Raw genomic sequence first — 72,089 nt, 5'->3', positions numbered from 1 at the left:
TTGGTTTAGTACCTAGATCTACCGCAATCCACTGACCTTTATCCACCAACAAATCCTCCATCTTGAGTTTCCATAACTCAAAACTCTGCCCATTAAATTTCTCGATATCCATCTTTCCACTACTCGCCATCTTCTTTCACCACCAGAATCGATCCCACAAATCTCCCACTAATCAAGGTCTACCACAGGCCCGAGTGAAACCCCTCAGCAACAAAGGCGTCCCCTTGAAGCCAAAACATCTGTGATACCAAATTTAGGTTTTAACCTAGTACAAAAATTACCTGCATACAAATTCTAAAACACAGAAAATAAACAATGCGAGAGCATAACACATAAAACACATATACACAAAGATTTTCCCCTGGATCCCAAAACCGGGACTACCAGATTGATTTTTCATTATGTTCCTTTCAATGTGACAATACATATTTATACATGTTGAAGCATTCAATACCATGGACCGAAAACTATGCACAAAACCATAGGTAGGTCTGCCCAACCTAATATAGGGTCCAAAAGAAATTTCCCTAGGGAGTTGCATTGGACCCTATAGAGGGGGGCTAGTCGCCCCCTCAAACCCCCTGTGACCCCCCCACTGCGCAATCAGCACAACGAATGGGGGACTCCACCCCCTGCCTAAACCCCTTGTTAACTATGTAGGCTAGTCATGGAAAGAATATAACACAACCCAACAAGAGCTCACCCGTGAACTCATAAGCAGGATTACCACACTTCCCCTAAGAGTGCCTTAGAGAAAGGAAAACAAGGGAGATAGCGAGATTGCCAAGAAGAGGTTCTTTTTAGAGGGAGAAGAGCCCATTGAGGAAAAAAATAGAGTAAGGAGAACAAGTCTACCATACCCCTAGAATGAGGTAAGTTACCACCTTATTAAATACATATCATGTGAAGGTAGGTATAGTGTGGTTTATTGGCATCACTTTAGGCTTCTTGAAGAATTGAGGTTTGGAGCAGAAACACCTCCTCACCATAGGCTCAGCCTACCATACTTCCTTCTGCAATCACTAATAGATACAAGCATAAAGGTGCAGGAGGGAAACCACCAATAGTTAGCCCACCATGGGTTAATTAGAATCATCATAGAAGATGCCCTCCACAACTTGAGAAGTCCTATCCAATGGGAAATTTTTAGAGACATGCAGATAAAGGAGGATATCAAAGTCCTCAAATATGACATTAGTCCTATTGTTAGTGAAAAATATGAGGAAGAAACTAAAATAGATGGAGAAGAAGTAGAGAGGGATGAAGATGAGATAGATGAGGAGGAAGAAGAGGAGAAAGAGAAGGAAGGTGATGAGGAAACATAGGAAGATGTCAAGGAGGAGATTGATAAACAAGATGAGGATCTAGAAGGAGGAGAAGAGGGTAAAAACATAGAGGAAAAGGGCAATGGAAAAGAGGAGTCACCTAGGCTATCTCTAGAACCAACCAAGAGAGAGGCAACAACTACCCTCACTGCCCTTAGCACCCCTATCAAAAAAAAAGGAAAAAGACATAGACAGACCCCCTTATAATTCAGAACAAGGAAAAGCACAAGGATAAGGTAGGGAAAACCCAAAACTCCAACAAAGGTTCCCATTGTTATTGAGGACTCACCTAAACAGCAGGAGAAGATGGCTCCTCCTATAAAAATGCAAGAAGAAGGATCCTCAGACCAAACCTCCCCTAAGTCTCTTATCACCTATGTGAGAAGGCCTGTAACTAGGACTACCTCATCCAAAGGAAAATCATCCACAGGATACACAATAAGACCTACAGGAAGTAGAGGCAGTCCTACAGGAAACTGTGCTAAACCTACAGGAAACTCAAAAATTGGATGAGGAAAGAAGTGAGCAGCCAAAACCAAAGAGAGAGGACCCAGAGCTAGAGGAGCCTAGTCCTCAACCTAACCTTGACTCCTACTACAAATTTATTGAGGGGGGCAGGGTCATTCCACAAAAATTCGCCATTCCATTATTCTTTGAGCTTGAGAAAGAGAGAGAAAGAACTCATAAGTGGATGCAGATTGCCAAGTCCAAGGGAGTGGAGGATATTGGTCACATGGAAGAGAAGCTAAAAGTGATGGGCAGAGAGCTAAGTAGCTTGAGGGATAGAGAGGCCATCATGAAAAATTAGTGAGAGGCAGAAAATACATGGGTGAAAGGACAACTGCAAGAAAGAGAGAATCAATTGGCATCCATGGCCAGTCTCTCTTTGGAAGCAATCCAATTCAAGATGCCAGCTAAGTCCTATGCAATATACCTTAAGGAACAATGGCTATTGTTCAAAATCAAGACCCTCGCACAAAGAGGCACTATGCCATTCCAGGATTATAGACACTTCATTGATCTTTGTGATCAAAGCACATTGGAAGATAGGGCCAAGATGTCTGATTTTTATTTGCATAACATGGCCTTGACAAACATGAATGTATGGCACCCTAATGCAAGGCTATGGGATTTACAGTTGATGGCTTTGGCATCATGGATGAACCATGAGGAAGCAAGAGATGCATAAATGAAGAAGGTATTGGCAAGAGAAGAAACAAAGCCTCTTATGATTAGAGTTGAGTAGTCCAATCCAATGGAAATCATAAATACACATAATTTAATTGCAAATGATCCTCAACTTGCACCCAGGTATCTTGCTACCCAAGAGAAATCAATTACACATTTTGAGGAGATGTTCAGATTATTAGGGGATGACAGCATGCAAGCTTGGCTAAGGAGATGAAATACATTGCCATACAGTTTGAAGATAAGAGAGTACCACTTTCCTCAACGGATGAGAGAAGCACTAAAAAAGAAACCCATGTACAAGAAATCCATCCAAAGGAAATTAGATTGGCCTGAAACTCAGTCCCCCACTACTCTTGGGGATGTTAGAAGGAAGGAAGGAAGAGGAAGAAAGAATGCAGTGGGAGGAGGTAGAAAATAAGGTAGGATTCTATGCATAAGAAGAAGAAACCACAGTAGAGGCATGCGATGCCACGAAAGCCACTAGAGCTATGAAAAACATGGATATTGATTGAGTTGCTCAGAGGATGAGAAACACTTTCAGTAGGGGGTGATGATGATCCTCATCATTGGGTAATTATATGGGCCTTAACTCACCTCATAGCTTAGTCAAATCAACTCTTCTCACAACTTATTGCATGTTTTGATTATATTTTGTTTAATGAGATGAATTAAAGTGAGATATTATGCCTAGTGGACTAATATGCATTGAATGCAGGTTTGGAAGAGAAAATCAAGGAATTTTTGAAATAATAAGGTTTGAAACTCGAATGGGACAAGGGAGAGAGATTGTAGGAGTTAAATCCTCCTCATTTACTCCTCCCCCACTTGCCTACATTAATCGCACCATCTCGGAGTGAAAGCAACCAAGTCATGAAGATCAAAAGGCAACCGAGCAAGTGATAGAAAAAGAGTTAGTTCATCTCAAGTTTGGGATCCAAGCCTCCCTATATTTAAGAAAATCATTGGAGACTTCAGTTTTATAAGTAGAGAGGCATAGAGCCTCATTAGGATTCAAATTTTCGTTGCAAAAACACTAGTTATTTTCGACCTCCAGACTTGTGGAAGACGTTGATGTAATTTTGCGTTTTGATAATGAGAATGAGCCTTTTCTTGATCCAGCACTGAGTTGACACAGAGGGTAGCTGTTGGGTTAGGGCCCAACCCTAGCAGCAAAGGCTCCTCTTCTTGTATCTATATGTTGAGCTTAGTTTCATAGATTCATGGTCAAATTGTCTCTATAAGTATTTCATTGCAATTATTGTGGATTTGATTAGTTTTTTATTAGTTTGCTTCCATTTGTGTTTTACTTCAATAGCAGGGTAGAAGAGATAAAAGGAGCACCACGAAGCTATTAGTGGGTGTCTTGGCCTCACTTCTTCCCTCAGGGATCATGATTTGAGGAAAAGACCCTTAAGCAACTCCAAAAAGACAAATTTCTATTTCTTTATAAGATTTAGAGTTTACTATACTTAATCTAGCATTTGATCATTTTTGAAAGTGTAGGATTTAGTTTCCATCTCTTCCATCTTCAATGTTTCAGTAGATCTCATCCATGATTCCAGTTTTTTCAGAAATTTTCTTCATGCATGAAGTAGACAACTAGTTCATTAAATTATGCTTTTCTAGCTTGCTAAAATTATTCTTGTTTACATGACTTTGTGGAAATTATAAATGTTTGATGCAAAGTAGGTGCTTCTGAAATCTAAAGGGATCTCATATCAAGCAACCACCTCCCAACTTCACCCATTCTTAATCATCCCTTTCTTTCACCAAGATCTTCACCAATCTCATCATTTTACATAGAAATTCCTCCAATAATGTTGAGCGAATCCAACCATCTCCTATCCTTGGTATTGAGTTCTGAGTGATCCTGAGCATTTTCATGCTCCATTCCACCTATCCACCACCTTCCCTAAGCCTTCCATCACCTCCAGCAACCATCATTTTTCTCCTGGTTGTATCCTGTAGAAATACAGGGAATCTTGTAGGTTTCTAGTACATTATGTAGGTTCTCCTATAGTGGCTTGTTTTGAGGCCAAATTGAGGGAAAACTTCTAGGAAGCCACACCAGGTCACCCAAGGGTCTCCCAAACCTTCCAATCATATCCTAAACCTCCCAACCATCCACCATCATTGCTAAAACACCTACCACATCACCAAAAGAGATTAGGGTTTACACTTGACTTTCTAGAAAAAGAATAAAAAGAACAAAACAAATTTATTTCAGTCCTTTACATGCACAATAATGATGTTTGATGTCTTGAAGTTCCATGATTATATAGTAGCATTTCATACATGTTGGTTTGGCATTTTTGTAAATTATAGTTTATGAGGAGTTAGTTAGAGAAGGGTGTGTTTTTAGCATAGGATTTCAATCATTTTCCTTATTTGCAGTAGATAAGCTTTCTCCTAGAGTAGATCTTTCTTTCTTTCATCAACAATCAAGCTTCTTCTAAATCCATAGAAGTCTAGATTCAAAACCCTAGTGGTCTCTCGCCAGTTGAATAGTGACAAAAAGCAGAACCATCACTTGTACTTGTGTATACATTACTTTCACCTCCAAGTTTGTACGAACCCCGGGTTGATAAAGTAAAGTTGGTAGCTCTAGGAGTTGCAACATTCTTGCTGCAATACTGGTGCTCATCAGTAGTCTGGAACATTATTGGTGCTTCCCTTCTTGTACTTGATATTCAAATGGAACTGTTGCAGGTATGTGTACCACTTCTAATGGTCATCATTCTGCAACTTCCCTTGTGTCTGTATGAACTGTAGGTGTCTGTGGTTTGTTTGGATGACCATTTCCTTCCCCAAAATGTAATGCTCCCATTGTCGAAAGGCCTGCACAATGGAATACATCTCTTTTTCATAAGTAGGATACTTTCAGACTGTGTCTGAAAGTGTCTCACTGTGATATGCCACTGGATGCCCCTGTTGAATAAGGACTACCCCAATAGCATAGTCAGAGGCATCTGTCTTGATCACAAATGGTTGTTGCAAGTCTAGTAATGTGAGCATTGGTGTAGAGCAGAGGCGATGTTTCAGCTCTGTGAATGCCTTCTATTTAGATTCATACCAAAATAATTTTTATTTTTCTCCTCCCTTGGTGACTTGACTCAAGGGCCAAGCGATATGACAGAACCCCAACATGAACCTGCAGTAGAAATTGGCAAGACCCAAAAAGCTGCGAAGCTCTGTCAAAGTGGTTGGGGCTGGCCAATCTTGAATGACTTGGATCTTGTGTTGGGAATAATATTGAGAGGGGGGGTGAATCAGTATTATCTAATCAATAAAACTTTTCATTTTCATACTCAGATTCATATACGCTACCTCAGTTAAGTATACCCGCGTATATACGCGACTGTGTCTATTGCAACTAGCGTATGACCATTAAACTCATGATTCAGTTATGTGATCTTCAATGGATGCATCAGAACATTATTAGCCATATTAACAGTCAATAGTAGTAGTAAATAGATAGATCAACACACATAAGCAACACACATGAACACCATGATATAAGGTGGAAACCCAATGTGGGTGAAAACCACCTGCTGCAATTCGTTTCTATCTTCCTTTATTAAGAAACTTCTTTTACAATGTACTGGTGCAGTCCTTTACCAGCACGCAGGCTACAACCTGCAGAAGGCTACAACCTTCTCTCGTTCTCCAGACTCTCCTGGAAGGGAGCTCCAACCCCCTTTGCTCTTGTACTAGCTAAGATACTAGTACGTAGGCACCTGCCTACAATCTTCTCTCCTCCGGGTACCACGTTTCATACATTTTCAGACTGGATACTCCTAAAGCACAACACTATAATCTGAAGGCCACGTTTCATCAAATTTTCATACTGGACCCATAACTATTATTGAAGCTCAAAACAATCACTACTAGCATCATCAATCTCTGAATCACTGAAACACTGAAACCCTGTCAATCAACACAGTCATAGAACTTTGCAAAATCAATCAGAACCAACTGTATCATCAAAAACATGCATCAGAGTGCATATGCTACTTGGAAGTGATGAATCTGCATGTATACGCAACTTCATTAAGGTGAACCAGCGTATATGTCATTAATTACTTATTCATAACTTCTCTGCACTTCCTGACTTCAGACATAACCAGATCATTACATATACAAGGATAATATATGTGTTAGCACCCAGATCTAGTCCATCGGATCACATAAATATGAGTCATTATGATCTTGATCCATATTAGTTCTCATCCATCAATACACAATCATCCAACCAAGATATGCAGAATACTGACACCATTAAACAGTCATCAGAACTCATCAACAGTCAGAACCACCTGTAACTTCAGACATCATAGCTCAAATGGTATACGCTACTATGATGAATCAAACCCGCGTACATACACACTTTTTCCAAGGCCAACCCGCGTACAGATCTAAAAATATTTTCTTATAACTTTGCAGCTGTACCAGACATCAGTCATACTCATAACATTTATATTACATGCGTCAGTATGCAGATCTAGAATAAGCATAATCAACCATATAAAGATAGTTCATTTCAAACCATTTGATCCCGATCTCTCCTTAGATCTTGTTCTCCATCAACCGGTGAGATCCCTCCTTAGCTCAGATCAAGCAATGCATCATCAACCCATAACCTGCATACTGGATCTCATACTTCATCAGATATTCAAGACTTTCTGAATACATTTGCCTAATGATCTTCCTCTCCTTTTATAGTCTTAGGCCTTGCTCAATACCACGGACCAAAACCATAATAAAACAATACCATCGACCCAATACTTGGGATCAACACTTATGGGTGCAATACCACGGACCAAAACCATAGGTCTAAATACCACGAACCCAAAAATAAGCTTTCTGACATGTACGCGTGTTTCCGTGCATGAAACTGCCTGTATACCCTACTTGGTATATAGCGAACCTGCGTATACGTGACTTAGTATATAGTGAACCTGTGTATACCTGTGTGTCTACCCTACTTGGTATATAGTGAACCTGCGTATATACTCTTCTTTCTTCATTCTTTGTAGTATGATCATCAATTCTTTACTATTGACCTGCTGCACTATAATCTGTCATCAAGGACAACACTTGTATCATAATGCCAACAATCTCCCCCTTTGGACTTGATGGCAAAGCTAAATTGTAATACTAAGAACTGTCATCTGATTCCTTTGAGCTATCCTGCATCCCATGCATTCAGTCACATCTGATATCTCTTCTGAAGATTCATCTAGTTATAAATAAGTGAGATGTTATTCTATGAGCGTGTTGCCATCAAGTACAACACATGCATCATAATGCCAACATCTTGGCTAGATACACATGCACCCCTCGTTCATCAATAATGTATCTTGGATACTAAACCTGGGTCATGCCAAAAGTGCATTTCTCCAAATTGGCACACAACTTGTGTTGCCAGAGTGTTTGGAGAACCTATCGGATATGGTGGAGGTGCTCTTCCCAACTCTAGCTAAAGATCAAGATGTCATCCAAGTATACCACTACAAATGAGTTCGTGAATCACTGCAAGATGTCATCCATCAACCTCATGAAGGTTGCAAGCGAATTCGTCAACCCGAAAGGCATAACCAATCATTCAAAAAGCCCTCCTTATCTTTGAAGACTGTCTTCCACACATCGGAGGGTTTGATTGGTACCTAGTGATGTCTGGACTTCAATTCAATATTACTGAAATATTCCCCCCCCCCCTGAGCTAGTCCAGAAGCTCATCAATCCGTGTGATATGGTACCTATTCTAGACAGTGATCTTGTTCAGTTCCCAATAATCAATACAGAGTCTCCAAGTCCCATCCTTCTTCTGTACCATCACGATGGGATCCCATGGGGTGATGAACTTAGCCAGATGTGACCTTTCTACAGTAGCTCCTGAATCTATCTCTTGATTTCATCATTCTCCAGAATGGAGCACCGATAGATTTGTCCATTGGGCAATGATGCACCTAGGGTCAGATCAATGGAGTGCTTGACCTGAAACTATAGAGGCACCCCTGCATGGGAGGTGAATATGTCCTCGTACTCCTCCACGACCTTGTCCATTTGTTGTTGCCATGCAGAGGGGCCCTGTCTAGAGTTCGTGGCCACCCTCTTCTTCTTTACCTGAGGGGGTATCATCAAGAAAACAAATTTCCCATTTTGGAAATGAGAGATGGGAGTAGGTTGTGCTACCTCCAGTATCCTGTACAACTAATTTCCCAAGGTAACAATAATAACATGAGGCCTTGGATCATACACAACATGACACTTCCACAAGTATGGTTGACCTAATAATAAATCACAAACATCAAGGGGAACAATGTCACATAATATCTCATCCTTGAAGGGCTTGATGCTATATGGAAGGAGACATTGTTGGCTCACTCAAAGATCCCGTCCTGGGTGGAGCCGCCTGATGGTGTATGATTGTGGGTGTGCTGTGGTCAGTAAGCCCAACTGCTTCACGGCCTCTGCCTCAATGAGGTTCTTGTGGCTCCCGCTATCGATAAATTATTGTAGTGAGGAACCATTTACCCACATCTGGGAGTGGAAGAGATGCTCCTCCTCCTTTGGACCTTCGAGTTCCTCCTTTTGGATCTTCTTGGTGGCAACGGTGGTGATGGGCTCCTCATTGATAATTTCTTCCCTTTGTCATTCCCCTTGTTGGGTCCTAACTCAGAGTCAGAACATGCCTCTGATTCCAAAGCCTTACGTTTGACCACTAGTGACTACTTGGCCTGATACTCACTTGTGTTGTGAGTGGAGCTCTTATGGAGCTCACACCACTTTCCCGTGTCATTCTTCAGCTTTGCAGTGTTTTCCTTTGCTTCTGGCTTTAGTGGGTTGTCCTGGACTATCCCACATTAGATTTGTCCTTTTCCTGTGGTTTGGGGGCACCTTTCCCTTACTTTGGATTCACATATCCAAAGTCTTGCTTCTTCTATTTAAACTTCTGCTCAATCTTGACAGCGTATCGGTATGTTGTGCTGAGCGAGGAGATGTCCAAGAACTCCATCTCATCCTGTAGGTATATGTGTAGGTAGTCATGGTACTTGACTACCAAATGTATCTCAGAATACTTGATACCCAACTTCATGCGAAGGGTATGAAAAACATTGGTAAAATCTAACACATCTTGGTCCCTTCCCTGCCATAGCATGGTCCACTTTATGTTTTTTTGGTCATAGCTTCCGACAAGGTAGTACTGCTCCTTGATGGCATCCTAGAATGAATTCCAAGTGGGAGCAGCTGAAAACAATGAGGTCGTAATTTCATCCTTCTACTCACAGTAGGTTTCCCACCAGTCCTTGACATGGGGAGCGACTTTGATAAAAGAAAAAAAAATCTTTTCTCGGCTGGAAAACTCATGAATAGAAAAATATCCTTCTAGCAGATTTAACCATTTATCTATGGCATCTGAATCTATTTGGCCCTCAAATATGAGAATTTCAAATTTTACTTGTACCTTAAAAGGTGTGGAGCCTCTAGAGTGGCTGCTTGATGTGGATTCGTCGTCGGTGGGCAACCGTTGAACGATATGGGAAAATTTATCCATCATCGTATTCCTTTGTTTCTCGAGGCGCTCCTCAAGCAATATTTTCATAGGATCTCCTGCTCCCTCTTCTTTCTTTTCTTCCCCCATGGGCATCCATCAGGGTTTGTGAGGCAGATCTTGCAAAGGTTCAACCAGATAGAGCCCTAACTCCTTATATCCCAACCTTGTTCGCAACATGCAAAGAAAAATAGAGAAAGAGAAGACTGCTTTGATACTACTGATCCGGATTTAAACAGGGACACAATAAATTACGAATATAACCATAAATATAGAGATGTAGCAGAAATAACACTACATTTGATTAATATCAAATAGTGAAATATTCTTACAAACAGAATGGAAATAAGACTAGCTCTGGTGATGGTAACTTATCTCTGAGAAGGGATGTGGTGGCTACATGCCTCTGAACTTAGTTGCAATGAGGCTCAAGGGCCTTTTTATTATTGAAAAATAAGAGAAAACCATGAACAACCAAAACCCTAACACGAGGAGATGTAACACCAAGAGTTTATGGGCCCCGTTGGGGTTACTTTGGCAACCAACTTTCTGGGGTCGTAACTTGATCACATTATCTTCATTTGACATGTATGATACCTCATTTGAAAGATCTCTCCAAGGAATAAAGTTTCTAATGCGATTTCTATAAAAATCACCAAAGGAATTTTGCCAAAAAAAATGTCGTTTGGGGCCTCAAAACGGCTCCGGAAGTTCATGACCCAAAAAACTACTGAAAATAGTAAATTGTGCTACAATTAAGGAAACTGAAAAAAACTGAAAGAACAATGGTAAGGGTCCAAGTGGAATAGGCGGGTGGCCATCAATATCTACCTGGATCATTCTGAGTAGGTCTCTTTTCATATTCTAATATCACTAAAGAAAAATCATATATTTTTTTCCTTTGTTGTTATAGATGAGACCACTACATCTAGGGAGTTAATTTTTTATTGCATAAGTGAATTTTCCATATAGGAAATTAGCAACTCCACAAGAGAACATGATTTTTCCTTAATGGTTTCCTTGTCTTAGTTATTTTTTACCTTTTAAAGACACCTTAATTTACTCATTTAGACTGTGATTGACTTTAAGAAAACATAATTTTGAGCTTGGTCAGGTTTTGTGTGTTGTGTTTTAACCAAATTAGCCCCAACACACTCTTTGATTAGAGACAGAGTGCTCTAGTGCAATCTATGCTCTATCGAAGTGAGATGGTATGCGTTGGTGTTTGTTCTGCACGTGATGTTGATCTCGTAGAATGCAAAAAAAAACTCATTTATTTTCCTTGCTCTCTATTCTACCTTGGTTCAGAAGGTTTTCTTGAGTCTCTGAGTTTATCTGTATCTACGAAAATCCACCATAGTGGTTGCATTTGATTTTATTTTCCTTTCATGAGAATTTCTTTGATTTTTTCTTCCTTCTTATCAATTAGGTGTTTTTTACTTCAATCTTGATTGGTTTGAAGAAATTTGTATTGTATTCATATTTTGTGTGATTTCTCTTATAAATGACCTAGCTACATCTTAGTTTACATTGCATTTGAAAGTTAAACATGGTTGACTATGGTTAAATCTAGCTAAGTTATGGTTGATGATGAACATGGTAGTCTATTTTAACCATGGTTGACTATAGTTGACATTGATTAACTATGGTTAAAAATTGTTGACAATGGTTGACCAATGTTGATGATGGTTAACCATAGTTGCTGAGGTTTGTTGATGGTTGATTATGGTTCAATAGGGTTGAAAATCTTGACAATGGTTGACCTTCATTGACAAGGATGATCGAGGTTGAACATTAACAAAACAATGTATTTATTTTACATCAATGTTGAGTATTGTTACATTTTTTGTTTGTAAACTGTGGTTGACTATTGTTGATGTTACATCAATGGTTAAAGAGGTTGATGAGGTTGACAATTATTCACCATGGTTATCCATTAATGTAACAATATATTTATGTTGCATTGTTGAACAAGCTTGACCATGGCTAAGCTTGACCACCATGGTTAAGCTTGCTTGACCATCTTTGAACATGGTTTACTATGGTTAAATATGGTCTAGTTATGGTTTACCATGAACATGGTAACCCATGTTGACCTTGATTCACTATGATTCACTTTTGTTGGCTATGGTTATGCATTTGTGAATGTTGGTGTGCCTCAAAGGCTTTATTTTAGATAAAGAATTTAGTTGAGATATTTGTGGAGAGATTATAGAATTAGTTGAAATATTATAGAAGATGATTGAGATGAGCATTTGATCATGAGGATGTATAAATGTTGGCTTTCTTAATAAAAATATTTTGATCTTATCCTATGATTGTTAAATTCATGTTTGATCCATAATTTGTTGGTGTATTATTACTTAAGGTTAAAGGTTTTTGAACAGGCTCATGGTCATTTAAGAGGTCATAATTAACTATTTAGTTATAAATAGGGGTATAGAAAATCACATAATCCACAACACTAACACTGAGCCCATGAATAAAATTCATTTGGTTGGAGTTTGGTAACTTCATTACACTATTACAAATTATTAGGTCTTAAGAACTACAAAGTTTGACTAGCTCAATCATGTCTTCAAAATTTCTTTTGTATCTACTAGCTAAAATACATTCCTCATCTAACTATAAGGGATTAGGGTTGGAATCATTGCTTAGAAGAACAAATTGGTTAGTTGCAGTTCTAGCATTAAAGTCTCTTAGCAATAAAGAAAATTTAAAGGGTTAGTATTCACATGTTTTCTTTTTTCTAAAAATGATTTGCCCGAATTTTATAGCGTAAAATTGTTTTACAATTCACCAAAATTTTATATAAACTAGTATAAAATAGTTAGGATTCTAAGTTTTTTAACAAAAAAATCATCAACCATTTTATAATGGGCATATTAGTGACTAATAATATTTGCTAAGGTTTATAAACTTTAAGATAAAGATCTACCTTTAAATATATTTCTGTCATTCCTCATAGGGTATTATAGGGGGTATATGCATGAAGATGGTTTACATTTTTGGCAAGCAAAAGGATTGGGAGGGGAAAAAAGGACCTTGATCAAAAAATATTTTAGCCCTTGATGAAGCTGTTTGAGGGCTTAAAAATAGACTCTTGATCGAGCTCATATTTAACCCATGGTTACATAGTAACTCGATTGAGCTATTTTTTTTAATTCCTGCCCAAAACACAATGGGGATTTTATGGTTGGAAGGGCTCGATCAAGCTATAGCTTAATCAAGCCCTTGTTTAACCATGTCAAGAGATGAGGGTTTGTAAACCCTTGATCAAGCTATTTCAAATTTTATCTTAAGTGCTTGATCAAGCTATTGAGGGCCTAAAAAATAGAGTTTCAGCTCCCCTTCTACTGATTTTTTTGCAACAACATTTTGTAGCCTACTTAAGGCAATAATTTTCCTCAAGTGACGGAGTTGATCATGTTGGATTCATGAAGGAATCCTCTATCCAATGACATTTGAGTTTGACATTTTCGAATCCATATGATATTTTTCATATAATTTCTTTTAAACGTTATGCTTGAACAAAAATTAATAAAAAAATATAATTTTGCATAAAAAATAAAGTTTTGATGTACTAAACTTAGTTCTCTCTGTGTAGATCATGCTCAGATATATATATTTTAAAAATAATACATTTTATACTAATTTATTTTAGATGAACACACTCATACCTATTAAGAGGTGTGAATATTTGCAAGGTCAACCATTTTATTTAATGGAAAATTAACAAATTATATAACATTGACTTTTTTTTGGAAAAATTATCATTAGGACAACTAATAACTCTCCACAAATTGCTTTTTTATTTTGAATCAAAATTAATCACGCTTATATGAATAATTCGATAACAAAAAAGAAAAAGAAAAAAACTCAATTTCGAACATAAATAAAACATTTTGATTTCCATTTTAAAAAAATGATGATCATTAGTAGTCCATTAATATCACTATCATGATTATTAAAAACCAAAATTGGTTTATCAAACCATAAGAAAGTAAGATATTATTTGGATTTTAGAATTTTATTTTTATTTTCATATCAATGATATATATATATATATATATATATATATACACAAACAACTAATGTAAAAATCTTTATTATGAATTAAAAAAAAAAAACAGAAAACAAAAAATTGACATATAAGATTCATTTGAAATAAAATGATGAGAGGCGCTCTCCAATCTAACATGGAAGGGATGTTGTAAGGTTATATTATATGATGTGATGTAAACATTTTGACTCGGTTAAATTACATAAAAATAAAAATAAAATAAAATAAATTAAATTATCAATTATTAATAATTAATAATTAAATCAATTTTGATCCACCTTAACTTCAAATCTACCAAGTTCCAAATGCAAACCTCTTTTAGAGTGAAAAAAATTTAATCCTTATAAAAATCTGGTAAATCCTGAGTTAAAATATATTAGACTAATACTTAATATCTAAATCTAAAAATAATATATAAACATCTTAAAAAATAATTATTATTTATATTTTTATATCAACTTTATTTATCTATCAATAAAATCAATACAAATCTATTTTAACTTAATATCAATACAAATCTGTTTAAACTTAATATCGATTATAAAAAAAAAAAAAAAAACATAAATATTTTAAATTTTTATTAACGCATAATTAAATAAATTTACATTAATTATTATTTCATAAATTCTCTGTTGTCTTAGATGTAAATTTTATCTAAAATATATTTAATTGTATGTACATATTTAAACTTTTCCCTCGTTCACATTTGTGATATATCACAAATCGAGATGATTATATACCTTTTAGGATCAAAAGATTTCTTATAGGATAGTTCTATGATTTTCCGTCACACTGATTCATTGTGTGAGTCAATAACACACTTAAAAACGTGAATAATGCGTTAGGGGAAGATTGACATTGACCCTTGTTCAATGATATGGGTAAACGATATTCATATAGATGCAAGATTTAATGATGGTTTCACTGTGTTTCACTTGGAAGATTGACATTGACCCTTGTTCAATGATATGGGTAAACGATATTCATATAGATGCAAGATTTAATGATGGTTTCACTGTGTTTCACTTGGTCTATTTGAGGGAATAATGTAAAATTCAACGGATAAAAATAGTATGGTAAGTTAATCACTAATTTGTTAGTGATTAATTAGTAATTAAGATTGGTTTAAAATGTGTAATTAAATAAATAAATATTTCTTAGTGATTGATTTATTATTTTACTATATAATGTTTAATATATATTTATCATGTAATAGTGAATTTCAAAATTTAAAATGTAGGGGAGAGTTTTCTATTGTTGTGCATGGATTAATATTAGTTATAGTATTGGTCTCACTCATCTATAAAACTCATCATAAATTATAAAAGAAATGCACATAAATAGTTTATATTTTTTTTTTCTCTGCAAAGACTAAAATCTATTAACTGAAAAGAGGAATAATTTTACAAGGAGTTGAGGCCTCAGAGAACAGAACCCGAGAGCACTCAACACAGCAGAACTGCCCCAGTACAGAAGGAACCTGGGGAGACCAGTTACAAAGAGCTAGAAGACAGATATAGAACCCAGAGATAGACCCGTAGAACGTAGGTAGAGACATTGACAGCAAAAAAGTCTAAGTACTTGGCAAACCAGCCGATAAATAAACAACCACTGCCCCGAAGGGAAACAAAAACAACAGGTTGAAGATGCTGAACCTTGACTGTGAGCAGAGTTGCCTGGAAGTAGTCATCTGAGCGATATCAAAACCAAAAAGGGAGAAAAAACAGACCCAGGTGGCGTTAAACTTCCACATCCTCACCAGGAGTCTTCTCCACTACCAGACACGTGCTGCCAATCCTCAAATTTTCATTGCCACCCGTCTCACTTGCTGGGTTCGCCAAGGAATGACTTGTAGCTCCAAAAGTCCCTTCCCCGGCCACTGGATTTATGTCTTCAAGAGGCGGAATGCTTTTGGGAATTTCATCCTGACCAAACTTATCATTCGTCTGATTCTCCTGGCTTCCCTCATCCATTAAATGCTCACTGCTTTGAGAAGGATCAGGAGCCATGCATGACAGAGGAGAGATTTGATTTTCTTCTTCCGAAAGGATTATAGTGATGTGAGCAGTAATCAGAGGCCTATTCAGATTGCTTTGGAATTTGAAATGTGTGGTTTGGAAAGCACTATTTGGAATTGGCTTGCGCACAGGGCTCGGAGGAGGCGCATCCACATGAGAGGAGGGAAGATTGATAGGTGACTATTCAGGGTCCACAGAATGACTAGCGGTTAGACGTTTGCCGCTTCCACGTCACCCCCTGGAACGATTCCTCCCACCCTGGCGAACCATTATGAAGAGCGAAGGGGAAGGCACAGAGAAACCAGAGACAACAACAGGGGGATAAAATGATTGACACAGAGACCGAATCAAATGCACAGAGAATGCCCGAGACAGAGGAGCAACACGTCCAATACTAAATTCAAGAGCTTTAGAAAGCTTACCCCTTAAATCCGTGCTAATCCTGCCATGGGGAACCTTAGCATAATAGTACCTCTTCCAGAAAAATAGAGAGCCGGCCTGGAGCATGCCTCTATTTGCAAGGTTCTGCCTGTCACCAAAAACCACATCAAACCAAGGCTTGGAACAATAAGACTAAGTGCGTGGTGTGAAGAGAACATACAAGATCGCCATGATTATAACAACCACAGTTTTGCTTTGAACAGCGCACTCCATTAATGAAAAAATCCTGCAGTATCCATCCTTAATAATGTTATCCCTCTTGCACAAGGTGAGAACCTCGGAAGCCACGCTGCCCTGCAGTTGGCAGTACCTGGTCTTACAATCTGTCATGACTATCATTTAATTCATTTGTGTCACCCGAATCCGGGGCATAAATAGTTTATATTAAGTTATATAATTATGTCCAAAATGGGTCCATATATTGATTGGACCAACAACTCTCAAACACCAAACCTTAATATCACAAGTTGACAAGACATAATGTCCCGAGTACCTTCAGATTTGAATTACCAAATAAGTCAAAATGCGCTACAAAACATTCCATTGAATTCTATTCAAGAGTACACCTATCCCATCAAACAGTCACCCACTGATTTCCACTAGAGCAACACATCCTATTGCTCAGTAATACCTCCTCAAGAATAGGTGAAATGTGTGTCAGCCATATGTACATGTGTGTTTAACCATTCAACTTATTGAAGACAATAGATGACAACATTCAATTCAGGAATTAGTTCAGAGGATGCAATAAATGACACTAACCCTTTCAATTCAAGTATTAAACCCACTAGCCTTTTCAATTCAGGAATTAAATACAGGAAAGCGCAAGGATCAACCATGAAATCTTATCAGTCATTTGATCATGTACAAGTCAATCCAAAACACACATTTGAATTTGGGAAAAGAAAATCCATGCCAATCTTCCCTACTAATTAAATTCTAGATTAAAAAAAACTATAAAACATCAACTCTTATTGATTTTCATTTCAAACATTCATTCTACTCATCAGTTGTTGGAGACATACAATCAAAGTGTTCAGACAGTGTTACATTCATTCTATTCATCAGCTGTTGGAGACATGCAAACAGAGTGTGTGCACACTGTTACATTCATTCTATTCATCAGTTGCTAGAGACATACAAATAGAGTGTGTGCACAGTGTTACATTCATTCTATTGAGCAGATGTTGGAGATATACAAGTTTGTTTTTCTTGAATAATGTTATCATTTTTGTTGAATAATGTTATTTTTGTTGAGAAACAAGGGTAAATTAAAGCCATTATAGGCAATATCACTTGTTAAACAGATCACAAGATCTGATTAGAGAAGCATTTCTAAATGAATAATGATACCAATGTCTATTTATCACTTGTATATGCTTATTAGAAATTCTCTTTTAATTATTAGAATATCAAATTAAGACGAGATAACTACAAGATTGCAAGAGCGGAACTACAAGTAATTATACAAATGATATGCAACAAATAATCATTTATTTCATTATGAGGAATAGTATGAGCAAGGTGTTTAAGAGCCTACAGACCTGCCCATAGACATTAAAATTCTATTTAATCATGATTCCACTAGATGACTTTAATTCCCTTGATTCCACTAGTCTGCTCATGATGGGGGCGGAAGAAGAAGTGTAGGAGGAGGAAGTGTACTTAAATGATGACCATCCCTTTAAATTTTCCCCTGCCCAAGCCAAAATGGTGTCTAATAATATCATGGCGAATGTGAGAAATAAATACGAGCTACGGAAAAGATTGAATACACCAAATTTGAGAAGGTAGAAGGTAGCAAGGGGGCCTAGAAATGCAAGAAGGGATGCACCTAAAGAGGTAGAACAAACTTACAGAGGAGAGGAAACACTAAAGGCCTATGATTTGAAGAGGCTAGTTATTCTAATTAGAGAAGAACTGAAATTAGTGGAGCAACCCAATTTAGTAACCAATTTCAATGCCATTGTAACCTCAAATCTAACCCCTACAATTCAATATCAGACTACTATAATAACAATGCTTCAGACCTTATATTTTTTGACAATCTACAATAGGTCACTGTTTAGGAGAAGTAAGTTTAGAAGTGATTGAAAAAATACACTCCAATCATCAATAACCTGCAGAAGACCTTAGAAGATCATCACAGCCTAGACATGTCAATCAAATAAAGCCCACAACCATGCAAGAGAAATCTAGAAATAATTTTTATATGTGAATTGAAAAGAATAGCTATTCCAATTAGAGAAGAACTAAAAGTGGAGAAACCCAAGAAAAATCAGAATGCTAATACTAGCTAGAAACCCCCGTCTTACCAACAACCCAGTTTAGTAACCAATTTCAATGCCGCTATAACCTCAAATCTAGCCCCTACAATTCAATATCAAAATACTATAATAGCAATGTTTTAGACCTGATATTTTTCGATGGTCTATAATAGGTCATTGTTGAGGAGAATTAAGCTTACAAGTGATTGAAAAAATACATTCCAATCATCAATAACATGCAACAGACCTTAGAATATCCTCACAGCCTAGACATCTTAATCAAATAAAGTCCACAACCATGCAAGAGAAATCTAGAAAGAATTTTTATGTGTGAATTGAAAAGAGTAGATATTCCAATTAGAGAAGAATTGAAATAAGTGGAGCAACCCAAGAACACTCGGACCCAAGAACACTCGGAATGCTAATACTAGTTAGAAACCCTCAGCTTCCCAACAACCCAGTTTAGTAACGAATTTCAATGGCGAAAGAAAAATACTGCAAAAGGATAAAATGAATGCCAAGAACAATGATTTGAGGACACAAAAAAATAGTCAGGTTGAAGAAACTATGTTATGTCAAAGTTGTTACAAAAAGAAAAAGGAAGAAAAAAACAAAATTCATGGTTTAAAGATGAAAAGGAAAGTCAAATATAACCAACATCAATTTGTTACTTCCTCTTTATATAAACTCATGAGCTTTTTAGTTATAGGGTATGTATTTGTAAGGAAAGATCTCATCCTGAATGGCAAGGAGCTACCTTCTTGTATTTATGTTAGTACTTAGAGGAACTATAATTACACAGTATGATTTGTATAAGATAAGAAGAGAAAGAAGGAATTAGATGTCAAGATATATTTTATATAGTTTAGTTATACTAATTAGGATATAGTAGGAACAAAAACAAGAAGGAAAGAAACCTCTTACTACTATTTGACTTAGGCTTTGACTTGCAAGAAAAAAAAGAACTAGAACTAAACCCTTAGACTTTTAGACTTTGAAAGGGAATAACTACATAAATAGATTACAACTAAGAACCCTTACTCTTTATAGCTCTTCGTGATAACTCATATTTTTACCAACTAGGAATTTATAACTTGTACTTTGAGAAAATACTAAAAAAAATATAAAATGAATGCCAAGAACAATGATTTGAGGACACAGAAAACTAGTTGGATTGAAGAAACTGTGTTATGTCAAAGTTGTTACAAAAAGAAAAAGGAAGAAAAAAAAAGCAAAGTCATGGTTTAAAGCTGAAAAGGAAAGTCAAATATAATCTGCATCAATTTGTTACTTCCTCTTTATATAAACTCTAGTAGCTTTTTAGTTTATAAGGTATGTATTTGCAGGGAAAATTCTTATCCTGAATAGAAAGGAGCTACCTTCTTGTATTTACGTTAGTATTTAGAGGAACTATAATTAGATAGTATGATTTGTATAAGATAAAAAGTGAAAGAATGAATTAGATGTCAAGATATATTATATATAGGTTAGTTATAATAATTAAGATAGAGTAGGAACAAGAACAAGAAGGAAAGAAACCTCTTACTAGTATTTGACTTAGGCTTTGACTTGCAAGAACAAAAATAACTAGAACTAAACCCTTAGAATTTTAGAATTTGAAAGGGAATAACTTCATAAAGAAACTACAACTAAGAACCCTTACTCTCTATAGCTCTTCCTGATAACTCATATTTTTACCAACTAGGAAATTAGAGCTTATACTTTGAGAAAATACTGCAAAAGATAAAATAAATGCCAAGAACAATGACTTGAGGACATAGAAAAATAGTTGGGTTGAATAAACTGTGTTATGTCAAACTTGTTACAAAAAGAAAAAGAAAAAAAAAATCATGGTTTAAAGCTGAAAAGGAAAGTCAAATATTAACATTAATTGCAAGCAGATTAAGACATTGATTAAATGTTTTGATATAAAAAAATTCATCCACAGGAGCTTCACTCAATGAAACTCCAACATATCACGTGTGTTCATGGAATATTAAACAATACCCTTAATTTGACTATATATCCGAAAATACCTCTAAAAATCACATCATTTAACCTCCTACCAATACGAACCAAAACACCTTCCCAATTTCAAAAACCCCTAATTTCACTATTTATTGTCGGTATCCATTTTTTCATTAACATTTTTTTATACCCCTTTATATTTTTTTCATTAACTTTGAGATCCATTTTTTATACTTGTCAATATAAAAACCATTGAACCCCTATATATCCCCCAATATATTATGCATTTTTTCCTCAATATATATCTGCTAATATGAACCCACATGGTATGGTATTACTCCCCCAATGAAGCCCCTGTGAAATCCTCTAACAATCTATAAAGAAGTTAAAATGCAAGAAAGGTTCAATGCCATTATAACCTCAAATCCAACCCTTGCAATTCAATATCAAACTACTATAATAGCAATGCTTCAGACCTGATATTTTTCGACAGTCTGCAAAACGTCATTGTTGAGGAGAAGTAAGCTTACAAGTGATTGAAAAATACACTCTAATCATCAATAACATGCAACATACCTTAGAAGATCCTCACAACCTAGACAAATCAATCAAATAAAGCCCACAACCCTGCAAGAGAAATCTCAAGAGAATTTTTATGTGTGAAATCTTATGTTTGAATCCTCACTGTTTCTTTCTAGATTTCTTATTTTTCTTGTTTCTTTGTGTGAATTTAATTATTCCAAGCCTATTGTAATATGAAATTTTATGTGTGAAAGCCCTTCCAATTATGAGTTTCAGATCAGAGATGTATTCAGTCACTGGTAAGGCTCACGTTAATGAAATGTAAGATTGAAGTTACAATATATAGATAAAGTATTGATTGTTGTTTCTCATTGATCGCAAAGGCCAATGAATTACCTTGTTTTATAATACAGCTTTTTAAAATCATAATTTCGCGGTAACTCTGTAGGTTGTTGCATTCATGCCAAGAGTTTTTATTGAAGATCGTACAAGGAACAGGAGGAGGCAAGGAGCGAGGGGGAGGACAATTTGGTGGCAGATCATCTTATCCCACCATCAATCATCGATACACCTTCAACCACGGTGCACGGTGCAAGTTCAAGAAAGAAAATCAATGCCATCAAAGGCTAGACAAAGCAAGACATGCTAGCTACAATTGATGACATCGAGTTTAAGGTACATTCAATTCGTTCCTCTGCAAAAAAACATGGTATCGTTGCCTCTTACATACATTACTGGATAAATGGACTGATTAATACAAATAATAGAGGGCATATTATAATTATGACTGACGAGGAGGAGGGAGAGGTGGTTGAGTGGTGTAAGGAGATGGCCAAGACATGGGTTAGAGCTTAAACAACTCAAATCCATGGTAGCTAAAATCTATCAGGGTAGGCCAAACCCCTTCAAATATGGGTTTCCTGGTAAAACATGGTGGAGTGGGTTTAGAGAAAGGCATCTAGACCTTGTGGTATGTACAACTGAGGGCCTTGAGAGAGACAAGGCTTTGAATTTATTCCCTTCAATTGTGTCCAAGTTCTATAACACTCTTTCTATTGTATATGAGAAACACTCATATGCCCTAGACCATATATGGAACTATGATGAAACAAACTTACAGGCTGGAAGGATGTGTGGTATGCAGGTAATTGCCAAGAGAGGGAGAATAAATGTGCCTAAGATTTTGCCTAAGAGAAGGGAGTGGATCACTATTCTATGTTGTGTCAATGAAATTGATTCTTCGATCCCATGATTTTATCTATTTAAAGGTAAAACACAACTAAAAACTATATGTAGAACTTTGAACCAGGTGCATGCATGGTTGCACATCCCCATGCATGGATGACAAAGGAACTATTCCTGAATTGGCTTTGTCACTTTGCTGCATATGTAACAGGTGGTATCTCTCTTGAAAAATAGACACCTACTAATTTTAGATGGCCATGGAAGCCACATGGCTCTGCAGATGATTGAGGAGGCCAACAATTTGGGCGTTGACTTGTTAACATTGCCGGCTCATATCACTCATAGATTGCAACCCCTTGATGTTAGCGTGTTTGGTCCTTTCAAGAGCTATTTCAGGGTCGAGTGAGCTTCGTGGATGGAAAATAATTGAGGGGTGGAAATAAAGAGGTTTGAGCTAGTTGAGCTTGCAAGTAAAGCATTTAAAATGTCTCTCATACCTTCTAATATCAAGGTTGGATTTAGGAGGACTGGTAGATGGCCACTTAATGTTGATGTTCTTATGCATGATACTAGTTGTATGGAAAGAATTTGAGGTGGAAGGTCAAGAAGCACATAATTTACAAGACCATGTTGATGGTCAAGAAGATGTTGTTGCTGCTGAAGGTATAATTTCCCTTTCTAAAGGGCACTTCTATGGTGATGATGATGAACATGTGAGTGAGACACAGTTCAATCATGAACCAAATCTCAATATCGTGGAGGTTGTCACACCCACTGAACCACCGGCCAATTCTTCATGTGATATTCCATATGAGGGAGTTGATCAAGCGAATGAAAATGCAAACTCGATTTCAAATGATAACGCAACAGGATTAAACAATGAGCAATTGAGCATGCCAACCAAAGTACACCCACCATCATGGTTGGCATAGGCCATGATGAATATCAACACACATAATGTGTCTACCATCAATGAGGAAAGCATAGGCATGCCTTCATAACCATCAGAGTTTAATACTGAAATTGTTCATTAATTTTGTGGACAATGGGTCACTGGAAGAGGTCCAAGCCTATTGAGCATGAAATACCTGAAGAAGACAGCAATGGGGGAAAATAATTTGTCTCAGAGGTTTAAAGCCATGTGTTAGGTTCTGAGGAGAATGGGACATCAAAGAAGAGAATACTTGGTGCATTCCTAAAGTTACCAATATAGATAGTGAAGGCCTCATCAAGGCACTCAACATCAGATTGTCTTTGTTTGGGGAGGATTTCATAGTTGCTCACATCTCAAGATTATATGAATTTATTATTTGAGTCTAAATGTAAAAAAATGAAATTTAGGAATCTAAAAAGAGAAAGAAGGAATTGGCCAAGGAAAAGAGAGTTGCAAGGATTGTAGTAGCAAAAGCTCAAGCAAAGGAAAGGTTGGAAAAGAAAAAATCAAGGGAAGATAAGGAACATCAAAAACAATTAGCAAGGCAAGAGAGGAAGGAAACAAATGTTCAATACGTGTTGGAAAAAGGAGGAGGGATGACAAACATGGAAGACCATGGTCCAAGCCAATTTGGGGCAAATAGGATGATGTCCAACATGTTGGACCACATTGTATATCGCACACCATCATACCAAGACATAATTCACACCCAAGTCGCCCGCTATCATCTAGGGGTTATGCCCACCTCTTATACACCTACTAGTGCATGTCTAAATCCTAATTGTGTTTATATGACACCTGCACTCAGTGTTGGGGTTAGTAACAAAAGTGGACACTTGGGCTACTCAGTCCCTCCATGGCTACAAGGAGAAAATTGGAGTCAAGCATATGGAAACATTCAAGCACATCCTAATCAACCAATCTTGGGTAGTCCACCATACTTGGGTCAGGTAGGAAACTCAACAATTTTGGGCAATGCAAGAAATGGAGGCCATCAAACATAGGGGTGGCATGACATAATTTTTGTAACCACATCACAATGTAAATTTTGTAAGGATGCAATATGTTGATTGGTTTAATAATAGAAGCTACACTTCTACACAATTAAGGATTATCTAGTTCATCAGATTGAGGATTGCAAATGATAAAAATCATCATTCTCTTCTACATAATTACATCCAGTTTTACTTGATTTGAGAATGCTTGTTAATGGTCACTATGATGATCAAGGAACAAAGGTATATGAATTGAATTCAAGAATTTGAACTTTGTTGGGATAATATGATTTGTAGATAATTGAACTCTATTTTGATAATTTGATCAAAGTTATATAAACTGAATTCAAGAATCTGAACTCTGTTGAATTTAAATTTGAATTCTAATCTGAAAAATATTTTTATTTCGATGTTAGGTTTTTATGCTTTTTTCAATCATCAAAATCTGCTCTTTTATTTAGATAAAATCACTAACTCTAAAGCAATGAATCATTTAGTTTAATGTTTTCCTTGGAAGCTTTAGTTTATGGTTTTGTTAGGATTCAGTAACAACAACGTTTTTAGGCATCTTATTGCTAACCATATTTTCTAGTTTGAATCACCAAGTTCTATACAACACCATGCAAGCCCTAAAGCTAGTTATAAGCACCCTCTCTAATGAATTTGCAAGAACTTTTCTGTGTTGCAATCACATACCATGGTTGTATCTCCTCACATAATTTTTTGGCCATGAAAAAATAGAGAGACTTCCAAACCTTTCTCTGGCACCACAAATATACAACTCACAATGCAATCATTTAAACCATTAGGGGAGGGACACCATTACCCAAATTGAAAAGAGGGAGGGAGGGACTAAAAACAATGAAGAAAATCACATCTATTTAGGCAATTTTTAAATTTAATCTAACAAACAAACAAACAAGCTAACAACATTTTACTGCTAACAACTGCTAACAATTTAAATGTATTATACTGCTAACAATTTAAATGTATTATATTGCTAACAACTTCAGTCAACATTATACTGCTAACAACTGCTAACAAAAATTATGCATCATTCAATTACAATGGTAATGTTATCATAATCCAATCAAGTACTAATCATAATCTAGACAATTGATAACATGTACCCACCATACCCTCCATCACAAAAACTAGAAACTTTAACTCACTGAAGAAAATCACATGTATTTAGGTAGTTTTTAAATTTAAATATAACAAACAAATAAACAAGCTAACAACTACTAACAATTTAAATGTATTATACTTCTTACAACTGCTAACAATTTAAATGTATTATACTGCTAACAACTATTAACAACATTATATTACTAACAATTGCTAACAAAATTTATGCATCATTCAATTACACTTGTAACATAATCATAATCCAATCTAGTACCAATCATAATCCAGAATATTGATAGCATGTACCTACCATACCCTCCATCACAAAAAATAGAAACTCTAACTCACTGAAAAAAATATACCAACATAACCACACAACATCAACTACAAACCAGTACCATATCAACCTGAAAATAAAAACACCGCCCAAGCAATTTCAGCAAGATCGTAGCCAGGCCAATTAGCAACACCAACAACCAAAAAGATTCTTTACTTACAAATTTCAATCAAGACCATGATTTACTAGATTCCTCTATTCTTAAGAGATTCAAAGTTGAATTACTTAATTAGGTCTCTTTGTCTTCAGCTAGTTGTAAACACTTTTCTATTTGTAAAACACTATGTCTAGAAGTTTTATTAATAATATTAAGGGCAAGTACCCATTTTCTGTAACAAGATTTCAATAATATTTGTGCTCTGTCTATTTTGTCGAGGGTTTCACCTCCTCCTAAGGATTTATTTCCAGACTCTTATTTCACTCTTCAATTCTTGGCTCAGGCCCATATGGCCATGACTATAATTTTTCTTCTTACATTTCCAAGACAATAAATACATATTGTTCTATAATTCATTAGGAATGATAGTTAAACATGAATTCTCTGATGGGGCTTCTTATCTTGTTTAAAAATTAAGGCTCGGGCCTGTAGGGTCATAAATTTTTAGAATTCTTTCTCTGTTTTAAAGAAAAACAACTATATGCTCTCTTTGTCCTTTTACAGTTGAACCTGTAGCTTATTAAAGATTTCAACAATACTTTCTACCTTGGTGGGTTGTGCTCATTTCAAACCCTATTCTCACATACAAAGCAATATAATACACCAAACCCCAGCACTGAGCGCGCAACCAGAATAAATTATCACAACCAAAACACCAAAAATACAACCAGACTTGAAGCATTGTTTCCACACAAATGACTCGACGCATAGAGTATTCATACTTCAAACCCCACAATTTACACAAAACCCACACAAAACCCACAATTTAGACAAAACCAACACAACTGAAAGTGTTCAAAAACACAGACAAATAAGCACAAAGGCACAATAATCCATCCAGTTAAATGTGTTTAAAAACACAGGTAGATATAGGCTTGTAGGACAATGTCCTACCTTCCATATCTTATTTTTTCAGCTTCTTCCATGCCAATGCACCATAGGAACCCTAGATGCTCCATAGACCATATCTCCAACTGTAAATCACATAGTGACCTACAAGACAAACCTGTCATTGGTTAAACATCCAAAAACCTCCAAAAAATTGCATAGAACAAGAAAACATCTCATGTGTAGCTTAGAAACTTAGTTTTTTACTTGATAAAACCCTTCGAAGCATGAAACCACCATAACCAGCACCAATTCGAGCTAAATCCGCTGTAGGGATGAATGCAGATGAATACCCAGGCCAATACGCCATATGATGGAGAGAGAGTGTGTGTATGATGAGGGGAGAGACAGAGGGATGTGGGAGAGAAGGGGAGAGAGAGGAAGGGAAAAGAGAGAGGACTTGAGAGAGAGGAGAGAGAGGGGGGGAGAGAGATGGAGTTGGAAGGGAAGAAAGACATAGAGAGAGAAAAGTGGAGAGGGAGTGGCAAGGGAGTGATGGACAGTCAGTGTGTGTGAGAGAGAGAGAGAGACATAGAGTGGAAGAGATAAGTTGGAGAGAGAGAGGGAGAGGAAGAATGAGGGGGAGAGAGATGGATAGATATGGAGAGAGAGTGTGTATGTTTTGGGAGTGAGAAGGAGAGACAAGGGGAGATATATATATAGATGGTGCGAGGGAAGCGGTAGAAGAGAGAGGCAAAGAGAGGGAGGGAGGAAGAGGGATAGTTGGGAGATAGAGATATAGATGGAGGGGGTATAGAGAGAGAGAGAGAGAGAGAGAGAGAGAGAGAGAGAGAGCATGACATAAGTTTAGGGGGTTGAGATAGAGAGACAAATAAGGAGAGATGGAGGGAGGTATAAATATAGATGGCAGGGGGAGAGATGAAAGAAGAGAAAGATAGAGAAAGTTAGGGAGAGCTAGTTAGAGTGAGACGGGGGAGAGAGGGAGGGGAAGAGAGAGAAGGAGAGGGGGAGGAAGATAGACACAGAATGGAAGGTGGAGAGAGAGGGAAGAAGAAAGAGTCTCACACAGACGAATATGGACATAGAAGTTAGATCTAGAAAGTCATGAATATTTTAGTTTTTCACTAAAATAGATGTATTGAATTCAATGAAGTTGTTGATTTCTAATCCTATTTGATCACATGCACTATATGCATTAATTTTACTGTAGATATCAATTTATAATTCTATTTAATACCTTACACTAGATGCATTGGTTTTAGTGTAGATATTGATTTCTACTCCTATTTGATTGCTTGCACAAGATGCATTGGTTTCAGTGTAGATATTGATTTCTAATCCTATTTAATCGCTTGCACTAGATGCATTGATTTCAGTGTAGATGTCGATTTCTAACCCTATAGGATTTCAGTATAGATATTGATTTCTAATCCTATTTGATTTCTTGCACTATACGTATTGATTTTAGTATAGTTGTTAATTTCTAATCCTATTTGATCACATGCACTATATGCATTGATTTCAACGTAGATGTCGATTTATAATTCTATTTAATACCTTGCACTAGATGCATTGATTTCAATGTCGATGTTGATTTCTAATCCTATTTGATTGCTTGCACTAGATGCATTGATTTCAGTGTAGATGTTGATTTCTAATCCTATAGGATTTCAGTATAGATATTGATTTCTAATCCTATTTGATTTCTTGCACTATATGTATTGATTTCAATGTAGTTGTTGATTTCTAATCCTATTTGATCACATGCACTATATGCATTGATTTCAACGTAGATGTCTATTTATAATTCAATTTAATACCTTACACTAGATGCATTGATTTCAATGTTGATGTTGATTTCTACTCCTATTTGATCGCTTGCACATGATGCATTGGTTTCAGTGTAGATATTGATTTCTAATCCTTTTTTATTTCTTGCACTAGATGCATTGATTTTAGTGTAGATGTTGATTTCTAATCATATTTAATACCTTACACTAGATGCATTGATTTCAGCGTACATGTTGATTTCTACTCATATTTGATCGCTTACACTAGATGCATTGGTTTCAGTGTAGATATTAATTTTTTCTCCTATTTGATTACTTGCACAAGATGCATTGGTTTAAGTGTAGATATTTATTTCTAATCCTATTTAATTGCTTGCACTAGATGCATTGATTTCATTATAGATGTCGATTTCTAATCATATTTAATACCTTACACTAGATGCATTGATTTCAATGTAGACGTTGATATCTACTCGTATTTGATTTCTTGCATTAGATGCATTGGTTTCAATGTAGATATTGAATTCTAATCCTATTTGATTTCTTGCACTAGATGCATTGATTTCAGTATAGATGTTGATTTCTAATCCTATTTGATTGTTTGTACTAGATGCATTGATTTTAGTGTACATGTTGATTTCTGATTTGATGCAATAAGATGTATGATGTACATTAATTTCAAAGTAATTAGATTAATAGTGTGCATTGATTTTAGTGTAAGCACATCTCTACCTCCTCCATCTATATCTCTATCTCCCATTGTCTCCCCTTCTCTATCTCTTTATCTCGTCCCCTAAACACACACACACTCTCTATATCTATCTCTCTCTCCCTCCCTCCCTGCCTCCCTCCCGCTCTCTCTCTCTTCCCCTTCTCTCTCTCTTTAACATTTCTCTCTCCACATATATATATATATATATATATATATATATATATATATATATATATATATATATATATATATATATATATATATATATATATATATCTTCCTCCCTCCCTCTCTTTGCCTCTCTCTTCTTCCCTCTCCCCGCCCCATCTATATCTCTATCTCCCCTTGTCTCTCCTTCTCACCTCCAAAACACATACACACTCTCCTAATGTAAGCATATAAAATTTATTCAACCATAAATACAATACTTAAATTTTCATCCTAAATAAAATGTTTGTTTACCCCAAATGTTTGCTTCTTAAAACTATAAACTATTTATAATTGGGTACGTTATTATTATTCCCATTTTCCACCATTCAACATTGTTAATTACTTTGCATTCAAATGTAGTAATAGAAAATAACTACCATTGAAATTTATTTGGGGTTTAACACTCCATGAGTCACAATGATTGACTTTGGAGAAAACTACTATTAATATTGGAGAGCAATGGAGACAAGGTATGTTGTTTACGACAGTAGCTCGAGTTAAATATTTGAATGGTCCATGATTCCAACTACTCTTTTCATTTGAGAAAATGGAAAAAATAATAAGTGTGGCAATAGGAACAATAGAAGAAATAGTTTCAGTTAAATATTTGAATGGTCTATGGTTCCAACTACTCTTTTCGTTTGAGAAAATGGAAAAAATAATAGGTGTGACAATAGGAACAATAGAAGACAATAGTTTCAGATTGAGGTGTGACAATAGGAACAATAGAAGAAAATACTTTCAGATTGATTGCAATGGAGATTGCTTGTAATTGACTATATTCTTAGTATTCACATTTTCTATGTATGAAAATTGTTACATTGACACTTTTTGTTCAAAATTTGTATTTCATCATTTTTCATTATTCAAGTTACTAATAGTCTCTCTCATCTCAACAAACTGAGGTAACTAAGCAAATTTTAAATTAAATTGACCAAATTAATCTTAGACACTTTAAAGATTTGATCCCTCTCATGGCTTGATAGATCAAGTGTTAAGATCTAGACTTGTTTATAACAAAAAAACTTATTAAAAAACCTTTGATTTCATCTATTTTAATTGTGTATACAATAACCATTCATAATTTTTTATTTTTAAAGAATAAAAATTCTGGAAACCATATTTATATGTATGATTTCTAAATTATTAAAAAAACCTTTGAAATATTCCATAATTTTGTATTTAAAATAAAAAAAATGGAAATTCTGGAAACCAAAATACTTATATGTATGATTTCTAAAATATTAAAACAACATTTGAAATATTCACATATTAATCCATAATTTTTATTTAAAAAAAATAAAAACTCTAAAAACTGATAAACTACATCTATCCACCAAAATATAAATTTCAATTTCACATTCACATTCACATTCACATTCACATTCATTCCTAGCTTGTAATGTTCAACAGGTTGAACGGATTAAAGTGAAATGAACATTCCGTGTTCCATGTTATTCCCTCGGATATCCCTTCGTCTTCACTTATTCAACGCTATCATCGATGATCTCGTCACATTGTACTGCGGATAGCGTTTGGATAAGTAGTCTGCCAGCTGTGGGACGGATATACTGACGGCACTGCAAATGTGGCAGCCCTCTGCAGAGGGGTTCTCCATCAAGAAAATATGAGCGCTGCATACGTCATCAACGTGAACTAACGAAATATGGCCGTATATCGTCTGTAACTCCTTCAGAGCTTCTACGATTTACGATTTGGTTGTTGCCCGTGAGAAGGGAATGGTTCGCCTCAACGGAATAGGGGACGATGTGGGTAATAGCAGATCCCGACACAACCACATGGTTGATGGTCACCACATCCAGCGTTGCATTTTTTTTATGATTTAATATTATTTAAATATTTTGTATAGTTATTAATAATTTTATATTTTTATAATTATTAATATTTTGTATAATTTGTATAATTGTTTTTATTAAAATAATAATTAACAAAATTGTATTATAAATTTACTGAGATAATAATTAACAAGATTTATAGATATTAAAATTTAAAGTACTATAAATTTATATATTGATTATGTTATGTAAATATTTTGACTCCATCAAATTAAACAAAAATTTAAATAAAAGAAAAATAATAATTAATAAAATAAAATAATAATTATAATTAATTAAAATATTTAGACTAGACAAATTAGATAATAATAATAAAAAATTCAAAATAAATAAATAAATTATAAATATAATTAATAATTAAATGAAGCTAGATCTATCAAATCTCTATTCACTCTAAAAGAGTTTTGTATCTCAACAAACTTGATCTCTCTTGTGCTTGGTACAACTTGAGCTCGGATAATCTAGATTGATATAATTAATAATAACAATAATTTAAAATGAAATTACATTTTAAATATTTTCTTTTAATTTAACAATGTGAGATGTGTGAATGAGGTAAGTATCTTGATGTTGATGTCTATTGACATTGACCAACCGTTTATTTTTATTTTTTTTGTTTGTTAGGTAATGTGAGTCCTGACAAACCTAAATTGTGGCTTGGATAGCCACTATCAAGGATCATCTAAGTTGTCAAAATCACTCCAGGATTGCACCCTGTCTGGGCCACACCAACCCTTAGCATGGCTAGGTTTTTTCCATCTGAACTACACCAACCCTTAGCATGGCTCGATTTTTTCCCAAAGAGTTTTGAATTGGTAAAAGAGTTTTGAATTGATGACATTTACGCCATGACAAGGTGACTTAATAAAACACCCTGACACTTTACGCCCCACAGTGACCAACCATTTAGCAGTAGTAATAAATATTAAATTTTGTCATTGAAATATTGTTTAACCAGATTTTTTTTTTTTTTTTAAGAAAGAAAAAGCACTATATTATATTGAGGCAATATATACAACATGTTCTGATGGATCTCATAAGAAGACCGCATCCGAGAGACTGTATAAAGGAGCATTCAGCATGTTATCAACCTAGAAAAAGGAGACCTGAAGCATCACATAGGAGCAAGATATAAACTTAAGGACACAATACAGTAATGGGCATATGACAAAAAGAAATCCAGTGCAACCTGATGAAAGCCCTCAGAAACCAATCGAGGGCGCAAAACCAAAATTAGTCTCCACACATACTGCAGTCATCGGATAGGAGGATAGAGAGCTGAGACAGAAGATAGAACATATATGGAGGAGATATTTGAATCCTCAAAGATTTTTAAGTTCCTCCACTTCCAAAGGCACCATATAGTGATGGGAAGGATTGGGCGCTTGACAGCTTCTTGTCTTCCCCACCAGGCAAAAGCTGCATCAACAGAGATGAAGTTAAGGTGCGGAAAAGAAAAATACGAAGCTAAATCATACCAGATTTGTTGGGAGACCATGCACTTGAAGAACAAATGATAGTTTGATTCCTCCTCCATCTTGCATAACACACATCTGCTGGGTCCGTGCCAAGAACGCTTTCTCAAGGTTTCCCAAGATAAATTCTTGTTGTGAAAGACTAACCAAGAGAAAATGATCACTTTGAGGGGGCAGCCAAGTTTCCACCAGAACACTGGAAAAATCTGTCTAGCAGGCCTGTTTTTTTGGAAATGAGATCCAAGTAGATGTCCTTTACAGTGGCATGAGAATTAGAGAGAGATAAAGACCATACCACATGGTCATCAATCCCGGCCCGCTTTAAGCCACCCTGTTCGAGGGAGATTTTGAGGTTATCCCAGAGAAGAGACAAGGCCTGTGGGATACCAAGATCGCCTGCATTCTTGAGCGAAGGAGAGGGCCCTCTCCATTCCTCGATAACCCTGTTCCAAGTGAAAATACCAAATCTGTGGAGATAAAAAAGAAGAGGAGCAGGAACCTGTAAATTACCCCTGAAACCAGCAAAAGAGTCGAAACCAATGAGGATTTTCCGGCCAGAGAAGATCCTCCATTTAAGATTGTTAAGAAAGTATTGCTGAATTCTCCTGAAACTAAGCCAAATAGCAGACCCCTGCTTAATACCAATGGAGCCGAACTTGAACCAGAATTCCAAGCTTCTTCCTTTTTGATACTTTTGGTGGATAATTGCACTCCAGGGATTTGAGTCAAAGATTCCTCTCCATAAGGATTTACAGACAAGAGCTTTTCCAAAAATCCTTATGTCCATCAGACCCCATCCACCAAGTTTTTTTGGCAGGGATAAGAGATCCAGTTTTGAGAGATGGATTTTGCCTCTTTCAGCTTTAGCCCCCCAGATAAAATTGGCAGAGATCCTGTTGATGGCCTGGATAATACTGGCCGGAAGAAGAAAAAGGTGAGCCCAATAGGCCGATAACTGCGTCAAGACTGTTTGGGCAAAGACGACCCTGCCACCCAGAGATAATGATCTGAATTCCCATAGCGAAATCTTGCTATAAAATCGTTCAACAAGCCATCTCCAGTCATCCTTTATATAAGCCTTAGCTTTTAGGCAGAAACCCAGGTACTTGATTCCTTCAGACAAAAGTCTAGATTCAATTCCGAAGAGCTGAGAGATCCAAGAAGTCAAGACCTCATCTGTACCATTATGATACAGGATCGATTTGGCTTTATTGATGGCGAGCCCAGAGGCCCTCTGAAAGCGGTCAAGAATAGACTTAATGCACATCCATGTTACTTTGGATAGCATAGCAAATAACAGAACGTCGTCTACAAACAAGTTATGAGAGATATGTATTTGCTTACAGATCTTGACCGGAACATATTCTTTTACCTCCACTGCACGGTTGATGTGTAAGCTCAAAGAATTTATGGCCAGAATGAAAAGGAGGGGCGACAGTGGACAGCCCTGTCGAAGGCCCCTTTCCGCCCGAAAGAAAGGAGAAGGACAGCCATTAATCAAAACAACATAGTTGACATTTTCGATACAAGCCATAATCCATCGAATGGGGCCCGGATTCAGACCGATTTTTGCGAGGAGACTTTGCAGATATCCCCAGTCCAAAACATCGAAAGCTTTCTGAAGGTCAATTTTCATAATAGCTGCATTAGTATTATGCACAGACATAGAATGTAAGCATTCTTGTGTACTGGCGACAACATCATGAATATTACGGCCCTTTAAAAAAGCATGTTGATTAGGAGAGAGACAGGAAGCCAGAGTCCCTTTAAGTCTTTCTGCTATAATCTTTGTAATAATCTTGAATGTAATGTTGCAAAGGGAGATGGGTCTGAAGTCCAGAAAGGATTCAGGCTCATCCTTCTTAGGAATAAGAGCAATGAGAGTGGACGAGGTATGGTTGTGAATGTTGCCCGAAAGTCTGGAGGCTTCCACCATGCTAAGCAGATCCATTTTGAAAAGGTCAAAGAAATGAATCAGGAAGTCTATTGTCCATCCGTCAGGACCAGGGGATTTATCCTTCTTAAATGATTTCATAACCTCAAGAAGTTCATTTTCAGAAACTGGACAAAACAGAGCTTCGTTCTTTTCTTGATCAAACATCTCTGGCACCAAGTCAATGCCCCATCTGATGTCGTTGAAAGCAATCTCATCACTCCTGCCATATTGTTTCTTGAAGAAGCCTATGGCCTGCTTTGTAATATCCTCTTGGGAGACAGCATAACCACCCTTGTCATCCTTTATTTTCCATATGAAGTTCCTTGCTCGCCTTGCATTTGCATATTTATGGAAGAACTTCGTGTTTTTATCTCCTTCCTGCATCCATAAGGCTCTGCTTTTGAGCCTCCATTTGGCTTCCTCCTGTTTCAGCAAACAGTGTTTCTCCTTCTCCAGATTCCTAATACGACACTTCCTCTCAAGAGAGCATGTGGAGAAGTCTGTAGATGCCAGCACCATATCCAATTCCTGTTGAATCCTTTGAAGGTTCTCTTTATCCTTCTGATGTTTTTGAAACTGCCATTTTTTCACCAGACTCCTAATCTCAACCAATTTTTCCCTGAAGGATGAAAAAATAAATTGTTTATCCCTGTCCTTTATCAATTTCCATGCATTCTGAATGTATACATTGAAAGCAGAGTCTTGAAGGAGGCCTCTGTCAAACTTGAAGGAGTATCCTTTTCTAAAAAGATTTGCAGGCCAGGTTAGAAGGATAGGACTGTGATCCGAAATCATAACATTTTCCACAGATAGCCTTGGTATACCCACTTTATCAATGAGACTAAAATGGACAAACACCCGATCAAGCCTTTTGGCTATGTAAGCCCTGCCCACTCTACCATTTGACCAGGTCGGTTTCAATACAGCGGGATTTATATCAACCATGTTCCTGTTGAGCATTTCAGAATTAATGAGATCCGCCAAGCAGTTGTTTATCTTTCCCTGTCCCCAAACCTCATTTGATTTCAAGACAGCATTCATATCGCCAGCAATAAGGAGATTATTAATATCAAAGAGCTCTGAAGCAAAGAACCTATTCCAGAATGAAATTCAGGATTTATATGGAGCATAAAGATTGAGAATATTAATTGGATATTCACATCCTCTGATTGAAGCCGTAATTATAATCCCGGCATAGCATTTATATGCCTTTGCTTTAACCCTGGTAGGATCCCATAGAGTAGCCATGCTGCCCGATAATCCATTTGCCTCTGTAGCAACCATGAACCAAGTAGGTAGCATTTTCCTGAAATAAGTAAAAGTGTCCTCCTTCTTGTGCATTATTTCCTGAATAAGGATGATTACTGTTGGAAATACTGAGAGGGGGGGTGAATCAGTATTTCTTTTTCTCACTATTGTTTTACTAGTTAAAACATATATGTTCAGAACACAAAATGAACAGCAGGAATAAATGCTTTTATTAATACAACTGTGCAGTAAAATAAATACAATAAATAGATTGTTACAATTAGTGGCCAAGCTCCAACTTGGATTTTGGTGACGCTCCAACCTCATGAGCACCAACTCTATTTTGCCAAGACACCAATCTTAGACTTAGGAGCACCAACTCCCAAGGACTTCAATCATGTTCTATTCTGAGGCTCCAACCTCTTTGGTATACACTGGTGTGCTGTTGTGCTCTTTTCAGCTTCCACTGCTTCTGTTGCCCCCTTTTCTTCTGTGCTTCCACTATCTCATGCTCAGGTTATCCCATCTGCCAACAACAACATCAATTCACTGTTTTCTGCTGCTTTTTTTTTTTTTTTTATATGCTCCATGCCTCTGTCCCTTCATTTCTTCTTTCTCACTAGCTCTTTGACTTCCTTTCTTCACAGGCTCTTCAACTTCCTTACTCCATAGGCTTTTCGGCTTCCTTAGCGCTTGTTTGCCCTGTCAGTTACCTCTGTTTATCCAACCATTCCAATAATCACAGGATACATACATCAAAATTATAACAACACTCATGTTTTGCTCATGATCGCAGGCATACACTGGAGCCGCTTGACACTTCGGCTTCCATTTCTTTGCTTTCTTCTTCTTCCTTTTTTTTTTTCTTACAGGCTTTATCGATGCTTTTAATCACCCATCGGAAGCCACCACCGGAGCGTTTTAATCAACCATCGGAAGCCACCAGCCGAGTGTTTTATCACCCATCGGAAGCCACCACCCGAGCCATTAATCAACCATCACACAGGCTTTATCAACCATCGCACTGGTTTTAATATATACCTTAACCCCACGGCCATGTATCATATAATACACGGAAAACATTATAAACCCCCGCTCTAATTCAAATGCCGGACTTCAATTATTATGCACCCGCCTTTACAATTATCGGCGGGTCCGGATTTCGGCGGTCGCAATAACTCTTAAGCCCAGACCTCCGACGAGGTGCGGACCCGATATGGCTTTAGACTCCCTTTAATATTGTTTCGGGTCCGATGAACATCGGCGTTCGCTGTAAACAATAGACCCATTCCTCTGATGTAACGCGGACCCGATGCCTCCTTACATTTCTTCCTAAACTGAATTCGGATCCGTCATATCGGCGGATTCCTTATCGGCGAGTCTTGATGGGTTGCGGACCCGATCTCCTTTAGGCTGCTCCAAATATAATTTCGGCTCCGGATGATTTCGGCGATCGCTACCTCCGCTGCTCCGATGCGATACAAGAGTTTTGCGGACCCGATATGATTTTACACTTCACTTGATAAGGGACTCGGCTCCGGAAGTCAGAACTTTGCACTGCTGAAGGCCCTTTCCGGACCCGATCTACTTTATACTGGCTTCATAATATTTCGGCTCCGTTAATTCGGAGCTTTCACTTCGGCTGTTCTAAGGCCTCTCCTCCGATGCGATATTTGGTTTCCGGACCCGATATGGGTCTGGACCAAAATTAATATTCTTTCAACTCCGCCACTGTCCCACCTAAGGGGAAATATTTTGAATTCTCTGTGTAAACAGAGATATTCGATATAGCACTTGTAAAATGATTTAAGGAGTCTGTATACGCCGGGATAAAAAGGAAATGACTCCCAAGGCTTCAATCACATATCATGTAGAAAATAAGCGCTCCAACAGTTTCAATACACAGTGGATTAAGCTATACAAGTTACATTCGAGAGACTTGATACCAAATTGTTCAGCTACTTGCTCTCCGATGACTCTGATGGCCCTATTTGTTTGTAATATATATATGGCTCCTCTTGGCTCCTCTTGCTCCATCTGCGCCTCTCGGCTCTGTTTGCTCCGATAGCTCCTCCGATGGCTCCTCTTGCTTCGATATATGTGGCTCCTTTGATCCTCTCGGCTCCGACATGCTCTGTCTCCTCTTCTTGAATATTTCCATATTGACATCAATGACAATCTGTGTCCAACAATCTCCCCCTTTGTTATTGATGGAAATATTCTTCTGCCTTCTCCCCCTTTGACATCAATGGCAAAGGAATGCATACGAACTCCCCCTGTCAAGTTGCTCCCCCTGTCCTGCTGCATCTTTATGAATAGACTTGAGTGATGATAAAGGAATAACCCCCATCTTTTGTCGCAGGTGTTCGAATGCTTCCCGAGGAAGAGGTTTAGTGAAAATATCAGCTATCTGCTCCTTAGTACTTATATATTCCAGAGCGATGTTTTGTTCAGCTACTTGCTCACGGAGGAAATGATACTTGATTGGTATATGTTTGGTTCTTGAGTGCATCACTGGATTTTTGCTGAGACTGATAGCACTAGTGTTGTCACAATAAACGGTAATTGGTTGATCTGTACATATGTTGACATATTTTAGCGCTTCCTTCATCCATAGTATCTGAGTACAACAGTCTGCTGCAACAATATACTCGGCTTCGGTTGTGGATAATGATATGGATGACTATTTTTTGCTGAGCCAGGATACCAAACAGTCTCCTAGGAAGAATGCATTTCCACTAGTACTTTTCCGATCATCTATATTTCCAGCCCAATCAGCATCGGTGTATGCAGTTACAGTCAGTGTTGAGCTCCTTGGGTACCAAAGACCGAAATCTGAAGTTCCCTTCAGATATCTGAGGATTCTTTTTACGGCTAATAAATGGGATTGTTTGGGAGCTGATTGAAATCTTCCCACCATTCCTACTGCTTGCATTATGTCCGGTCGTGTAGCTGTTAAGTATAGGAGGGCTCCAATCATTGACCTGTAATGAGTTGCATCTACTAGAGGGGAGTCATCATCTTTGCTCAGTTTGCATTTTTTGGTCATGGGAGTGCTCATGGGTGCACAATCCTCCATTCCATATTTTTTGAGCATGTCTTTTAGATATTTGGCTTGAGATATGCACAATCCTGCTTTGGTTTGAGATACTTGAAGTCCAAGGAAGTGGGACAGTTCTCCTATCATTGACATCTCAAATTCTTTTGCCATGCTTTGAGAAAATTCATGGCTCATTTCATCATTATTACTAGCAAAAATCAGATCATCGACATAAACAAGAGCAACTAGTAACTTACCTTGATCTGTCTTTATGTATAGATTGCTTCCAGCCACTCCCTTTTTGAAGCCTTGTTGTTGGAGATAGTTATCCAGTCTTGCATACCAAGCTCTAGGAGCTTGTTTCAACCCATACAAAGCCTTTTTCAACTTACAGACTAGGTCCTTTCCTGCTGTCACATCAAAACCTTCTGGATGCTCCATGTAGACTTCCTCCTTGAGTTCCCCATTTAGAAATGCTGATTTCACGTCCATTTGATAGATTTTGAATCCTTTCGATCAAGCAAATGCTAAAAACATCCTGATAGCTTCCATACGGGCCACTGGTGCAAACGTCTCTTCAAAGTCAACTCCTTCAATTTGCGAATAGCCTTTGCAAACAAGTCTTGCCTTGTTTCTGATAACCTGTCCTTCCTCATTCATTTTATTTTTGAACACCCATTTGGTTCCTATTATGTTTTTGTCCTTCGGACGAGGTACCAGCTCCCATGTCTTGTTCTTCTCAATTTGGGACATTTCTTCTTCCATTGCTTTTACCCAATGAGGATCCTTACTTGCTTCTGTGAATGTTTCTGGTTCTATCATAGATAGGAGGGCAATGGCTTTTCTCTTGGGTGAGGTTGTTATCCTTCTTCTGGTCTGCACACCTTCATCTTTATCGCCAATGATCTGTTCTTCTGGATGATATCTTTCTACATACTTCATCTTTGAAGGGGTATGAGGTGGTTCTCTTTCCTCTTCTTCTTCTTCATCATCTATCTCTTCTTCTTTAGGTTCTTATTCTTCAATGAGAAAGTCATCTTCTTGTTCTTCAATTTCCTTTTCTGGAAGATCTTCATCAACCTTTACATCGATGCTTTCCACTATTTTCTTCAGTCGAAAATTGTAGCACTTGTAAGCCTTGCTCTGTGGAGAATATCCAAGAAATATCCCCTCATCAACCCGAGAATCAAATTTTCCAGGTGAACCATCATTTATTTTTATGAAGCACTTGCTTCCAAATATTTTGAAATACTTCACTGAAGCATGTCTCCATTTCCATAGCTCATAAGGAGTTTTGTCACAATTTGGTCTCAATTGAGTCCGATTCAATGTATAGACAGCTGTCCCTACTGCTTCCCTCCAGAATTTAGGTTGTAGGTCTGCTGCTAACAGCATGGTTCTTGCCATTTCTTGGACAGTTCGGTTTCGTCTTTCAACTACCCCATTTTGCTGAGGTGTTCTGGCAACCGAGTATTCCCTTTTAATTCCATGAATATTGCAGAACTCTCTGAACTCGTTTGATGTGAATTCTCCTCCTCTGTCTGTTCTGAGACACTTAATTTTTGAATCTTTTTCATTTTCTACAAGGGCTTTTAGATTCTTAAAACACTCAAAAGTTTCAGATTTATACTTTATGAAATATATCCACATCATTCTAGTATAATCATCAACAAATAATACAAAGTACCTTTCTCCTTGGAGTGCTTGATTTCTAGTTGGCCCACACACATCAGCATGTATGATCTCCAAGGGCTTTGATGTATAGTGTTCCTTTGTCTTGTGGCTGGTTCTGGTCTGTTTTCCATGTTGACATGGACCACACACTGCTTGATTTGGTTTGGACAACCTTGGGATGTCTTGTACAGCTTTGATCTTGCTGATATTGACTAGATTTTCGAAGCTGGTATGTCCAAGTCTCTTGTGCCACAACCAACTCTCATCTGCCTGACTCAAGTAGCATTTGTTTTCCTGAATCTTGTTCAGAACGTAAATATTTTCTGGTGTTCTTACTCCTTTTGCCACAATTTTCCCAGAGACAGAGTTCCTTATTTCACAGTCTTTGGTGCTGAACACAACCTTATGTCCTTGATCACAAATTTGGCTGACACTCAGAAGGTTGTGTTTGAGTCCGTCAACCAGCAGAGCATCTTGAGCTTTTCCTTTTCCATTGATCAGAGTAACTGTTCCTCTTCCTGCAATTTTGCCAGTTCCGCTTCCAAAGGACACATTCCCTTCCTTTTTGCTCAATGAGATAAATTTCCTTCTGTCTCCTGTCATGTGTCTGGAGCATCCACTATCCACAAACCACTGGTTTCCATTGTTTTGCGCAAATAGAGCCAGGCCGCATTTGTCCATTGCAGACATCTTGCTACTCGTCTTTCTTCCTTTGAGTGGGCAGTTTTGTTCATAGTGTCCATTATTGTAGCAAAAAGAACAAGTCAGATCAAATTTAGTCAAGGGATCGAATGAATTGAAGGTTTTGATTTGTCCCTATCTTTTGGGAGCATATGAGTTGATTACTTGGTCCTTTTGCGTTGTCTTTTCACTTCTGCGAGCCATACAGTGTCTAGCTTGGTGACCGAAGTTTTTACAGTGAAAACAGTGTCCAAGAAATATGGTTTTGAAGCAACCACGGTTTAATTCGCTTTCCTTTCAGAGAATTACTCCTCCCTCGTCCTTTGGATTTTTGATGGGCCCTTGGTGGAGTACAGGTTTGTATTTGCTGTAGTGTCCATGATTCGACTCCACATTCTTCTTTGGAGTAACTCTTTCTTTATTCTTGGAATCTGAGATGCACTTTTGATAAGATACTTTTTCATCTTTTGGGTTGCAGGAAAGTGCATCGGCATAGCTTTTCGCACTATTCTTAGTGCTTGAGGATTCTCCCTTGAAACCTATTCCAGACTTATCATGTTGAGGTTTTTGATTTTTCAGAATAGTATCAAGTATTTGAGAGCTTTTACAACCCTTTTTAATTTTCTCCAACTCCTTTCTCAGAGAGACTACTTCGGCCTCACGTTCTTCACAAGTCTCTTCTTTTTCCTTAAGCTTTGTTTCCAAGAGATCTTCTCTCCTTCTTATTTCCTCGTTTTCCACTTTGAGAGAGATAATTTTGTTCCGTAGTTTCTCGTTCTCTTCAATAGCACTTATTAACAGTTCATCCACATTTCCTTTTTGCCCCGAGTCATCATCATCTGTGAGTGCCATGAATAATGCTTCTTGGCTTTCATCATGATCGCTTTCCTCATCTGATTTCTTTTTGATGACCATAAACTCATCCTCATCAGACTCATCTTGCTTGGAGAGAAGGTTTTTCTTATTGAACCCTTTCTTTTTGTATGTCATTCTTTTAGAATTTCTTTCATCATCACTGTCATGTTAATTAGGACATTTTGCTGCATAATGACCTATTTTGCCACATTTAAAACAGATAAGAGGATACTTGCCTTTAAGCTTAGATCCTCTCTTCAGCTTTCGTACATATTGAGCCAATTCGGATTCCACATCTGACTCATCACTACAGTCATTCCTTTCTTTCCCTTTCTTTGAATTTGAGGCCTTGAATGCTGCATCTTTGGAGCTATGGCCACCTTTCCTCATTTCATAGGCAGTGAGAATTCCATGGAGTTCATCCATTTTGAGGGTGTCAAGATCCTTTGATTCTTCTATAGCACTTATTTTGGAGTCAAATCTGTCTGGAAGAGACCTTAATACCTTTTGTACAATAGTACTTTCTTCAACTTTTTCATCCAATCCTTTCAGGGAATTTACCACTTCAGCTACTCGAAGGAGATATGCAGCAATGTCTTCTTCCTCTTCCATCTTCAAACTTTCAAATTGTCTTCTGTGAGTTTGAAGCTTTGCCTTTTTGACTTTTGAGTCTCCATCGTACAAGCCGACTAGCTTCTCCCACATTTCTCTGGTAGAGTTACAGTGCATGATTTTTGTAAACTCGGAATCAGTGATTCCACTAGTGATAGAGTTCATGGCTTTTGCATTTGCAATGTAGGCTTTCCTCTCGTCTTGGTCTTTTGGAAGAGTGGAAGTCGCTCGGTATTTAGTTTGACAAAAATGCCAGACTTCAGGTCCAAGGGACATTAAATAGTAAGTCATTCTTTTCTTCCAAAACCCAAAGTTAGTGCCATCGAACAGAGGAGGATTTCCTGATGCTTCATGATTTCTCATCATGGTTGCTGATCCTTCTTCAAGCTGTTAGGCTAGAATGAAGAAGCCTGCTCTGATACCAATTGTTGGAAATACTGAGAGGGGGGGTGAATTAGTATTTCTTTTTCTCACTATTGTTTTACTAGTTAAAACATATATGTTCAGAACACAAAATGAACAGCAGGAATAAATGCTTTTATTAATATAACTGTGCAGTAAAATAAATACAATAAATAGATTGTTACAATTAGTGGCCAAGCTCCAACTTGGATTTTGGTGAGGCTCCAACCTCCTGAGCACCAACTCTATTTTGCCAAGACACCAATCTTGGACTTAGGAGCACCAACTCCCAAGGACTTCAATCATGTTCTATTCTGAGGCTCCAACCTCTTTGGTATACACTGGTGTGCTGCTGTGCTCTTTTTAGCTTCCACTGCTTCCGCTGCCCCTTTTCTTTTGCTGCTTCCACTATCTCATGCTCAGGTTATCCCATCTGCCAACAACAACATCAATTCACTGTTTTCTGCTGCTTTTTTTTTTTATATGCTCCATGCCTCTGTCCCTTCATTTCTTCTTTCTCACTAGCTCTTTGACTTCCTTTCTTCACAGGCTCTTCAGCTTCCTTACTCCGTAGGATTTTCGGCTTCCTTAGCGCTTGTTTGCCCTGTCAGTTACCTCTGTTTATCCAACCGTTCCAATAATCACAGGATACATACATCAAAATTATAACAACACTCTTGTTTTGCTCATGATCGCAGGCATACACTGGAGCCGCTTGACACTTCGGCTTCCATTTCTTTGCTTTCTTCTTCTTCCTTTTTTTTTTTCTTACAGGCTTTATCGATGCTTTTAATCACCCATCGGAAGCCACCACCCGAGCGTTTTAATCAACCATCGGAAGCCACCACCCGAGCGTTTTATCACCCATCGGAAGCCACCACCCGAGCCATTAATCAACCATCACACAGGCTTTATCAACCATCGCACAGGTTTTAATATATACCTTAACCCCGCGGCCATGTATCATATAATACACGGAAAACATTATAAACCCCCGCTCTAATTCAAATGCCGGACTTCAATTATTATGCACTCGCCTTTACAATTATCCGCGAGTCCGGATTTCGGCGGTCGCAATAACTCTTAAGCCCAGACCTCCGATGAGGTGCGGACCCGATATGGCTTTAGACTCCCTTTAATATTGTTTCGGGTCCGATGAACATCGGCATTCGCTGTAAACAATAGAACCATTCCTCCGATGTTACGCGGACCCGATGCCTCCTTACATTTCTTCCTAAACTAAATTCGGATCCGTCATATCGGCGGATTCCTTATCGGCGAGTCTTGATGGGTTGCGGACCCGATCTCCTTTAGGATGCTCCAAATATAATTTCGGCTCCGGATGATTTCGGTGATCGCTACCTCCGCTGCTTCGATGCGATACAAGAGTTCTGCAGACCCGATATGATTTTACACTTCACTTGATAAGGGACTCAGCTCCGGAAGTCGGAACTTTGCACTGCTGAAGGCCCTTTCCGGACCCGATCTACTTTATACTGGCTTCATAATATTTCGGCTCCGTTAATTCGGATCTTTCACTTCGGCTGTTCTAATGCCTCTCCTCCGATGCGATATTTGGTTTCTGGACCTGATATGGGTCTGGACCAAAATTAATATTCTTTCAACTCCGCCACTGTCCCACCTAAGGGGAAATATTTTGAATTCTCTGTGTAAACAGAGATATTCGATATAGCACTTGTAAAATGATTTAAGGAGTCTGTATACGCCGGGATAAAAAGGAAATGACTCCCAAGGCTTCAATCACATATCATGCAGAAAATAAGCGCTCCAACACTTTCAATACACAGTGGATTAAGTTATACAAGTTACATTCGAGAGACTTGATACCAAATTGTTCAGCTACTTTCTCTCCGATGACTCCGATGGCCCTATTTGTTTGTAATATATATATGGCTCCTCTTGGCTCCTCTTGCTCCATCTGCTCCTCTCGGCTCTGTTTGCTCCGATAGCTCCTCCGATGGCTCCTCTTGCTTCGATATATGTGGCTCCTTTGATCCTCTCGGCTCCGACATGCTCTGTCTCCTCTTCTTGAATATTGCCATATTGACATCAATGACAATCTGTGTCCAACAGATTACATCCCTGGAAAGGAAAAAGAAATCTTTTAGCGTTATGAATTTAGGATCAATGCCAAGACCCCGAATATTGAAGGATAGGATGGGGATCATTTGGGAGATTTTGCAGCCAAGCTCGCTCTAAGGGGCTGTGATTCAGAGACATCAAGGATGGGCACCTCAACCAGAGACAGATTTCTAATACCTTCATTTGATACTATAGTTCTTCCTCTAAAATGCCTGCTGCCACCTCTACATTTCTTCCGGACCGTAATGTTTCTAGCCGAATCCGGGCTTATAACAGGCATGAAACTTGGACCGGGCTTATGAATCGTGAGCGGCTCCAGTTCAAGAGAGTTCCTATTAAGCATATGATCCAGGTCGCTATCAAAGAGATTAACAGGAGATGAAGTCGGGGAGTTTAGAGGAGTCGGACCAACACATTGATTTTTCCCTTTGTTGACGTGCCGGCCAGCATGATCGGGATGCGGAGACGAGGATGAGATGGAGATGGGAATAGAACCCACAGAGAAGTCTACCCCTTTTGAAGGCCCTGGATGAGAGTCGGGAATAAAATCCTTCTGTTGCAAGGGAGGCAGAGATGGGACAGGGTAATCCTCACTAGGCTCAGTAAAGGGAGACCTATGGCTTCCTGATTTAATACAGGTGTTAGGGCTATTGGTGGGAGGCGGACGACCAGGAACGGATTGCGGGCGCTCAGATGGGTCACTCAAATGTTCACGATGATCTTGATGAGGCACTGGACTTGTAGGACTGTGGAGCGGAAAAGACGGAGATATGGGAGAGGATTGACTACCATTGAGAAAAGATTTTTTGTTGAACCGTCTGTATGCGTATAATTTAGCACTGGGACAGTTTTTAACCAAATGACCCATTCTCCTGCATGCAGCACACCTAAAAGGTATTCCCCAAAAATCCAGCCTTTGATTAATGACCTGATTCTTCCAGCTAATCTCAATATGGTCAGGATAGCCACCCTTAAAAGGCCTTTGAATAAGAATCCAAGCTATGTGTTTGTCCCTTTCACCCAAGCACCAGGGGTCGACGTAGACAAAACGACCAATAGCATTACCAATCATCTCCAAAGATTCATTAGACCAAAGTTCCAAGGGAAGATTCGGGCATTTTACCCAAATTAGATTATTTACAGGGGTGTTTTTCAAAGGGTTAAAGCCTATGTACCACCTATACAAGGCAAGAAAACTTCTCTTGAAGACCCAAGGCCGACTCTGGATGGCTTCAACATCTGCAGCGTTTAAGAAATGGAAACAGTACCAATCTCGCATAAGGCTAGAGATTACCGGAACATAGCCAATAACAGGTTTCCAGAAGCTGGCCAACCATTTCCTCATGTCGATGTCAGACATTTCTGGGAAATGCCATTTCCCAATAAGAGCTTTGTGCTGAAGGCTGTCTATTCTTTCATCAAGCTGAGCAATCTCAATTCTAAGCGCCTGAGGTGGAGGGGAAGTGTTGGCAGGTTTGTGCTGCTTTTTAAAATTACGATCCATACCCTTTTTGCATGAGCCGTCCCTTGACGTGGATGGTTTAATCACCAAGTTGTCCAATGTAGCCAGGGCGGCAGCTGACCAGGCATGTTCAGCATTGACGGCAGCATTGACAAGATCTTCGGATGCGATGGAGTCATAGACCCCCTCCATGCACCGCCAAAAAGGGAGTTTCGAAAAGAGAGTACAATCGAGAAAGATCCAAATCTTAGAGGCAGACCAAATATCTGACTAGTCCAACCACCCTTTCTGGCTCACATTAACTTTTAAAATATTATAAACTCATGATTGATTTTTTTATAATTAATAATAATAACAATTTAAAATAAAATTATAATTTAATTAATTTTTAAGATTGATTTATTTTTTTCTATTTGACAATTTTAAATGTGTCATGAGGTAAGCGTTTTGATGCATATTATAATTAGATGTGTATTAGCATTAGGTAAGTGTTTTGATGCATATTGTAATTAGATGTGTATTGGCATTGACCAACCATTTAATTAATTTAGTTACACTAATAAATATTAAATTTTCCCATTAAAATATTGGTAAACAAGATTTATAACAATTAAATTTTAAAGTATTATATATGTTATATATTTTGGATATTTTTTAATTTATTTTTTTAGAAACATATAAGGATTTTATATTAGTATTGGCTAGATATTGGGCCAAAACTATTACAAAGCATTCTTAGATTTGATCATTGATATATTCAGTTGTCCATACATTCAAAAAGCCATTATAGCCATCATTGGCACTATCGTTCATTCTTATTAAAAAAAACATTACAGCTATAGGCACAACAGAAAGACGCGAGGATCAAACAACATTCGCAGGGAAACATAAAATCGTATTAGGATTTGTAAGAACCAACATAGAAAAACTCCAATGATGACGACCATCCGTTGAGTCCATTGCCAGCTAGATCATCTTCACGAAGGCAACGGGATTTTTTTGGACAGAAGCAACGCTGGGACCATTACCAACCGAACCAAGTTGAAAGCCGCCAGAGATGATATTTTCCAATACCGAGAGTTGAGCACTAAGGGAAAATATTCCTCACGTAACCTAGTCAGAGAAAAATCCATGTTACTAAGGTGGCAGAGGAGCTTCGCTTCCAAAAGAAGTTGAAAAGATAAGCGTTGCTTTTCTGCCATGTCGTCCTGCCTTTTCCTAGCTTCCAGCAAGGCTTTGGCCGCGTCTAGGATTTTGTCGAGCATTAAGCCATCATTATCTAGCTCCATAATCTTCGAAGGCTCAACCATATCCAAAAAGGTCCACATTAGGGCAATTAGAAGATAGACCAACCAAATTAAACCAGTCTCCAAAAAGGTACAATATTCCATAAAAACCCATGATAGTCAAGGAGCCATTATATAATCCATACAAGACCAGTTCCACAAGCCAGACATAATCCATAGCTTAAACAAAATCTCTAGAAGGCTGGGTGGTCAGAATACTGTTGATGGCAAATGTCGGGCAGCGATAATAACATCATCCCTCTGCACCGATGGGAATATCATATTTTCTGCATTAGAACCTGCCAACTCCTGCGGAAGGAAAATTAAATACAAGAGTTGTCCTGGACAAAGGAAATTTATGGGAGACTGCCACTTGTTGCAAGGGATGTACCACCAGGCCCATAAATCCCAATACACTCATCAGGAATTGACCAAAGTGAAATAAATGAAATCTTGATTCAAGGAGAAATAAATTTCTGATGAAAACATACACCTGAATGTTGATCATAAGTCTTGGGAATCTAGCCATGATTAAGGAATATGAGCATATTTTTCTATTTCCTGATTTATCTCTATATCACCTTGGCCTAGGGAGGATCCTTGCCTATGGAGGATCCTTTTTAGCCAGCATGTCCGCCATTGACTTTAAGTGTCTGTACATAGGGATAAAATCCAAATGCTTGAACTAGGGGACTATTAATGAAATTTTTTGAAGAATGGGAGAGTTATTTGAGAATACCATTTTTTTTTTTGCCTTAATAACTTGTTTGATAACAACCAATGAATCGCTACAAACCAATAAATTGAGATTTTTTTGTTTGTGATAGCGAATTCTAGGACTTTGGCCTTTCTACATGGCGAGGAACTCAACTTTATTTTGGTGGTAGTACCAAGATCCTAAGCCAATTGAAACACAATTTATTCATCAAAGATAGATAAAGCCCCTCTTACTCTTGCCTCCCCACATATCTTTTTAATTATTATTAAAATAAATTTATATAGTTATTTATGAAAATATAATTTAGATTTTTGGATAATTGGGTCAAGATGCACTCTCCAGCGCAATATGGTAGAGATGTTGTAATATAATGTTTAACATTTTGACTTAGTCAAATTAGATAAAAATATAAATTAAATTAAATTCAAAAAAATAAATCAAATCAAAATATTAATGTAATGTAAACATTTTAATAAGGTCAAATAAAAATAAAAATAAGAAAATAGAAGAAAAATAATATTAAAAATAAAAATGGCACATGGTATTACCTATTGTATTCATGTGGAATATAGTCTTTTTAAGGGCGAAATTAAACCAGCCTAGATCCACGTGAACTACAAATCTAACAAGTGATTTAACAAGTGATGCGAGGGATCAAATATGTTTTTACTATAAAAAAAGTTTGCAGATCAAATAATTTGATCACTTTCGGTGCTTGGTAGATCCATAATTCAAATAGATCTAGTATTATTAAAAATGAAATATATAATTATTAATAAAAGTTTAATTTGTCATTATTTAAATTGTATTTTTAATATATAAACAAAGTTAATTTTTAAAAATCCATAAATTATTTATATTATATAAAATTAACCATTTAATTTTATAATTAAATTTCAGAAAAGTAAAACTTTATATATTTAAAAAATCTAAAATTTAAATCTTTACACTACATTAAATATTTAGATGGAAATTATGAGTATTAATATACTATTCCCATTTATCGGCAGTTATGAGTATTAATCTACTATTTCTATTTATTATTTATTATTTTTATTTATTAGTCTCTGTCATCTTGCATAGGATATTTAAAAAATCTAAAATTTAAATCTTTACACTACATTAAATATTTACATGGCAATTATGAGTATTAATATACTATTTCTATTTATTGGAAGTTATCAGTATTAATCTACTATTTCTATTTATTATCTACTATTTTTATTTCTATTTATTATCTACTATTTTTATTTATTAGTATTTGTCGTTTTGCATGGGAATATAGTAATCAGAATCGGTTGTTTAGCATTACTTGTGTCACAATTAAACTAAGTTTTTAACCGTATCATGTATTGACCATATTGCAACCTATTGTGGAAAAATGATATATTGTGTTGGAGTTGTTTGGTTCGTATTTCAGAAGTGTATTGTGTTGGAGTTGTTTGGTTCGTATTTCAGAAGTGTAAACTAATGATAACATTAGTTTACAGGTATTAAATAATATGTTATTTAGTGAGTTATCCCTATTAGTAACTTTAACTTTATTTATGCCACGATAGATTGTGAAGTGGTAGATTGCTAAGTGGTGAGTGCATGCACAGCCACACTCTCTCCTCTCTAGCAACACATTAGCTATGTGCGCGCCACCCAACGGCACCTCATTAAAGTAATGTCACTGAGGATGCTTCCCTCACTGAAATGCAGATGCCCAAAGTCCCTCTTCCACAATTCTCTTGTGTGTTTGTTGGCGATCAAGTTGAGGCGTGGATCAAATCCTTTTCTTCTTATTTTCAGGATTTGGTAGATATATTAGACCATCATAAGATTACACTGGCCACCCAATGTTCGAGCATGTGAAAAACTATAATGAAAATATTGTTTGCACAGATCTAAATAATGAGGTGGTCCACTCACCTTCCAATGCTATCAATAGCTAGAAATTATTTTGTGAAGCACCTCAGACCCATTTTTCTCTTGCAGGGTATGTCGAGAATTTATGGGTGTGTTAGCTTCAGATTAGACAACCTTCTAAGCAAACAGTTCAGCAGTAGATATCAGTATTTTGTAAAATCTAGACTCTCCATATTTGATCCGGATGAGGTACTTATAAGACAATTTCATTTTGGTTTAATTCCAGCTATTTTCCACAAGGTTTATTTGGTGCGTACTCATAGTGACTCTTTTTCTTTAACCTTTCAGCATGATCTAGCAGCATAAAAGAAGTTGGGTAAACAAACAATGTCTCTCTGTTGTTCTCCTCCCCCGACCTCTCTTCTCTGCATCTTTTAAAAAAACCCTTAGAGAATAAAATTCCACTAGCATCATGTACCTTCATCATCCTTACTTACCTCCTCCTAACCTACCCATCTTACTCACTCTGACCTGAGCATAAATAAGAGTCTAGTTTATTAGCAGACCATCTAGTGCACTCAAGGCCTATAACGTATGTTTTACGAGATGGTCTCTCCAATGGGTGAGACACGATAAAATTTACGTCAAACCCAAGTTCTACAAAAATAATGTCCAAGAAATTTCCCAAGATTATGGAATTCTGACTTTTGTATAATTCTGATACTCATCTTAGTTTGAAGAGTTGTATCATAGATGGCTTTAGCATCTGCACATTTTTTCTTTATTGTATCAAAGAAGGGAACATCCTCAACAGTCACAATTCCCAATTTATTCAATCCAACTGCAAGAGCTCTTGCGGGCCCATGTACATGCTCTGCAATCCTTTTCAACCCTTTTTGATCATGATAGATAACCTACATAGCAGTCATGTTTGCTGGCGAGGCTTGGGTAAAAATGGATCTCTATGATGAATCAAACACACTATGCTTGTGCTTCTGGAATGCTTTACAAAATATCTCGACGTGGTGAGATACAAACGTTTAGTGTGAAGAACCACCACGTGGTTTACATGCAAGCCCCAAGAGGGCACGTTTTATTCTTTATGTTAGTTAGTATATTCTTATGTTAGTTTGAATATATTTATTTAAAAATTTCTTTATAGTAAAATTAAAATTGGTTTACACCTATAATAATATGTTTCATGTTTATTTTAGGTGGCATTGCCTCATCGAAAAACTATCATTTTCCAAGGACACTTTCACACCCTTCAAAACCCAGTCAAAACCCAGTAAATAAACTTTTTGTACCTGATCAAGATCAAAAATACGAGTTCCAAGTTGATAATTTCAATGTCTGAAACTTCTGGAAACTCTTGCAGAATACTTAGATGTTAAAAATCCAAAGTTTGGCCTTTGTTTATAAAAATTTGAAGTGTGCTCATTCAATTACATATGGGCTTTGTCAGGGGAGAGTTTGGTGAATTCGATTTGTGAGCACTTGGTTGTTAACAGGGGATTCGACATTAGAAATTAATCTCAGAGATGGCTAGAGATGACTTCACCCTTTGTACAAGAATCAACTGAGCGTACTGTGAGATCTTCCCCATATCCCTCCCATTCTCTCATCCGTGAACTCTCTTTGAACCTGTAAAGGAAGATCTCAATATAACTACCTCGAACTAAAGCATCTTCCGAGAACAAGGATCAGTGCCATACATGGATGGTAATTGTTAGTGCCATTTATGACCTTACCACTCAGTGATATAACATCCTATTACTTGGTGGACTTGCACATGGAAAATTGGTAGAAGACATGTACTTGGAAAGTGCCTTATGCGGACTGGGCAGACTAACTACATTACGCGGACTTGGCGGACTTTCCTTTTCTCTTCTATTGGTAATTTGGGGTACTTTAAAGGTTTGTTATGATGAATTTCTTTTATGCAATTATGATTATTCAAGATATGGAGCTTCCACTGGGAAGGTAAGTTAATTTTATGCAACACTTTTCTTTGCCTGGCCTTTCTTTTAATATAGCCCAACCCATAGTTGACTTACTATTATGACTGTTTTATCCAAATTGGGTTCTAAAACACTCTCTAAGTTTTCATGAACTTTTTAAAAATCATGCCAAGGATTAAAAGTCTTATAAAGATCAAGCTTATCAGAGATATCCTCGTAACAGTTGCAATTTGTGATCAGCGTGGAGCAACGAGGACCATTGGTCAAGCGCGCAGACCGTCGGCCCATGGTAATGCGTGCTATCGCAAATTAGCAAATCCAGAGGCCATTTCGAGAAACGGGGGTAGTTTCTGATATGTCGCTAATCACATATTACAGGGCAAATCCCTTAAAGAAGGAAAGCCCGCAAGCACCTGGACCTGAAAAATTATAAAATGCAACGGATATCGTTCCGATTCCATGGAAGTGGGATTCCACAAAACCGGCAGAATATTGGAGGGGCTTCGAGCAGTAAGCGGTTTCAACCGAGTTCTGCCCGATGCCATACAGCGAGTGCCGCACATCCCACGGAAGAGAGAGAGAAAACCATTCATATCGGACGGGTAAACATCATGCTACTTAGCCGTCTGATATGAACGATGATTGTAGGATCTGGGGCCCCTAGATCAACGACAGAGATGCATTTCGATGGATGACCGGATTTGACGGGGTCAACAGGCAGAGTTGTATAGGATTTGAAGTCTGATATGGACAATGCATTGGCGGAAGGTCGTGTTTCACGGGTATTCTTGGAGTTAACGGAAAAAACGATCGTTTCAAACATGTCCAAGAGAACTGACACTCATCCGTTATGAAATAGGTGGCCACCTCCTTGTGAGGCGTTATATAGTGACTGATTACGCAGGACAGAGGGATTCAAACAGACAGAGGCAGAGGAACCAGAAAGCTAAGAAGCAGAAACAAACAACCAGGAAGGAGATTGGCTTAAAAGCCACCAACTGACAGAGCAAGCAGCAAGCAGTAAGTGAAGAGCAGTAGGCAATAAGTCGAAAACAGAGAGAAGAAGCTGAGCTGACCTACAGAAGTAAAGGCAGGATTGAGCCAGAGTTAAGACAGAAACAAAGAGAGATAGAGAGTCTGTGCACTCCAGAGAAGGCTTGAGAGGTTCAAGTGCACTCCTCTGTAATGCCTGTCATGTATGAGTCTCAGATTGGGCTCATACTACTATGACCAATAGAGGTCAAGAGTTCAATGAGGAGAGTCTGTGTACTCCAGAGACTTGGGGAATCCAAGTACAGTCTTACTGATTTGTATCTGCTGAGTGAGACTCAAATTGAGCTCACTGTTGTAAAAACTCTGCTTTGAAAACATAATAGAGAGGCCACCACTAAAGGCTGGGCCAGGAGACGTAGCCTAGGAGTATTAGGTCAACTCCTTATTAAAGTTGTTGTGTTTATATGTTTGCCTATTATGTTTTCTTTAACTGCTTCATTGCATGTCTATTTCGCAATCTTATCAATCCGTTGCATAAAAGAACATAGACACATCCATGCACATGAGTCTGTAATACCTTATTAAATTGTCTTGGATCAATTCTAGATCAAGTGGTATCAGAGCTCTAGGTTGCTAAGGTTAGACAAACTTGTGCTGGACTGTTTGTGAATGATAACTAGATCAAAGCTTAAATTAGGAGAAGGAGAGTTGGTTGAAGCTAATCCAGAAATTGGAAGAGTCTATCCAAAGAGGAAAATGTTAGAAGAAAGTCCCCTGGAATCAGACTCTCAGTTCATGGACAGTTTCATGACCATGAGAGCCATGGTAGAAGAAATGTATAGAGAATTTAAGAGAGGTAGAGGTGAAGAGTCATCAACCTCCAAACAAGATAAAGGAGTAGAAGAACCTCTTCTAGTTTCCCACCCAAAAGGCAAAGGAAAAGAAGAGAAGCCCTCTCCACCATCTCCCCCATCATCACCTTCATCATCATCTTCTTCACATAAAGAAAGCCCTGAAAAGAAAAATAAGAAACCTTCTTTGATTAAATTAGATGTGAAGTTTGATTTGCCAGTTTATGATGGAGAATTGAATGCAGAAAATCTAGATAACTGGATTAGACAGATTGATGTATATTTCAGAGTGCAGAACATCGATTCAGAAAGGAGAAAGATTCAGCTGGCTAGCCTACGCCTTGGAGGCACCGCCCTGGTATGGTGGGAAGGTAGGACACAAGCTGATTTGAAGAAGCATGGTAAAATTCTTTCTACCTGGAATGAATTTGTTTTTGCAATTAAAAAACAATTCTATCCACTAGCTTATATGCAGCAAGTTATGATGAGTTGGCAAACTCTTCGCCAATTGAAAGGGAAAAGTGTACAAAGTTACACCCAAGAATTTAGAAAAAGAGCTTTGATTCTAGGCATTTCTTTAGAGTCACCTGAAACTTTGCTGAAGTACATAGGTGGTCTACATAGTTATTTGAGACATACCATTCTCATGTTTAATCCCACTAGCATAGATGAAGTATCTATTCAGGCTACACATCTAGAGGCTAGAGGCAAGAATGTGAACCCAGAAGTTGGGGGACCATCAAAACCCACTGCAAGCAAGAGCAAGGAAAAGAGAAAACATAAATGGAAAGAGAGGAAGGAAAATGCTATACAAAAGACCAAACCTTCATGCACTCACTGCAAGAAGGATGGGCATGATGATGAACACTACTGGATTCTGCATCGGGAGTTGAAACCTAAGAAGTACGATGGCAAAAAGAAGAAGACTGCTGCAGCTATTAAGAATGATTTGGGGTCAGACTCAGGGGATGAAACAAAAATCGCAACCACAGGTATAAAAGGTAAAAATTTTGAAGCATCTACTATTAATTCTACACAATCTACTGATAATGAAGAAAATGAGAGGAAAAGACATGAGCTTTTTCATATTAGAGTTATTTCCAAGCATCAAAAGATTGATACTTTGTTTGACAGTGGCTCACAAGTAAACTTAATTTCTGAAGCAAATTGTAAAGAAACTAGGATGACTAACCACACCTCACAAGAAGCCATATCCATTGGGTTGGTTATGTGATAAAGCAAAGCTACAAGTGACTAGACAATGTAAACTTAGGTTTTCTTTTGGGTCAGCATTTGTAGATGAGGTTGAGTTAGATATTGTTCCCTTGGATATATGTGGAATTGTTTTAGGAAGTCCTTACTTGTATGATAGAAAATCCATTTTCTATAGAGCTGAAAACAAGTATCAACTCATTAAAGATGGAATCGAATATATTGTAAGAGTTCATAAACTCAAGAATAATTATACTCTCATAAACTCAGGGCAGATGAAAAGAATTGTAAATTCATGCAAACAATTTTTACTGATGGTTGTAAAGGAAAAGAAACCTGATAAAACCAATGTATTTGAGGGTTGTGATGCTAAACAACAAGCTAATTTAGAAAAATTTGTTTCAGAATATGATATGCTATTTCAAGAACCTAAAGGTCTGCCACCCAAAAAGGAAATAGTACATGATATTAATTTGCAGCAAGATGCTCCATTGCCTAACATCGAAATGTACAGGTTGTCCGCTTTAGAGAATGCAGAAATCAAGAAGCAGGTACAGGATCTGCTCGAGAAAGGGTTCATAAGACCTAGCACATCGCCATGTGGGTCTTGAATTGTCTTGGTGAGAAATAAAGATGGCTCATGGAGAATGTACATTGATTACCGAGCACTGAATAAGATAACGATAAAAAATCGTTATCCCCTTCCTCACATAGATGATCTATTAGATCAGTTGAAAGAAGCTGTTTACTTTTCCAAGTTGGACTTGCATAGTGGCTACCATCAGGTTAGAGTTACAGAGCAAGATGCATGGAAGACTACTTTCAAAACAAAGCAGGGATTGTATGAGTGATTAGTTATGCCTTTTGGCTTAACTAATGCTCCTGCTACTTTCATGAGAGTAATGAATGATGTACTTAGGCCTTTTATTGATGATTTTGTCATTGTATATTTAGATGACATTCTTGTATTTAGTAAAACATGGGAAGAACATTTGAAGCATGTAAAGCAGACTCTAGATGTTTTGAAAAGAGAAATTTTTTATCTTAAGCTATCAAAATGTGAATTTGGAAAAACATCTTTGAATTATTTGGGTCATATTGTAGGGGATGGTGAATTGAAGATAGATCCCTCTAAGGTTGTAGTCATTGTAAACTGGCCTAAATCCAAATCTGATACAGAAGTTAGAAGCTTCTTAGGAGCAACACAGTATTGGAGAAAGTTTATTACTAACTTTTCCTTGATTGCATCTTCCTTACATGCTTTAACAGGATTGAATAAGGTGTTTCAGTGGGGAGGAAAACAACATAAATCCTTCAACACGTTAAAAGAAAAGATTAGTACAACACCAATACTAGCACTCCCCGATCTTCAAAGACCCTTTGAGATTGAAATGGATGCCAGTGACTATGCCATGGGAGAAGTGTTGATGCAGCACAATAAACCCATATTTTATCATTCTGAGACATTTAATTCTATAGTAGTTAATTATCCCACATATGATAAAGAATTGTATGCATTAGTACAGAGTGTGAAAAAGTGGAAACATTATCTAATGGGCAAAGAGATAGTTATACATACTGATCATCAACCACTTCAATATTTACACTCACAAACTAAGTTGCAGCAATCAAGACACTATAGGTGGATGGGTTTTCTACAATAGTTTCATCTTGTCATCAGATATAAAAAGGGCATACACAATAAAGTTGCAGATATGTTGTCCAGACCAATCATAAATGCATCTACTATACTTAAGCATAATTCAGTATTGCATGAAAGCTACATTGAACAATATGCTCAAGATATAGATTTTAAAGATGTATATGCAACTTTAAGTCATGGCAAACAAGTAGAAGAATTGGATTATCATGTTAAGGACCAACTCTTATATCATTTGGAAAATTTATGTATTCCTCAAATCGAAAGAGTAAAGATAATTCGAGAAGCACACACTTCTCTAATATCAGGTCACTTTGGTGTAAGTAAAATAGTAGCACATCTGCAAAGATTTTGTTATTAGCCCAAAATGAATGAAACGATTTCTAGATATGTAAAAGGGTGTACCATGTGTGCTTAAAGCAAGCCCAACAATAGAAAACTAGGCTTGTGCACTCCACTACTAGTTCCTTCTCATCCTTGGGAAAGTATTTCCATGGACTTTGTTGGGGGATTGCCTAAATGTAGAAAAGTTCATGACTATTTATATGTTATTGTGGATAGGTTCAGCAAAATGTGTATTTGAATACCCTGTAACAAATAGATTACAGCTGAAAAAATAGCAAAGTTGTTCTTTCAACATGTATGGGTTCATTTTGGATTACCCACTTCTATTGTATCTGATTGAGATTCCCGGTTTGTTGGGAAGTTTTGGTCAAGTCTGTGGGAATTGATGGACACCAGACTGAAGAAGAGCACAACCTTTCATCCACAAATAGATGGCCAAATAGAGGTGGTCAACTAAACAGTGTTCCAGTCGCTCAGAGGATATTGCAGCAAGCATCCCAAGCTTTGGGATGAAAATTTGTGTTATGTGCAACATGATTACAACTGGGCTAAACATTATTCTGCACAAAGATCTCCTTTTGAGACCTATTTTGGTTTCACACCAAGGTCTCCCTTGGATTTTGTCTTTGGTAAAGACATAGCGGTTGATGGACACAGTGATGTGAACAAGGCAACCAAGTTCATTGAACAAATCCAAGAAATTCACCAAGCGGTACAGTAACAGCTGGAAAAGAGCCAAGCCAAGTACAAGGCAAGGCATGATAAGCATCAAACTAAGCATAGTTTCCAAGTTGGTGATCAAGTCTGGTTGTATATCAGCAAAGACAGAATGCAAGGTGAAGGTAAGAAGTTGAAGCCAATAAGGTATGGACCTTTCAAGATACTTAAGAAAATCGGTGAGAATGCTTTTCGCCTTGATTTTCCAGCTTACATGCACATTTATTCAGTAGTTGATGCAGAAAGCTTAAGACTGTTTGAACCTTCATTGATTGAAGATATCGAAGAGTAGAGTCAATTGCCTTCTATTAATGATCTGTTGCCTGAATATCTCAATGAATTACAAGAAGACATAGTTCTGGATAGGAAGGTGAGAACTACGCGTAGAGGGAATGTTGAGTACCTTAGGATTGGGCTCAAAGGTTCAAAACCAAGCAGTGCAAGATGGATAGAAATTAGGCAAGCGAGGAATCTATATCCTCACTTGATTGATGCTTAAAAACCAACATTTGGTGGTCCAAAAGCTTTTTCAGTGGGAAGACCGTGATCCAAATTGGATCATAGAACACTCTCTAAGTTTTCATGAACTCTTTAAAAATCATGCCAAGGATTAAAAGTCTTATAAAGATCAAGATTATCGGAGATATCCTTGTAACAGTTGCAATTTGTGATGAGCACGGAGTAACGAGGACCGTCAGTCAAGCGCACAAACCGTCGGCCCATGATAACGCGCGTTATTGTAAATTAGCAAATCCATAGGCCATTTTGAGAAATGGGGGTAGTTTTTGATATGTTGCTAATCACATATCGCAGGGCCAACCCCTCAAAGAAGGAAAGGCTGCAAGCACCCGGACCTGAAAAATTATAAAATGCAATGGATATCGTTCCGATTTCATGGAAGCGGGATTTGACAAAACCAGAAGAATATCGGAGGGGCTTCGAGTGGTAAGCAGTTTCAACCGAGTTCCACCCGATGCCATACAACGAGTGCCACGTGTCTGGTGGAAGAGAGAGAAAACTGTTCACATCGGATGGGTAAACATCATGCTACTTAGCCGCCCAATATGAACGATGACCATAGGATCTAGGGCCCCCAAATCAATGGCAGAGACACGTTCAGATGGATGACCAGATTTGACGATGTCAATAGGCAGAGTTATATAGGATTTGAAGTTCGATATGGGCAATGCATTGGCGGAAGGTCGTGTTTTGCGGCTATTCTTGGAGTGAACGGAAAAAACGATCGTTTCAAACATGTCCAAGAGAACTGACACTCATTCGTTATGAAATAGGTGGCCACCTCCCTATGAGGCATTATACAGTGACTGATTACACAGGACAGAGGGCTTCAAATGGACAGAGGCAGAGGAACCGGAAAGCCAGGAAGCGGAAATGAACAGCCAGGAAGGAGATTGGCTTAAAAGCCACCAACTGACAGAGCAAGCAGCAAGCAGTAAGCGAAGAGCAATAGGCAGTAAACCGAAAGCAGAGAGAAGAAGCCAAGCTGACCTACAGAAGCAAAGGCAACATTGAGCCAGAGTTAAGATAGAGACAGAGAGAGACAGAGAGTCTGTGCAATCTAGAGAAGGCTTGAGAGGTTCAAGCGCACTCCTTTGTAATGCATGTCATGTATGAGTCTCAAATTGGGCTCATACTACTGTGACCAATAGAGGTCAAGAGTTCAGTGAGGAGAGTTTGTGTACTCTAGAGACTTGGGGAATCCAAGTACAGTCTTACTGATTTGTATTTGCTGAGTGAGACTCAAATTGAGCTCACTATTGTAAAAACTCTACTTTGAAAACAAAATAGAGAGGCCACCATTGAAGGATGGACCAGAAGATGTAGCCAAGGAGTATTTGGTGAACTCCTTATTAAACTTGTTGTGTTTATATGTTTGCCTGTTATGTTTTCTTTAACTGCTTCATTGCTTGTGTATTTCGCAATCTTATCGATCCGTTGTGTAAAATAATACAGGCATATCCATGCACATGAGTCTGTAATACATTATTAAATTGTCTTGGATCAATTCCAAATCACCGTTTAAGGTGGAAATTCTTTATGTAGAATTAAGCAATATTCCTATCCCTACCATTTTTGGAATGAGATTACAACAAATATGATTTAGGTTTCAAATATGATCACTTATTTTGAGCAATGTCCTTTATTAAACATGATCATTTATGCAAGACTTTATTTATTATCCTACTTTAACAGGGATACCTTCTTTGGAATTTCACAAATATTTTCTGAAAATTTGTTTTCAGTTTGATTTGTAAACTCATTCTATTTTGATTCTTCCATTTCCTTGAAGGATTCAATTTTTTTCTAAAAGTTGAAAGTTGAAATCTATGTGAAGGATGGGTTCCTTTTCAACTGTGGAAAGGTTTTAGTTATTCCACAAATCCTTATCCATTACTGTTTTGAAATGGGCATTCGAGAGACAGTTTCTATTTGCCTACATACGTTGGGAATCTTATTAGACATGAGGTGCGGTTATTACAATCCCAACTGCAACTTCTACATCCCTCAAACAAATTCAAAATTGAAGATAATACTATCTACGACTTCACAACAGGTGTTGACTCGTTTAAAATTGAAATGTAGTTTGTATTTAGATAAGACTTCTTTCAAATTATCATTCTCATCAATACTGATCATACCCTTTTGATCTATATGCCTTCAACTTTTTCAAGGATCACAAACATTCATGAGCTGAATATGAAGGTCCATTTGATTGCATACTAAAGAGATATTGCAAGTGATATGGCATTACTAGAAGGTCATATGTTATGCAATATCGCATCTTTAGTTGAAAACAACTCATCCATCCTTTTTTAAATCACAACCACGACACTTGTCAAGCTCATGATTCAAATTATTCCTCTAAGTGGCACTACTAGGGGAAATCCTAATGGATTTTGATTATCCTCAACATACCAAATCAAGGGAATTTGATATAGCTTCTAAAATATAGTTTATTTTGTGTTAAATGAAAATGAAATGAAAATATTTTTAAAGAATCTACTTTTCCATTGTAGAAATTCATCTTCAATCAAAATTGATTAATATTGCACCTTTTCTAAAGGATAAATCCTTTTTTTAAAGATTAAAAGCTAATCAAATTTTGCACTACACATTCACCTGCAAATTAGGCTTGACATTATAACAATTAGCATATTGAAGTCCTTCAAATGATGGGAGCCTCATTGAAAAAATAATTTTAGTTCTCTGCAAACTTCAACATCTACAACACAGTGTTATCATTATCCAAGTAACCAAAACAATGATTGAAAAACGAGTTCCTATGATCCCTAGTCAAAGAAATCCCTTGTACTTAGAAATATATGACTATAAGCTCTTCCATCATTTTTGTAAACACATTTTTCCATGATAATATCTCTATCAGTATGCACCATTGACTAAACAAGAACACCTGACCTCATCTACCAATGGCATACTTTTGTCATCGTGGTTCAATCACCATTGCTGGTCCCATTGTAAATTCCAAAGACAATAAAAATTTCCTAACTGGTCCAAAGAGAATGTCATTGCTCTAGGGATCATAGACCTCTTTTTTAACAAACTAGTTTGTGAAGTTAGACCATCACAATTTTGACAATGAGAAAATTTGGTTGAGGGATTTAATCATAATGATATTCACCGAGGAGCTACCGACAACGCCTAAGACTTTACATCAATGCTATAGGGGGGTTATCCCATAAATAATGATAGAAACACCTCCATGGCTTGAAAATTCATTAATTTTGAAAATGGCTGACTTTTCTTTCTTTACAACTTGCAAGTTTGCTTTGCGACTTGCTTGCTCGAAGCTTGCTATCAAAATTGAATCTGAATCTAATCATGCATGTATCCCCCCATCATCTTCATATTATATACACAATGTTGCCATATGAAAAGGTCACCTTCATGAATAACCTTTCCCCGATGTATAACATGGAAATGACAAGACTACCAGATCTAGTTTTGGAAGCAGGGCCAATCAAAAGTTCCAAGCCATTTACCCTTCCTACCTACCCATAGACGATGAGTACTTCCTATGGGGCATCATTGTGAGTATTCCATCCATGCTTTCAAGAGCATGACAATTTTTGAATATGTGGCTTTCTCAAGAGCTATCACCCTCCAATCAACTCATGCTTTGCAATATAAATCCTATAAGTCCTTCCAAGATAAAGTCTTGTAGAAAGCATCGACCATGATCCCACTCAAGGCATGGACTTTCTTCCCTGCAACCCCCCTTGTTTTGATTCTATTATATAAGTCACAATTATGTCTCGATTATTAATCATTTTGAACTTGTCATATTAAAAACAATTTTTTTTTTACTTACTATTATTATTTAGAATTAAGATTGGAACTCCAAAATGAAATAAGTTGTTACATTGAAAAGTTTAAATAATTCCATTATCTATTTTCACTTGAATTTACTTAAATAGTATTTACTATCCTTAAAATTATATCTGATGATAAACCACTCTATGACACATAATTTCTTGCAAAATTCAATTCTCAATCAATTGATACGATAAGGTGATAGGATACCGAAGAAGAGGGTGAAAGTTAGCTCACAGCCCGAACCTTCACCTCCATCCAGAAAAGAGTCGAGCAAGCACAAAGGACACAGGGGAACAGAAAGAAGGGGAATAGGCCCATCCAAAAGAGGTCCCTCTATCAGGTAAGGACAAGACCCAAGCTTTTCTACATAAAATTGAAAATTTACAAAAGGAAAATGAAAGATTAAGGCAACAATTAGAGGAGAGTAAAGTGGAAGCACGGTCCTGGGCCTGGACACCTTGGCAGAGGCTGTAGAAAAAATGAGGGTAGAAATTAGGTTATGTATGTGCAGCATGTGCTAGGGATATAGCAATAGTCGGATACAAGATTGTGCTACAAACACCATTTCGATAGAAACTCAAACCAAACCCTCGGAAGTTGTCACACAAGAACCTGTTAACGACGCTGCTGTTACACAAGAACCAACAACTGAAATGGAGCATCCCATGGTAATAAACCTGGAAGCTTGATCTATTGTTGAATGTTAGTTTTTTTGTGCTAATTTCAACTTCATATTTATAAACAAATGCTTGTCAATTGCTTCATGTGCATGGTTCTCTTATGGCGTTTGTGATTGGAAAAAGGTAAATTTTATCAAGTTTTATGTGAGATACATGAGAGAAATAGCATGAAAACAAGTGTTGAACAGTAGCAATGAAACGTATAGCAAACCATCAACATGAACACTTAAGACAATGTTTTGATGAAGGAGTTCACCCCTCCTGGGCTACATCTCCTTGGTCCAGCTTCCATGGCTTGGGCCTTTGTATTAGCTCAATATGGAAAAAATATCGTTTACAAAACTCTACTACTCCTAAAACCTACTTCAATGTGTTCACAATGCTCAAATTATGTAGGAACACCTTTTCTTGAGCTTCATTTGGTCGAATTTTGGTCCAGTTATGACCAAAATTGTTTTCTCCTAGTAATCCTCCACTAAAACTGGAGTTGGCGCCAAATTTGGAGGGTTTGCCGGAATTCCCACCAAGTTAAATTGGAGTTTAATTAGTGCAGAACGTGGTTAATTAACCACTAAACGTGATTAATGCAAACCGTAGTTTTACTAACTGTTAACTCTGGTGGTGTTCTTGGAGGTAGACACATGCAATTGCATAATTCTAATGGTTATGGTTTATGTGGCACATTTTATGGTGACTGTTGAATACATATAACCGTAACCACCACCAAAGCATTCAGATGGGAGGGTTGGCCTACGGGCTGGCCCTCCTAACCCCCAACTTTATTTACATTAAACTTGAAATAGGTGCAGTAAACATAATGGTTAAGTTTTAATGCGGTGGTGTAATTACAATGTGTTGTGCTTGTTCGGTGCAGGTCTCGGGTTTGACGCGTCCCCCCCCCCCCCCCAAGCCTGCCACAAAATTTTTTTGCACTATGCGCCAAGCCAACCTTTGGGGAGGAACACGTGGCCGGCGCCGGGCTTGCCACTTGTCCCCTCCTCATTGGTCCTCCATTAACCAACCAAATCATGCCACGTCACCACATATGATAACCAACCAAATTCTGACACTTTAAAAGTCTAATTGGACTGTTGACCACTATTGACCTTGTGCAGTGACCTACCACATCAGCAATATGGATTGCTAACTATGAAGTGATTGTGCATTTTTTTTCAAAATTTATTTTGTTTGGCAAGGCGGACAAAACTCAATATCTTCCTCATACAAACTTAGTTTTTAGTGAAACGAGTTGCGTTGGGTTCATTTTGCCGAGACAGACGTGATAGTTAAGGTTTCAAGCCATTCTAAGAACTTTGATCTTTGAGCTAAATATTGAGCTCCTGATCATTCCTCCCCACTAGAAGCCTTTTGGACCCCAAAAGATATTATCAATTGTTTAGCAGGTGAGTGTACAAATCCCTCACCTTCTTGATCTACAACCATTTGGATTTAGAAGGCTTTTGTCCCTTGAGTCCCACTCTAAGTTATTCGACATTCCCTCTCTTTGAAGTTCTGGTTCTTCTGTCAAGTATGAGATCTTGTTGTAGCTCATCAAGATATTCTAGTGAGAAATCATCTATTGATGGTAGATGAACATGCTCTCCTTGATCATAAACCAAAGGAGGCTCAAACAATCTCAAATTTTCAACATTAACAACATAGTATATTTGCATATAAGGAGGCAAATCTAGCTTAAATGCATTGTTACCAATCTTTTCCAGAATTTTAAAAGGACCATAACGGATTGGCTTAAGAGTTTTACCTTCCCCTTGAAGTCTCTCTTTGCCAATATATAACCAAACTTCATCTCCAACTTGAACTTTATGATCGACTCGGTGTTTGTCATGCCTTGCCTTGCAGCTGCTTTGACTCTTTTCCAACTATTCCTGCACTGTGTGATGTATCAACTGAATTTTCTCTATGAACTTCCTTGCCTTATCGATGTGATTGTGACCATCGATGGTGACATCTTTCTCAAAGATGACATCCAATGGAGATATTTGCAAGTACCCAAAACATGCCTCAAATGGCGATGTGTTTGTGTAAGAATGCTTTGCCCTATTGTATGCATGTTGTATGCAATGCAATTGTTCATCCCACAACTTGGGATGTTTGCTGCAATATCCTCTAAGAAAATGAATGAATGTCCTGTTGACCACCTTGGTTTTTCCATCTGTTTGCGGATGAAAGGTTGTACTTTTCTTCAACTTAGTGTCCATCATGTCCCACACATTTGACCAAAAATTCCCAACAAATTGAGAATCTCAATCACTTACAATGGAAGTAGGAAGACCAAAATGAACCCAAATGTTTTGGAAGAAGAGGTTAGCTGTTTGTTCAATTGTAATTTTATTTTTACATGGTGTTACAATACACATTTTGTTCAACTTGTCTACAACTACATACAAGTAATCGTGAACATTCCTTGATAATGGAAGACCTCCTACAAAATCCATTGAGATACTCTCCCATGGACGTGAAGGTACCGAAAGTGGAGTGTACAATCCTAGTTTCCTATTTCTAGGCTTACTTGTTGCACACAAAGAACATCCTCTTATCAAACGAGATACATTATCAAACATGTGTGGCCAATAACAGTACCTTTGGAGATTCGCTACTGTCTTGCCTACACCAAAGTGTCCAGTAATCAATGAAGTGTGTGCCTCCCTTATGATGTCGTTTCTTTCTCCCTGTGGAATACATAACTTGCCCAAGTGATACAAAAAACTGTTATGTACATGGTAATCCAACTCTTCAATTTGGTTTCATTTACTCAAACTTGCATACACATCTCGAAAGTCATTATCATATGCATATTTCTCAATATAACTTTCATGCAAAACATAATTATGCTTGAGTATAACATATGAATTTAAAATAGGGCTAGAAAGCATATCATCTACCTTATTGTAGATTCCCTTTTTGTATTTGATAGCCAAATGAAACTGTTGTAGAAAACCCATCCATCTGAAGTGTCGTGATTGCTGCAACTTTGACTATGAATGTAAGTACTTCAATGGTTGATGGTTGGTGTGGATAACGATCTCTTTCCCCATCAAGTAGTGTTTCCATTTTTTGACACTTTGTACCAATGCGTAAAGTTGTTTGTCATAAGTGGGATAGTTAGTCACAGCTCCATTAAAAATTTCAGAATGAAATGAAATGGGCATACCATGTTGCATAAGAAATGCTCCTATGGCATAATCACTAGCATCCGTTTGAATCTCAAATGGCTGTCTAAGATCCGGAAGAGCCAATATCGGTGTTGAATTGATCTTTTGCTTTAAAGTGTCAAATTCTTTATGTTGTACATCCCCCCAATGGAAGAATTTATTGACACTAGTCAATGCATGTAATGGTGCTACAATGGAAGAAAAAATAACAATAAATTTCCTCCAATATTGTGCTGCCCCTAAAAAGCTTCTTACCTCTGTAACTATATTGGGCTTGGGCCAATTCAGAATGACCTCAACCTTAGAGGGGTCGATCTTCAGTTCACCTCCTCCAACAATGTGTCCCAAATACACTAAAGAAGTCTTGCCAAATTCACACTTCGACATCTTTAAAAACAACTATTCATTTCTCAAGACATCAAGTACTTTATTCACATGCATGACATGTTCATTTCTAGGATTTGCTGAATATGAGAATATCGTCTAAGTACATGATGACAAAGTCATCTAGAAATGGTCTCAATACATCATTCACAACTCTCATGAAAGTAGCTGGAGCATTTGTAAGACCAAAAGGCATAACAAGACACTCAAACGATCCTTGTTTAGTTTTAAATGTGGTTTTCCAAAGTCCTCTTCAGCTATTCTAACTTGATGATAACCACTTCGTAAGTCTAACTTAGTGAAATACTTTGCATACCTCAACTGATCAAGAAAATCATCAATTTTTGGGAGTGGATAACGATTCTTTACCATGATTTTGTTCAGTGCATGGAAATCCACACACATGTGCCAAGTGTTGTCCTTTTTTGGCACCAAGACGATGGGTGAACCACATGGTGAAGTAGATGGGAATATGGTACCTTTGTTCAACAATTCTTGAATTTCCTTCTTGATTTCCATGCTCTCCAAAATTGACATGCAATACATGCTAATGTTTGGAAGTGGAACATCCTGTTGCAGCTATATCTCATATTGAATTTCCCTCTTAGGAGGTAACCCCTTTGGTTCCTGAAACATCTCGCCATGCTTTCTTACCACATCAAACAAATGAGATTTTAGTTTTTCATCACAACCTTCAAAAGATTCATAATCAATATCATTCTTTTTCTTGATCATGAGAAGCACAAAAATTTTACTTGCATTTACTAGTCTCTTCATCTACCTTGCATTAACCAAAGAAATGTTCAACTTTTTGCAATGGGCTCTCACAATGTACTCCACCCCATTCTTGAGAAATAAGTATTTTTTCTCATGGTGATAAAATACTTCTTTCCTATCATACAAATATGGACTACCCAAAATGATTCTTGATATGTCAAGTGGAACTACATCTAACTCAACTTCATCAATGAACTTTTCAGTAATGACGAACTTAAATAAACACTTCCTTGTAACTTGTAAATTTGCATTATTGACTATCCAACCCAATGGATAGGGCTTATGATGAGGTCGGGGAAAATTTTAGGGGCTAATATTCAAAGGTGGGCTAATATTCCATGCTTTTTCCAAAAAGAAGATTCGTCAATTTCCATTTTTCTAAACATGAATTCGCCCAAATTTTATAGTATAAGATTATTTTACCTTAAAAATCGCCAATATTATATATTGTCTAACATAAAATAATTATAAATATAAACTGTTTTACAAAATTATCATCAAACATTTTAAAATTTGGATATTAGGGACTAGTAAGATTTGCCAAGGTTGTTAAACTTTAAGATAAAATTCCATCCTTAAAATTTTCCTTGGATGAGGTACAGTTTCAAGGTTAATATTTTTGACCAAGTCTTCTGAAATTAAGTTTGATTGTGACCCACTATCAAATAATTCATCAATCTTTGTATGATTTGAAATTACCCTTACATGGAACAACTCTATTCTTGATTCTTCATTTGGAGTGTTATTGTGACTATGTGAGGAACTAGCGTTTGCAACAACTTCTTTTCCTTTTGTGACCATGGCTGAAATCTTGGTCTCATCACCAGAATCTGATCCAAGATCATGTTGTGTGGTAGCGGTCATCTTTTTTTTCCCTTATTGTTCAGTTTCTTAGGGCTTAGTTCAGGATGTAATTTCCAACAATGGGCTTCATTATGCCCAGCTTTGGAACAATGTTGGCATATAGTTCCCCCCCTTCTTTCTTCACACTTGCATTCTTCTTGCCCTTCCATTTTCCTCCCTTCTCTTTCTCCTTACCCTTGAATGGCTTCTTCTTACTACCCTCTTCCTGAATGTTCTTTCCCCTTGATTCAAGGTGTGTGGCTTGCACACACACCTCATCCAAATTTCTTGGATTGAACATAAGGATAGTATGTTTTAAATAGGAATGTAAACCCCCAATATATTTCAACAATGTATCTTGGGAATTCAAGTTTACTCCTAACAACAAAGCCCTCTTTCTAAACTCTTGGGTATAGTCTTGGACTGTTTGGCCTTTAAGCTGCCTAAAATTTTGCCAACTCATAATGGCTTTTTTCATATAGGCTAAAGGGTAAAACTGTCTTTTAATTTCATAAACAAATTCAACCCAAGAAATGGATATCTTACCATGAATTTGTATTTCCTCTTAATTCTTTTCTTCCCGCCAGACTAATGTTGCTACTTCTAGCCTCAATGAAGCCAACTGGATGTTTATGTCATCTTCTTTAAGGTTTTGAATTCTGCAGTATACCTCCAATTGTCGAATCCAATTGTCTAACTTTTTTGCATTCACTTCGCCATTGTACATGCAGGGAAGTTCAAACTTAATGTCCAATTTTGGTAAGGGAATTTTTCCTTTTTGGGTTTGGGAATGAGTATGAGCAGTTTTTGTGGTGGAAGTGGAAGATGTTGTTGTTTGAGATGTTGAGGATGATTAAGATGGTGGAGATGGAGGAGGATTTCCTCCATTACCCTTTGAATCCTTCTTATCATCCTTTTTCTCCCTTGAGATTCCTTCTCCATGTGGGGGCTTAGAACTCTCTCTAGCCATTCTAGTGTTCCTCTCTTCATAGAGGACTCTAACCATGTCAGTCAAGTCATAGAAAGATTTCTTGAATTCTTCCTCTTCTGAAAGACCTTTAGTCTCTCTTGCTCCAGACACGATGGCTTTGGATTCAAGCTTAGCTTCTGGTACTGCTTGTACCCCCTCAATCTCAATTGAGGGTAAAAATTGAGGTGTTTTGAGTGCAGCTGGAATTGGATCTTTGGGTGGAGATTGTGGCCTTGTTGTTCTCCTTCTTCTAGGAATTACCTCAGGAGTTGAAACCAACAATTTCCCTTCTCCTCTCTGCAAATTTAACCTTGTAAGCCTCACTTTTTTGCAACCATTAAAACCCTACTTGCACAAAACTCAAGCAATCAAGCAAATAAACCTTTGCTCTGATACCAACTTGATCTGTTGTTGAATGTTAGTTTTGCTATGCTAATTTCAACTTCAGATTTATAAACAAATGCTTTTCAATTGCTTCATGTGCATGGTTCTCTTATGGTGTTTGTGATTGGAAACAGGTAAATTTTATCAAGTTTTAAGTGAAATGCATGAGCAAAATAGCATGAAGACAAGTGTTGAATAGTAGCAATGAAAAGTACAACAAAACATCAACATGAACACTTAACACACTGTTTTGATGAAGGAGTTCACCCCTCCTGGGCTACATCTCCTTGGTCTAGATTCCATGGTTTGGGCCTCTATATTAGCTCAATATGGAAAAAATGTTGTTTACAAATCTCTACTACTCCTAAAACATGCTTCAATGTGTTCAAAATGCTCAAATTAGCTAGGAACTCCTTTTCATCAGCTTCATTTGGTCAAATTTTTCTCCAGTTATAACCAAATTTGTTTTCTCCTAGTAATCCTCCACTAAAACTGGAGTTGGCGCCAAATTTGGAGGGTTCGTTGGAATTCCCGTGAAGTTAAACTGGAGTTTAATTAGTGTTAAACACGCTTAATTAACTACTAAACGTAATTAGCGCAAACTGCGGTTTTACTAACCGTTAACTCCGACAGTGTTGGTGGAGGTGGACACATGCAATGGAATAACGCTTAACGGTTATGGTTTATGTGGTGAGATTTATGGCGACCGTTGAATACATATAACTATAACTGTCGACATTGCGTGGTAAACATAATGGTTAAGTTGTAATGTGGTGGTGTAATAGCAATGTGTTGTGGTTGTTCGGTGTAGGTCTAGGGTTTGACTGCCCTGACTTGCCACAAATTTTTTGTTGCACTGCGTGTCGAGCCGACTTTTGGAGAGGGACACATGGCAGCCTCTAGGCTTACCACTTGTCCCCTCCTCATTGGTCCTCCATTAACCAACCAATCATGCCACGTCACCATATATGATAACCAACCAAAATCTGAAACGCGAGAAACTACTGAAGAAGTAGCTGGTACACAGAAACCGATAGTCGAAGTAGAGAAGATCAATCCTCAAGATGTTGTTACACCCCCAAGTGATATTGCATGTGAAGGAACATACGATCCTAAAGTAGGATGGTGTTTGGAGAAAATTTTATTAATATCGAAATTGCAGAAATGGAAACAACAGGAACTCTCCTTACAAAAGAGAGTGATCTCACTGGAAGAACATCAGAAAGTTGTAGATTCACTCAAGGAAATGTGGGATGAAAAGAAATTGGTAGAAGAATGGGAAATATGGGAGAAGAAGGAAGCCATGAAGGAGAAGGCAAAGAAATTGCAGTTGTTACAAGAGCAAGTTTGGGATTTAACAAATGATAAAAATAAGTTGCATGAACTCACCCTAAATCTGTTAGGGTGTAGAATTCCCTCTCCATCCTACCCATTATTTATGTGGGAAAGATTTTATTTGTTTCAGTTGAAGGCCATCTATGAAAATAGACTGTATTTGGATAATTCTACCTTAACTTTTTTGGAAGTTTTTCGTGCTTATAATTTTAATGACCAAAGCTTACTATGCGAGTTGTTTCTTCATAATATAATATGTGAGCATTCGAGTTTTGCACATGGTTGTGTGCATTTTCTCCTACATGAGGGACCTACAGTTGTGTGATTTTATTTCTTTCATGAGAAATCAGATAGAATGGCACCTGGCGATGCAGTCAGCGGACACCAACGACGAAAATGCAACATTATGGATAAGGGCGTAACCAGAAATGGCTACAGAGTTGAGGTGTGATTTTAAGAGATTTCTGAGTACTGCAGACATGAGATAGAAATCAGCTATCTACAGAAGGAGAATCGTGGGGTTCTGCCTCAACCTATTCATGCAACTAAAGAGCAGAGCACTAAGAGGGTGCCTTAAACGCACTAAGGGTTGTAGCGTAGGT

Source organism: Pinus tabuliformis, chromosome J (assembly GCF_031772625.1).
Source record: "Pinus tabuliformis cultivar Carrire ecotype Pingquan chromosome J, CPIR1, whole genome shotgun sequence".
Classification (NCBI taxonomy): Eukaryota; Viridiplantae; Streptophyta; class Pinopsida; order Pinales; family Pinaceae; genus Pinus; species Pinus tabuliformis.
This window is presented reverse-complemented; position numbering follows the sequence as displayed.